This window comes from Sceloporus occidentalis, unplaced genomic scaffold (genome assembly GCF_023333645.1).
Source record: "Sceloporus occidentalis isolate IW3139 unplaced genomic scaffold, rSceOcc1.0.p SCAF_163, whole genome shotgun sequence".
NCBI classification, from domain to species: Eukaryota; Metazoa; Chordata; class Lepidosauria; order Squamata; family Phrynosomatidae; genus Sceloporus; species Sceloporus occidentalis.
In genome coordinates, this window is record NW_028317143.1 from 1,344,903 (window position 1) to 1,416,991 (window position 72,089).

At 42.4% G+C, this 72,089-nt stretch overlaps 2 protein-coding genes across 6 annotated transcripts in view; both read right to left on the reverse strand.

Annotated features, from left to right (window-relative positions):
- Positions 1-7,683: 7,683 nt before the first annotated feature.
- Positions 7,684-25,352, reverse strand: LOC149279524 (cytochrome P450 26B1). 2 transcript variants are annotated; one of them, XM_089501082.1, is made up of 6 exons: positions 25,149-25,352; positions 17,460-17,684; positions 13,571-13,846; positions 10,640-10,795; positions 8,498-8,779; positions 7,684-8,076 (listed from the first exon to the last, which is right to left on the reverse strand). In XM_089501082.1, exons 1-6 carry the CDS (start codon positions 25,350-25,352, stop codon positions 7,684-7,686), a joined length of 1,536 nt encoding a protein of 511 aa, XP_089357208.1. The 2 variants fall into 2 exon arrangements, with proteins under 2 accessions (XP_089357208.1, XP_089357209.1); XM_089501083.1 differs by lacking the exon at positions 17,460-17,684.
- Positions 25,353-59,357: 34,005 nt separating this feature from the next.
- The window catches only part of LOC149279525 (exocyst complex component 6B-like), a 98,064-nt gene continuing 85,332 nt past the window's right edge, over positions 59,358-72,089 (reverse strand). For 2 of the 4 annotated variants that reach the window (XM_089501076.1, XM_089501074.1), the window contains 3 exons: positions 60,951-61,063; positions 60,134-60,145; positions 59,358-59,484 (listed from right to left, as the gene is read on the reverse strand). In XM_089501076.1, coding sequence (XP_089357202.1) covers positions 59,358-59,484; positions 60,134-60,145; positions 60,951-61,063 — 252 coding nt within the window. The remainder of the gene's footprint in view (positions 59,485-60,133; positions 60,146-60,950; positions 61,064-72,089) is intronic. The other 2 variants (XM_089501077.1, XM_089501075.1) reach the window with 1 other exon arrangement.

Sequence of the window (72,089 nt, forward strand, 5' to 3'; positions counted from 1 at the left end):
GAATCAAGGGCCGTCCCTGCCAAATCTCTCTTACATGAATGGACCATCTGGCCCTGCATAATGTATACCTCAATCTTTTAAGAAATCAAACTGATTTAACTATGAACTATAAGATTGACTAACGCTCTTCTTGCTCCAGAAGCTCATTGGTGTTCGCCAAGTAAACCCCAAATTCTAACAGGTGTTACATTTGGCTGAATCATTTTTTCCTACATTTTGCCTGTATGTTTGGTTCAAAGTGCCCTCACAATTGGTTAGATCAAGCCCAGATGGGCCACCTGGTACACAGGGCAAATGTCAAGTGGGCCACTGGCCGATATGTCCAACCGCGCATTGTGTGAGCGTTACAATCCAACTCTACACCATAAGGCAGCCGCTGGCCTTAAAGGGCCATGGCTACCGCGTCATTGCAAGTTCAGCCATGGGTTGGATCAATAAAGTCTTCTGGATGATAACGACTGATAACGAGGTTTTTTTTTTTGAGTCCTGCATGGCTTTTATACAATCTTCTCAAAAAGAAAACATCGTCGTCTAAACATTCAACCCTCTACGGAACAAACATTCCTTCCTCTCCGGCTGAATTGCACGTTTCCGAATACAGTAACAAAATATGTGAAAAAAATACATTTAGGAGCCACAATTGCTGTCCCGGCATATTTGAGATCAGAACGTACTGTTTCTCTTGCCAAAATTAGCTTGTGACAAATTTTGGGAACTAGCGTGAACTTTCTTCTTCGATCAAAATTGAGCTCGGAAACCCTACTGGTTTCTTCTTCAGAGCTCGAGAAAATAATTGCCCTTCAATTCTCTTTACAGGAGATCATAATCTGCCTCTATATTCCTTCCATCCAACTTTCGCCTCTCATCTTCTTAAAAAACAACGAACGCGAAGAATATATACGGTGGTTAGAACTGCGAAGTTTGAAAAGATGCTGATATCAAACAACTTTGCCGTTTTACCGTTTACCCCACGGGTGGTGAAATGAGAAGGCAAATTAATTCAAAACTGTGAAGCGGTTTAATGAAAGTGCGTATTCTTCAGCACTTAGAAAATATTAATGCTGGGGTTCAAAGAGCAAGAGCGACAAAGGAATTCATGAGGTAAATGGTTCCAAGAACAGCCCTTATGAAAGCGTGACCTGCCCGGAGGTAAAGATATTCCAAATAAAGTCACCTGAGAATCTGCCCATTCACACTCATACCCTGAGAATCTGCCCATTCACACTCACACCCTGAGAATCTGCCCATTCACGCTCACACCCTGAGAATCTGCCCATTCACGCTCACACCCTGAGAATCTGCTCATTCACCCTCACATCCTGTGAATCTGACCATTCACCCTCACACCCTGAAAATCTGCCCATTCAGGCTCACACACTGAGAATCTGCTCATTCACCCTCACATCCTGAGAATATTCCCATTCACCCTCACACCCTGAGAATCTGCCCATTCACCCTCACATCCTGTGAATCTGCCCATTCACCCTCACACCCTGAGAATCTGCCCATTCACGCTCACATACTGATAATCTGCCCATTCACCCTCACATCCTGAGAATATTCCCATTCACCCTCACACCCCGAGAATCTGCCCATTCACCCTCACATCCTGTGAATCTGCCCATTCACCCTCACACCCTGAGAATCTGCCCATTCACCCTCACATCCTGTGAATCTGCCCATTCACCCTCACACTCTGAGAATCTGCCCATTCATGCTCACACACTAAGAATCTGCCCATTCACCCTCACATCCTGAGAATATTCCAATTCACGCTCACACCCTGAGAATCTGCCCATTCATCCTCATATCCTGTGAATCTGCCCATTCACCCTCACACCCTGAGAATCTGCCCATTCACGCTCACACACTGATAATCTGCCCATTCACCCTCACATCCTGAGACTATTCCCATTCACCCTCACACCCTGAGAATCTGCCCATTCACCCTCACATCCTGTAAATCTGCCCATTCACCCTCACACCCTGAGAATCTGCCCATTCACCCTCACATCCTGTGAATCTGCCCATTCACCCTCACACCCTGAGAATCTGCCCATTCATGCTCACACACTAAGAATCTGCCCATTCACCCTCACATCCTGAGAATCTGCCCATTCATGCTCACACACTGAGAATCTGCCCATTCACCCTCACATCCTGAGAATATTCCCATTCACGCTCACACCCTGAGAATCTGCCCATTCACCCTCACATCCTGTGAATCTGCCCATTCACCCTCACAGCCTGAGAATCTGCCCATTCATGCTCACACACTGAGAATCTGCCCATTCACCCTCACATCCTGAGAGTATTCCCATTCACGCTCACACCCTGAGAATCTGCCCATTCACCCTCACACCCTGAGAATCTGCCCATTCACGCTCACACACTGAGAATCTGCCCATTCACCCTCACATCCTGTGAATCTGCCCATTCACCCTCACACCCTGAGAATCTGCCCATTCACGCTCACACACTGAGAATCTGCCCATTCACCCTCACATCCTGAGAATATTCCCATTCACGCTCACACCCTGAGAATCTGCCCATTCACCCTAAGAACCTTCACGTTTAACCTAAGATCAAAATGAGAACCCTGACACTTCCTAGATATTATCCTGATCGCCGCCTTGAGATCGGTTGCTTTGGCCGTCTAGATACATTAACAGATTCTAATCTATATGGTACCAATTAAAAGTTTTAGAATCCCCAGTATACCCTCGAACATTCTAATCATTGAGGTGTTTAGTACAGCTCTATGTATATCTTTGTAATTAAATAATTTTTTTGTGTTTTAATTTACATTTTAAATTTTTGGATTATTAGCCCCAACGCCTTTTAGCATGTGTAGTAACAGTATCGTGATATCTTAAAAGAGTGTTATAAGGAGTTATCACAACATTACTGAAACCTTCACTCCTTACAGGTTAAGAATTCAGGATTTTTTTTGGTATAAGGAAAACACCTACCATTCCAAAATGTGATACCCAGTATTGGGTTTCTACAGGAAAAGGTCTAATTTATAAATTCGATTGAAAATCTTCAAGGTTACGAATAGTCCAAGAATAGCATGGAATAGAGAAGACCTGCTGGGTTTTTGTTGCTCCTGGACTGTACCCCAGATGTGGCTTCTCGTCCGTATCTGTACAGCTTGAAAAATGGGAAGTGAATTCCTCGTCTGCGGTCGGCAACCTAAGGGCATCCACTCGACGTTCTGTGTCGGCCAACGCGACGTCTCCAACAACAGCCACTTTGTACTTGCTTCCATCAGGCAAAATTTTGGAAAATTGCTGTTATAGTAATTAAAATGCAAAACGTAAGAGGGTAAATACTCGTCTGTTTGCACAAGGATAGACAAGGAGGTTTGGGCGAGATTCAACCTGCACTTTACATCTTTGGAGAAGAAGGGCTTCGTAGAAGACTGTAGCAGAGAGACAGGTTAAGAAATATTTTACCAGAGGAACGAAAGCAAAGGCCAATAAATGGACACATAATATTCACCCGTCTGGAATATTTTTTTTCATGGAGTCCCAACACAGGTCCGTCCGTGGTTCCCGATCTCTTTTGTGAGGTCTCGTTAAAAACATGGCCGTCATGAGTGAATAAGAAAGTCTTTGATGTTGACGTTGGGGCAATAGCGACTTTCTGGCCAGACAGCAGTGACCCATAAATTGTCCAAACTCAAGGCATGGTCTCGATAGGCTTCTTTGAGAAGTCTAATTATTGGAGAATTACTTTATAATAGATGGAGTCTAAGAGCCGCCGAGACCTGTTAGGACGGAACGTTTCTCAACCTTTCCACGGACCCCGAAAAAGAATTACCTCCTCAAGCAGATGTAACCTCCAGTTACTACAACAAGTCTGGGGACCCAGGCCTTAAAATTAAATTTGAATTTTTTTTTACATTTTTAAAAATATACATGGGCTAGACCTGGATCGGCTACTGGGTGGAATATGGGGAAACATGGAACCAAAGATAAGGTGGTCTTCATCTACTGATCCCAGAGGTGGTATTTAAAATAATGTGAAAATACATTATAATTTGTCAAATGTTTTCTTTATAAGGTCTGAGCAATAATCCCAAGGTCATAGAGCTTGGTAGATAAGTGGAAGAGTCTTCCAACAGAGGTGGTAGAGGGTAATGCAGTGAGGGTATTAAACATGCATGGAATAGACCTATGGCTCCTGAATCTAAGACGAGACCAACGATTGATTAAGGTCTGAGACGGACGACTATACGGGCCAAATGGGGCGGATTTGCCTACAAGCAACTTGGGATGTAAAAGGCTCTGAGTGCGCTCAAGACTACATAGGAGGTCACCCAGTATCAGACTATTACATTACTTCATATTTATTCTTAAAGTATGATTGAGGCGTCCCTTTAAACGCTTCTTTTCTGGTTGTTAAGAAAGAAAACTGAAAAAACAAATTAAGATTTTTTTCCCATTTTATTATGTAAGTCTATAAAATTGTACTGATTATTTTTAAGACCAGAAAATACACATTTATTTTCATATATGACACAATATTATATATACATACATAATAAACCACATTACTGGGGAAAAAAAAATAATATTGACGCTGCACCAATTCATAAAACAAACAAAAAAAACACCACAATAAAAAACACAAGTGCTTCTCATAATATTAAAAATGACAGAGATAGAAACATATTAATATTTGAACCATGTTTACAAATAGAGACCGATTCATATTTTTTTTTTTATTACTAAATAACAAATATTTAACAGCAAAAAAAAAAACAAAAACACTTTATACTAAATATCTATTTGAAATATAAACAAAAATAGCACTTCTAATAGTTTATAAAATCGGACCAAAAAAAAAAATCAATTTCAGGACTGTTGCGTATAAAATAATATATAGTATTAATCCATAGTGGGATTGGATTAGGAATAAGTTCTGACATTCAAAAGTGCTTATTCTGCAAATACATTGCAAGAGACCTATATTTATTTATTTTATTTTTTTTCCCATTTTTTTTTTCTTTGTCAAGTTATAGTGTAAAGATTAACCCTTTCAGTTCCAGAGGGTTCCATACTGCACTTAAAGAGTTAAAAAAAAAAAAAAAGGAATGGTATACGAAGAAGCTATTAATTCTGTGCACCGGCGTCTGCGATGGGATGTATTTGGGAAACGCTCCGTAAACAATTTCTATAAATTTATTTTTATATGTAATAAAGAGTGCCCCCCCCCACACCCCAAATTGAACCCACTACATTGTACAATCAGGGTGACAAAATACCACTAATTAGAGTGACCGTGATGGAAAGGATGCCCCCAGCAGGACAATGACAGCCCCCCCCCCCCCCCCGGGTAATAGAATCTTCATTTTCCTTTTTCTCTCATTAGATTTTTCATGTGCACATATAGTTTCGGTATTAAATCAGAAATGATGTCATACATATATATATATATATATATATATATATATGTCGTTTATAACATAGATCTTTAACCATAACTGACCGGTCCATGCAAGTGTTGGGTTTTTTTTGTATAGCCGAGAGCCGCACGGATACACAGCAAAATAATTAACATCCCCATCTCGTTTTTTGGGGGAATTTTTTTTTTATTTTTTTTTTAAATATTTTTTATTGTGTAAATAAATAGAATATAAATAAGGGAATGGATGCCAAAAAAGGATACATTCCAGTGACTCCTCTATCTGAAGCATTCTCCCCAAAAGGAGAATTTTTTTTTAGCTTACATATTATTGTGAATTATTGAGACTAATTATAAATAATGGAATCCAAGTTAACTTCAACCATAAATGACTCGATGGATTAATGGAATAATAAATGCAGCACAGACTGTGGCAAGACATAGATAGCATATTGAATTTAGGTGAACCCTGAAGAGGAATGGACTTCCAACTGGTCTGTGTCCAGGCTTTTTGTTGGGCCCCCCCCCCCCAAGAAGTGCTTTAACACAGCGGGCCGATTGAAAATTTTGTTGCCATTTATGAGCCGTGGTTGGACAACTTTTTGAGTCTGTCCATCGCAGGGTTATTTCCCCCAAAAGGTTTCCAAAACCAGCATTTGCCATGTGCTTAGACGCATGACCATCATCGGGATGGACAACAAACGAATTCACGCGTGAAAGAGTATCTCGAATAAGTTTGGAATGTAGTTCGTAAAGGAAGAGTCCTTAAGACAGAGTCCTCCATTCGAGGTATTACGGATTAAGATATCGTTATGCTGTCACTAGACCAGGTGGTTCATCCCTATACGATCCCAGGGTCATGTATGTTAACACAGAGATCACCATTAAAGTCAGACGACACATGCAACAGTTCTACTCGGTCATAAACGGTAGGCCGTGTCTACATCTACGACATAATGGGTTCCATCTTGCTTCAATCAAATTACTCAGGATCCCCAAAAACGCCATCGCTGTAACTCAATATACAAAAAAAAGCCCGGCATTAAAGGCCATGAATTCATGAGAGGCCATTTATAAATTTGGCAAGCTACCCGTTACCCCTCCCAACACCGGAAAACATAAGGCTGCTGTCGGCCGGCACGTATTGGCAGATACAGACATTGTTTTCTTTCCAGCCTATGGTGGTTTGATTTAAATCAGAATGGAAAAGGGGCGATGGTCTGGGATTCGACTTGCTCTGCACCAAATTCCAATCGTTAAGGCACTGGATCGCTAAACGCATGGATTGTTGACCTTACGCTCAAACAAATGAGCAGCTTTGTAAGCAGAAAGCAAGAAAAAAAATCTATCCAAACTCATCCCCATCTATGGACCTTCAGATCCGAATAATAGCATTTAACCGCTGTAGATAAGGAGATAAGGAACTTTGACCCACCTAGATCGTAGAGAAGGGAATTTTAGTAGAAGAACCCTTATCTGTAGCTTCATCTAGGATAATTTCAGCCTTTTTTTTTTTTTAAAGAAGCATTTTTTTTTTCCAACTTCCAGTGACTTTTTTTGGCATAATTTTTAACCTAGATCTCTCTGGCTCATCAGATGTTGAACACAATCTAGAACGTCAGAAGTTGCGGAACTCGCGTTCTAGATGACACTTGATGGTTTAAACTGTAAACGCTTTGACCACTGCCTGCCATCCTGCTCCTAAAAAATATACTCAGCATACTGACCCGTCATTATTAGCTTCAGTTGGAAAAAAAAATTTATATATTTTTTTTTTTTGTGTATTTCCTTTTTTCTCTCTTTTAGACAATAAAAATAAGGCAGGCGTAGAAACAACAGAACAAAAGACCCTGTTATCCCTGATGTACGTAACACTGTGAATTCGACTTTTGGAGTGAAAGAAGGGAGCGAGCATGGGGGGAATGTTCTCGTAAACCTCTGGTGGGGCATCACAGGATCTACCAGCGTCAAAGTCTAGGCCGGTAAAAGTTCTTCCCCAAGCGAGAGTCCTCGGTATGTCCTTTCTGCAGCAGGATTCATAAACGCAGGACCCGGGTCCGTTATATATGTAAGCAATCCACGCGTATTCTTTGATTGGTGGCTCGATATATTTTTAGTTAGTATTGTAGATATATTTCTCTTTGTAGTTATAGTCTCGGTCTGTTTGTTTTTTTTATACTGTGTGCTTATATTTGTTTTGTCTTCTCCTGGATGGAAAAAAAAAAACTGAAGAAAATATTCAAAAGTAAATTTTTTGGAGGGGGTGGAAGGCTACACGGTGGCGCCCAACATGGCTTCTGTCTCTGTCATAATTTCATTTTGGTTAGAATCGAGTCCAAAGAACCTGACCTTCAGCTCCCCGGAGGGGTGGACCACGGGGACCGGCATGATTTTGGGGAAAGTCCTCGTAGCCAACTCAAACCGGCTCATGCTGGCCAATTCGATCGCCAAGGTCTTCAAGAACAGCTTTGCCAGCTGTTTGCCCAAACAGTTCCGGACTCCGCCGCCGAACGGCAGGTAATGGAACCTGCCATCTTTGTCTTCTGTGCGATCTCGGCCAAACCGGTCGGGGTCAAAGACGTCGATATCCTTAAAGACGGGAGCTGTGTCGTGAGTGTCCCGGATGCTGTATAAAACGCTCCATCCTTTGGGTATCTGGAAACCCTGTGGAAGGTATAATAATAATAATTATTATTATTATTATTAATTACATTTTTTAATAGGGGCCAGCAGATTGTGAAAGAAGATCAAAACATCAATAAAGTACAAGCCAGCATTCTAAAAAGTATCCTTAATTAAATGTGAAAAGAAAATAATATAAAATGTGGAATGATCTACAATTTAGCAAAAAAAAGTTAATTAAGTTTGTAATTAAAAGCGAAAGCATAGGGTGTGCATGAAGGGTGGCATGAATAATTAAACCGTCTGTACATCCAACTTCATAAGCTTTAAAAAGTGTAACTTTAGTCTATTAAAGCAAATTAGTCGGATGGAATATTAATGTCTCGGATGGTAAGGTAGTTTGTTTCCTCGCAGCGTGACCTCATCAGATGTTATTACGCCATAACTCTCCTCCGATACTCACATCCAGCTCGAAGGTCTGCAGCACGGTCCTGTAACCCCCCGAGATGGGACTAAAGAGGCGCAGGAGTTCCTTGATGACGCAGTCCAGGTAGTGCAGGCTGCTGATGGTGTCCACGCGCAGGGCGCCCTCGCAGACGCAGCCGTTGTGTAAGATCCCGTTCCCCCGCAGCTCCTCGCGAAGCTTCTCCAAGACGTTCGGGTGTTTGAGGAGCTGCATGATGAGCGAGGTGCTGGCGCTGGCGGTGGTGGCATAGGCTGCAAATATCAACTCCAGCGTCCCATCCTGCCGGGAATAAAACATATGGATGAGTTTAATGGGAAAGACTGGGGATGTCACTTGAAAGTCCATAATTATTTATTAGTATTATTATTTTTATCATTATTTGATTTTTATTTATTTTTTATTTAGATTGCTAACCATTTAGTCCTCCTTTCCACCTATGGAGCCAAAAAACCCTTCCTTTCTTGCAGCGCTGCTGTTTCATTTTAATACATTTAATATGTTTTGTTAGAAGGGTTTATTCACTAAACCTCAAGGTCGCAAGTGATCTGAAACTTCCCGACTTCTTGTCTTTAGTCGGCACTATAAAGGGCCAACACGAGCTTTTCCTTCCAAAAATACCGTAGCTGGCCCCGTAAAATCCATCTTAAAATTTGGGGAGCAATATCGTTGATTTAACTATACATTATCCAGGGTCGGCTCAGCCATTCTCACTGGGGTTGGCGGAGATACTTAGTGCCTCCAAATCCCAGAAATTCTAAAAACTCACGGTTTAGTCAATAAACCCCATAACCATAAAAAATAAAAATAAAAAGCATCGGGAATGTTTCCCCCCCCCCCCCCGTTCTCCACATACTTCATGTTATCGAGGACAATCGTTACTGAAATCGCATTTCTTAATAACGCACGTTTGCAGCAATGCCTTAATCGCTCCTAAAACCACCCAAAAGGGAGCATCCATTTAACAACCCGTCCAAGACACGGCGGCATCCTTTTGGTCGTGTTTCAGCACGTCTTTTTTCCCTTCAATCAACACATCCTCTTCCTACAACACAAGGGGGTTCTGCCGCGCATGCCCAAGGAGCTACATTGTGCATGGGTGCTCGGGTAGCATGTAATCTGGACGCATACCAACTTGGCCGAGCATCACAGCCAAATATGTCATCGATCCCCCTTCTATCAGCACCATATGATCTAAGAAGATCAGCGTCCAACATCGACGGCAAACAATTCTCACGGCCGCGCATGAGTAACTAGCGTCTTAGCAATTGTCCTGAACATGCGCCGCAGCTTGACGGCCCCCCAGGGAGGTGAGAGAAGGGGAAGCTTGTAAGGATTCATTTTCTGATCTCCAGAATTAAAATAACTTTCATTGAGACCTTTGCCGACGGCTCGGAGCACATTCCCGAACTGATCTACTTAATAGCCTTAAAGCCTCGGCCAATAAAAACGTGTTCGGATCCACGTTCCGAGGCCGGAATGATGCGATGTCTTCAAACTGCTGCAGGGTGAATATGACATCATTTCGCAAAACTAAAGTAGGCATAATTATACGTATGGCTTGTAATTATATATATATATATTATATATATAAATATGTATAAAATATATACAACATATGGCACAATGTTTTATGATCGTCTCCTTGGGCATTTATTTATCTGTAAAGGTTTCTTTTAGCTGCCATGATGTCATAGTGACCTCACAACCTACAGGAACTCAGAGCTTGATGTCCATTTTTAGAAGCATTCTTGGGAAAGAGGATGCTGGAGAAGCTGTGGATTTTTTCTTATACAATGAAACGCCTTCCAATTTTGTTTTCCATTTTTAATCGATTATATGTTTTTATACCCTAAAACAGCTTGCATTGATATATATCGTTACTATATGCAAGCAGTACTTTATTTAGCAGAAGGAAAAGTCGGTTACTCTTGCAGAATGACATTGTTCCGGAACTCTTCCGAACATTCTATTGGGTAATCTCTGTAAGTGTTCAGAAAGCTCTGTACACCAGTTCCTAATTGTAATAACATGTAACAGGATCCATCTCACGATGAAAGAGACGGCCCGGCTCACCACCCTCCAAACTACCCATCGCGCACCGCGTGGCCGTGAAGACTTCTGGAATAACTAAAAAGGTACCTTGAGTTCTTGCATGGTCAGCTCCTTGCCATGCTCCTTCCCGCTCTCGATCAGTACATCCAGGGCGTCCGTATAGTCCTTTCCTTGGGTGCTCCGCAGCTTCTCCTCAATGGCTTTCTCCAAACTTTTCAATAGAGTCTCTCTCGCTCTAATGCCCTGTTCCACCAAAACGAGAAAAGGTCATCATCTCACGGGACGTCTTAAGCAATAAACATACAAATAGATAAAATAGATCCTAAGAACAGGACAGCCCTGAAAAGTTCAGAGAACTAATCGATAAGTCTGGGTTTCGGAGAAGAGAGCCTCGGTTCGGAAGGTCGGAGGAAGACCAAAGTCCACGGACAATACCCCCTGAGCTTGGAGAGGTGGTAACTTATGAGACAAACAAACTTTTTGGTTGGATTACTTGAGAATCGTCATCGCTACATATAGAAGAGTGGTGTTGGTCCTGAAGGATCCCAGCAATGAGCTGAAGGTCTGTGACGGATCAATGAAGCCAGCTCGATATTTCTAGGAGCCGTTGTGGCGCCGAGGACGTGCCCGGTCCCAACAGAGGCCATTCTGTACACATCGATACGTTTCTAACAAATAGAATTCTCTAGAACCCAATGTATTGGTTCAGCTAAACGTTAGCACACATACTAACTCAAGGAGCTTACAATTTATCCAACGGTACACAGAGACACAGAGTATGCATTTCTTTTTTTTTTGTTAAAACTACTAAAATTGCATATTATAATTAACATAATTGGCCTGCATCATTTTTAGGACTTAAAAACGAGAAAGTATACCATGAAAGAATTTGCATTATATATATAAAATTCTTATTATTTTTTTTATTTTTTTTCTCTCTTTTTGTTAAATGGTGTTTTACGGTTACGTTGCGCAGCCCTCCCCCTCTTAAATCTAGATTAAAACTTCAGAACAAGGGATTGAAAAGGCCTGGGCCGGCGGTTTCAGAAATCCCTACTTTGTTTTCTCAAGTTTGTTAAGAAAATAGCGTGCGTCACGGTGCGTGTATGTAATTTTTTTTATTTTTCTTTTAAAGTAGGTAATATGTATTAAAATAGCAACAAACTAATCTTTTTATCCTTATTTATGCCTTAGGAGACAGCCTGCAAATACTCGCAGGTCGAATGGAATGCCATTGAAGAATGGAGGATTTCTAAGTAAATTATTTACGAGGCATCAGAAATTAAAGCAAAATAAGTCTCGCCGTTCGCGTAGCCCTAAAAACCCATTAAAATAACAGGTATTACCAAGGTGAGGATAAAACCAGAAGAAAAGGGGGTTTTCAAGTTCCATGACTTAAGCCGCATTTGCCTTAATCCTAAATTAAAAATTAATTGGTTTCACCCATTAGTCATCAGAGGACTATGCCACAGAAAATAAAACCTGGGTTTTTAAAAAAAAAAATATTTTCCTTTCTATTCTTTAAGAATTATTTCAGGATCACGTAGCTTACGTGCAACGCATAATTATATATATATATAAATATAATTTAATTTTAAATCAATATATATATATATATATATATATATATATATATATATATATATATATACATACACACACACACACACACTAATAATAATTATAGTAATAATAAAAAATACATATATTTTTAAGATTAAATTAAATCTGATTATATATATATACACACTAATAATAATTATAGTAATAATACAATAAATTAAATTAATTTAAATCTGATTTTATATATATTTATATTAATCAGAATAGCATTTTGTAAACTCCCTGCTCTCAAAGGTTGAAGGTCCAGGGAAGTTGAGCCGGAAGAACCTTATCTAATAAGTATTTTATTCTGTCAGGCCTGTGATTAATACTTTATTTTTTGCATTTTCTTTGAAAAAACTATTGTTGTAGATATATATTATTGGATATTTTTTAAATGACATTGAGGTTTTTACTACACCGGAGGAAGCAATTATACGTTCCACTGCTTTTCAAGAGAACTTCCTGTGCAGAAGGTCTTACAGGAAGTAACAAGTTCACCGATAAATACCATCCCCCGGATGAGAACCCAACAATGTAACAGTGAATTCTTCAAGAAAAATGCTGTTTTATGCCCGGGGGGAGGGGGGGGTAATTTTTCTGTTAGGTATAATCAGTTACCCTTTGAGTCTATAAGTAAGCTTTTCATGGGGTTATTTTTTTTTTGTTCCGTTACATCATCTGATGGACGTTGATGCGTTTTCTGCTTTCCGAAATGTTCTCGATAATAGAAAAGCACCAAGCAGACGGAACGTTTATGTAAGAGACGCTACATCTGCAAATGATTCGATAGTCGGGCGATTTATCAGTAAAATAAAGACTGTCAGAAGAAACGATGATGTCAGCCGGGTTTGGTAACAGAGGTGAAGGGAACTATTGTAATTCGGGTTCAAAAACGGCAGGAAAGAGTCTCCCGACTAATAGAGTCTCCCGAGGACGGAACGCAAGGTAATGTATAGTTCTTTGTCCTCGGACGCGGACTCGCTGTTGTCCGTGTGTCGCGTTCCCACTGATCGGACGCTTTTAATGATTACGGTAGTCTGGAATAATCGCCGTCATTTGGACTATTAAACGCGGCACTGATTGGCTGCAGACTGGAGTCGCTCGGCTACTGGCTGCCGAATGAATAGCGTTCACGCCAGAGCTTTTGTTCCAACACAGAATTTAACCCCATGGTGGGGGGGGGGGTGAGACACCCAAGGAACCCCAGCCACTGGTAACATCACTCAGCTTTCCTCTGTGACATCATAAGACATCACGTGATGACGATATAAATTAGCGGTAATCGTGTGCGATTACTGAACAAAACAAGTCCGGTCTGTTTCTTTATATTTTTATCCATTTTTTACTATTATTCGGAGCACAGAAATTCTAGAATTTCAGGAATTTTACGAGGTCGGGGGAGGGGGCACTTACCCGTCTGTAGCCGCTGAAGGGGACGTCGACAGGCAAGGAGAAGACGTTCTCCACAAACTTCTGGAACACCTCGAAGAGATTACTGAGCTCCTCGCTGGAGAGCCGGAAGCCGAGGAGAACGCGGATGGCCATGCGGAACGTCAGCTTCTGAGCCTCAAAGTAGACGTTGATTGGCTCGGGGTTACTGCTCCACACCCTCAGGGTGTCCTGGATCACCAGCTGGATTTTGGGAAGATAGGTCTCCAACGCCTCGTGGCTGAAGATTTTGGAAAACACCTAAAAAAATAAAAAATAAAATGAGGTCTCAATTATATACAATTCATATTCATGTCTAAGGGATCGCGGAATATACATTGTAAATTGGGTGCAGGTGAGCAATAACTATATAGGTTTAAGTTAGAACTATAGGGGGTGGTAGGTAAGTGGAACAGCTCACCCGCAGAAGTGGTAGAGGGTAATACAGTGAGGGGATTAAACACGCATGGGATAGACGTACGGCTCCTGAATCCGAGATCCAACGACTGATTAAGGTCTGAGTCGTTACAGCAGGAGAACTGCGTGTAAACTATAAAAGCGCTGCCCCCTCTAGTGACCGTTTTATGAACTGCTTTCCACGCCCCGCGGGCTGCAAAATTATTTCACAATAAAATGGAATTTTGGGAAAATCTATTCAGAAATCCCAAAAAAATACAATTTATTCACTCCGCAAAAAAAATAAAAATTATTTTCAGTTCCGTAGAAAGAAAAAAAAAAAAAAGGTTAATGGATTAATATGTCTGCTGTTAACCCTTTAAGTGCTAGTAAGGTTTTGGATTCTAGAGAGGGGGGGTAGCACTATTTCATGGGGAGCTGATTCATATAAAAATCTTTTTTTGTTTGTTTGTTTGTTTAAAATAAACTGTTGGATTTTCCGCTTTTCCGTGACTTGAGAACATTTTACTTAAACAAAACATAAAAAAATGAAAAAAAATTAATTTAACTCCTTCCGGGGAGAACAGAATTTGAAAAATGTGCCGATTTAGGCTTTTTTTTTTTGTTACTTTATAAATACAAGATTATGTATCGAAAACCAGAGTTTTGCGTGGCCCGGGCTGACAATAGTTTATTTTTTTTGTTTTTTTTGTTTTTCTGTAGGGCGCTTTACTTTTTAAAGGCGGATGAGCGCCTCTAACTACTACTACTACAGACGAGATCGATAGGCCAGACGCGCCCAGGGCTGTTAAATGTTCCCGTAATCCTCCCTGTCTAATAAAAACTCGTAAACTGAAGACAAATTAAGGCTTTTGTAAATCGGGAACTAATCGCTGCCAATTAATCCCGTGTTAGTTAATCTGTAAGGACTCCTTCGCCTTCTGCTAAATCACCGAGTGCATGCATTGGCTGGAATCTCCATTGCCATAGCAGCATATGAAGTTGAACATCGAGATACGTCGGGGATAGGCTTTTGGAACAGCGCTATGGAATCTGCCGGTGATCTTAATGTGCGCGGCCTGCGTCAAGCTTTACTAAACTTGTGTTCAGCCTTGATAGGGTGGTAGATGAGTGGAAGAGCCTCTCGGCAGGGGTGGTATACAGTGAGGGTATTAAACATGCGCGGGATAGACATACGGCTCCTGAATCTAAAACGAGACCAACGGCAGATTAAGGTTTGAGTCGTCGCTGAGCCAGGTTATAACGCACGCTCCCAGCAGTACCTTCCCGCGGGTTGATATAAAATTAACCCCTTGTTCTCTTACATCGCAAACACTACATTTAATAAATGGCTGCCTTGCGCCGATTAGATTGCTAGCTTTACTTCCCAAACATTCTAAACCCTTTTCAACAGAATGTCATGAAATGTCAGCAAAGCTGGCAGGGAGTGGAAAATCCACAGCTATATTTAACTCTACGAGTGCCAAAAAAGGCCGACCTCGTATATACATATAAGGTATATACTACAGAATACGAGCTTCCTTCCAAGCCCTAACGAGCAGCGTGTGGCCCCGGGGCGTGAGATTAACGAGAGCCCCGTGTTTTGTGGCAGTTACTTCCCGCCGGTTGTGTCACCTTTTAGTGCCGACGCAGACGCCCCCCCCCCCCCCCCCGGGCAGACCGCAGCCCCCCCGAGACCAGACGCTTCTTTACAGCAGAAAACCGACCCTGATACTCCGAGAAAAAACAGCCGCGCGCATTCCACAAAGTGTTAACTCCAGCCGGATATCCTATTAATGCTGCCCTAGCATGCCTCCCAACTGTCCCGTTTTACGCGGGACAGTCCCACCACTGTATTCTGAATGAACCATTAGTCCTCCCCACCTTCGAGAGCTCCAGGCCACGGACTTCTCCACATCCCCCTCCCTGCAATCTAGTCTCTCTATTCCCATCTCATTCCCCCTCAGCCTCCTAATAGATTGTAAGCTCTTGAGATCAGGGTCCTCTCCTCCTCCTTCACCATTATGGCCTTTAGAGTTAATCGCTCTCCTCCACTGTAACAGCGCCACAGGGTCTGCATCACGCTATTACTACACTGTTATGTCATACCAGCGAACTGTCCTACACTTAGCACAAACAGTCCTGTTTTGGTATATTATCTGCTAACCGGCTGACAGCCACCCAGCAGAAGTGGTAGAGGGTAATACAGTGAGGGGGTTAAACATGCATGGGGTAGACGTACGGCTCCTGAATCTAATTAAGTAATGATGCAATATAACACTAATTATTAATATAATATATATATAAGGTAATTAATATTTTTTTCCCTTAAATTCATTAAATTAGCACATTTTTATGCTGAATATTTTGATGTTTTTTTTAGTTCACGCACAAAAATAATAATAATAATAAAAAAAAAGCTGGCATTTAAAGGGACGGCACGCTATTAACGCTTTCAGTGCCGCACACACGGAATAGACTCGCGTTGCCGCTTTAAGAAAACCCGCGTGGGATAACCGAGTGGGGTCCGCTAGGGGTTACTACAGTTCACACCGCACGTGCCACAACGTGCATACACGGGAAGGAGCCGCCGCCGCCGCGCTTTAAACCTCCAGCCTGATCCCGTACAGCGCGGCAAAAAACAGAGATCTCCCACCAAAAAAACTTTTATTACCAGAAAAATACGTTTTGGGTTTATGCTCAAGAAGAAAGATATTTAGATTTTTTTCTATAATTCCAAGCATCTCGTGCCCTCTCACCGGAGGCTGCCTGACCCCTTCCACACCATGACATCCACGCAGTCGCGCTAACACCCGGTCTAGTGATCAAGTTATTAACCCTCGCCAGCGTCAGCCGCTTCTTCTTCTATTCCCCCCTCCGATATAATAAATAGTTAAACCGCCCCCATTAAAGCTGCCGTTCCACCGGCTCTGCTGAATGTAACCCGTCGCTCCTCGCGCATCCGGATGCCCAAACCCTTCCCCAAAATATACTTTTTTTAATCCCATCCTACTTCGCCACACTCTTCATTCTTCGGGGGAATGCTTAATTGTCATGTGACACTAAAACGGGCACCGATAGGCTGGTGGATGTGACCCGGGACACTGAATGTCACCCAGCGGAGGGAGTGGCGTAGCCTCGGATCGCCGTGTGTTTCTGATGAATACCCCGCTGGGCATCGTCCTGGGCATCATAGGAGTTGAGACTCAAACCTTAATCAGACGTTGGTCTCGTCTTAGATTCAGGAGCCGTATGCCGATCCCGCGCATGTTTAATACCCTCACTGTATTACCCTCTACCACTTCTGCTGGGAGGCTGCTCCATTTATCTACCTCCCATAGTAAATCTATGTTATATCTAAGCCTCCAACACTTGAGTGATTGAATAGGGGGCAATAAGTACATTGCTTGCCACGGACCACCACGGCCCCCCCATCACCCGAGACTCAGGACTGAGTGCACTGGGTGGGATATATTACCTTCCGCTTGTGTCTGTGGATATCCCCGATGGAGTTGGCCAGGCTGTTGGGCCCCAGTAACATCCGAGTGCTCCGGGGCCACTCCGTGCTGACCAGGTGATGCTCGCCCATAAGGATCTTCCTGACGTTCTCGGCCCCCGTCACCCTGATCAGGGGGCGACCGAGCAAGTGGGTCTTGAACACGTTGCCATACTTCTCTCGCCGGGAGGACTGGAAACCCGATCCCTGCAGAGGAAAAACAGAGCAGCGATTCATTCACACGGAGGAATGGGGCGGAAAAAGAAAAAAAAAAAACAACAAATAAAATACCTGCGACCCTACAGCGGGAAGGGGGGGGGGCTTGTTGTTTATCTCATTAACTGGTCTGAAACCTACTCGAGAATTCGCACCTCCGAGGTGAAAATGCATCATAAATCAGGGGCGGCGGGCGACGGGTGTCAGTGTGCTCCTGCGCGACTTTTTGTTTTTATTTTATTTTTTACGGCTGCATAATGTCAACGGCGGCTCAACGTTAAACGCGAGTCCACAGAAGCCCCCGGCGTATTCTGAGCCCGCGGCCGCGGCATTTATTTTTAAAGAGACGGCCCGTATATTCCAGAGACGAAAAAATCTATGATGTCATCCAAAAAAAAAAAAAAAAAAAAAAAAAAAGCAAAGAAAAAAAATACATACAATTTTTTTAATTTTTTTTATGTGCATTTGGAGGGGGGGCAAAAATACCAATAATTAAAATATCGGCTCTTTCCGACCTATTAAGGGCCATTTCTGCACTGGCCAACTCGTCCTACCACCAACAGCCATCGCATTAACCCTATAAGTGCCTGTAATGTATAATGGCGGCATATACCGAATGCATCTTTGTACAGCGCTGTGGAATATGATGGTGCTATATATATCAATAAATAATAATAGTTTATGAATGGTTTGTCAATACACTGTGGGAGCTCTACGGCGGAATCCCCATCTTTACTGCCCTTCCGCTAATAGCAGATGAGGATCACCCACTTAGCCAAGGGGGGGGTTTAGATTGCAAGCTCATGAGCACGGCTCTCAGAAGCCCACCAGGTACTTTGTATGAAAGTGCCATAAGTGCAATAAGCTCGCGGGCACCCCATCTTTAAATTGTACAGCGCTGCGGAATATGTTGGTGCTTAATAAATAATAATAATAATAATAATAATAGGCAATGTAAAAATATTCATGGCAATGGCCCCTAGGGGGAGCCGCAGAGCTGACAATCATTTGAGCCGCAGACACACGGGCTCCGGTGCCAGAATATAATGCCCCAGTAGGGGTAAGTGCTTTAGGTAGCAGAAGCCACTAACGCCAGGACTGTGATGTCGGCAGACTCCAACTCCTATCACCTCTACCCGAAAGCCGGCACATAGCAAGCTAACCCCATGTAGGGGTAGGGGTGGTTCGGACCAGGCAGACTAAGGGTTAAGCAAGGAGCTAAATCTGGACCAATCGGCTGGAAGAATCCATAGGTTGCCAAGGCGACCGCGCCAAAGTCTCTGCAATTTATGCCAAAAATTAGTATTGGGGAATAAAAGTGCACAAAGTGCGTGAAAGAGTTAACTTAGCATTAGTGTCCCCGACAGCCATGACAGGTTACACGCTACACCTGCCAGCTGGCCCGGAGCAGATAGGGAGAGGACGCTGTAATTACTGAAGGTGTTTGCTGCGCACGGTCTGGGCACAGATGTGGCGGGGCCGGCGGGGGCCGGCAGACTGGAAAAACCTAATGTGTGAAAGGTGCCTTGTCTGGGGTCACAGACGGAGCTACAGCCAGGGTGTGAAAGGTCACAGAGGAGCGAGTACAGCGATTATGACCTCAGCGGGGCGGCGAGGGCCGGTAACTCCCTCATCACCGCACTCTGCCACATTTACTAGGATCACGGATTGCTTTATATAGCGCCGACTTACTCTACGGCGCTGTACAACAGCACATAACAGATTAACAGGGCCCTGATCAAAGGAGCTTACAATCTATTGTTAAAAAGACTTGGGATTCCGAAGAAGAATTCCATATTAAAAAATACAATCGCTGATCCGATTGCTGTGCCTACCACCTCTGCTGGAAGCCTCCTCTGATCTAGAGCATTTGCAGCCAGATGAAGCCCCCGAGGCCCAGTCTTAGATTATTCAGTGATCCCCGGGGGCCACAAAATAAGCTTCCCATCGGGAGTCGGGAAACAAAGATTTACCTTTCCCTGTTCCTCAGTTTCAGCTCCTCATACCACCGTCCGGAGATTCTAATTGGTTGCCCAGTGACCACGCCCCCTTATTATCCAGAGCGGCAGCACAATGCACCCCTGACATGATTGAGTTTTTATACCAATGATTGGCTGCTTACAGGGAAGGATTTTCATTGAATGAGTACGCTGCGCATGCACAGGCAGAAGGAGCTGGGGGGGCAGGGAAAGGGGCAAATGCTTATGGGGCAATTCTGCAGAACCTCTCCCTGCCCTGGGGAACCACCTGAAAGTTTAAAGGGACCATGGAGCCGGACGGCCGGAGTCCCTTTTAGTGTTTTAGCCACTTCTTCAGCTTTTGATACCATCCAATGCCCGAGACCGGCCTTACATGGAGTAAACGGAACGGCCTCCCAGCAGAGGTGGTAGAGGGTAATACAGAGAGGGGATTAAACATGCATGGGATAGACATACGGCTCCTGAATCTAAGACGAGACCAACGACTGATTAAGGTTTGAGTCTTTACAGCAGTTGAAACGGGCGACTGGGCGGGGGCCGAATGGGGGCCGATCTGCCGGCAGATTCTATGTTTCCAAAACTTTAGGGGTTAAATCCGAGACCCCCGGGCTTTTTTTTTTTTTTCTTTTCCTATGACTCGATGCACATGCAGTCAACGTCTAAAGACAAATAAGTGTTAATATAATAAATATGTCCGTGATGTAAAGCCGGCGGCGGCGGCGGGGCGGCGCACACAGACCGGCGGTTGTGAATTGGCGGAGTTCAGGTGACCCCGTTTCTGATCTGCGTAAATATAATTAGGGCGCTTTTTGTGCCATTAATAAAGAGATATTTGTACAACATTTCCACCGCCGTACAAAGGCCACCTTTATGTGGCGGCCGCTCCGACTGGAGTCCAATTTATACAAAATTCTGTATTTTTAGCCTCGGACTGTTTTTGGACAGAGGCCGCGGAAAAAAAAATATAAAAAAATAGGAATACCCTTTTTTGTGCCCCCGTAAAAAAAATAAAAAAATAAAAATCTGATAAATTTCCCTAAAAATATACATTTTTTTCTATCTTTCTATTATTGCTGTTTTTTAAGCAGGAGCTCCCGGTAACAGAGAGACTTTTGTGACTTCTTTTTTTCATTCTTGGGATGGAGCGCGGTTGCGAATTACATAACGACTCTGCGAGCTTCATCAGGGGAATCCTTTAAAATGCAACACCTACTGTCCTAGCGGCTTCAGCTGCCAAACCGTCTACTGTATCTACTACCAAGCACGGCGACCGTCTCTGGGGGATCACCAGCCCTGCTGGGTGGCGCTTCCTTGAATGGCAGGGTCATCCGGCCAACGATGAAGGAATACTAAGAAATTCGACATTGAAGCACAGAATTCCGGCCCCATCCGGCCCCCTGCTGTAACGACTCAAACCTTAATCAGTCGTTGGTCTCGTCTTAGATTCAGGAGCCGTATGTCTATCCCATGCGTGTTTAATCCCCTCACTGTATTACCCTCTACCACTTCTGCTGGGAGGCTGTTCCACTTATCTACCACCCTCTCAGTAAAGTATAAACCTCCGTACATTACATCGAGCCCGTGTGACGCTCTGTAGTGCGAGGGACGGGGGGGACACAGAAGCCAATCAGTGGCTAAATTCAGTAACATGTGAACATTATGATGTGTCCTGGAAAAAAAATGGCCGACGTGGTCACCCTCATAATTCAGTGCGACCCTGCACGATGTATAGTTCAAAGAAGGGCAATTCCAATATAATTTCAGGAAGTTAGAGCGATTAACTAATCCCAGGCCGGCTTTAATCAGAGCGATTCCGGCTGCTCATTGGGTGGCCTCATGTTAAAGTAATTGGTTAGGGGGGGCCGCGGATCCTGTTAAGACGGTGATTGCTTAAACCGGTCTGCAGGCCGCCTGGGGTCCAGAGAACGTGCTTTTGTGCAAGACACCAAACCTCATTAGCTTGGGTCAGGTAAGGGGGAGACTTTTGAGGTTTGTGTTCTGCGGGTATCCAGAGCAGCGGGGTGTCTGTAGGAAGACGGACTATTAGAATGTCCGAAGTGTGCTTCGATCTTCCGCCTCGGGTGAGTCGTGGAAAGGACTTCGCTGCTGAAGCAAAATGGACCGGCAGAGAAAGGGTTAAAACTTTTTTTTTTTTTTTTTACAGTGAATTGTGGGCTTTGAGCCTTTTGGATCATTAGCCAGGCCAGTACCACGGCACCCTGGCACGCAATGGGTTAAAGATCCGTGGAAGGTGTCTGGGGTTAGGCGTGGGTCACGATACGGCAGGGCTTTGGTAAGAAGCTGTATTCTCTACTGATGACATCATAGCGCAGGGGGATCAAAGATAGGATTACCGGTCGACGATGACCTCACAAGGAGGCATCTGACAGCTGGTATTGTCAGATATTAATGAGGAAGGTTAACAGCTGAGATGGAATGTAAGGAAGTTTACATTCCCTCTTTTACAGAGAGGGGTGGTAGATAAGTAGAACAGCCTCCCAGCAGAGGTGGTAGAGGGTAATACAGTGAGGGGATTAAACATGCATGGGATAGACATACGGCTCCTGAATCTAAGACGAGACCAACGACTTACGAAATTAACCCTTAACAATGCATTCTTCACCTATGTGGTACCTTACGGGAGTTAATGTAGATTGCACATTTTACTGTATGGGTTAACTGTGTTGTTAACCCAGCCTGCGCCAGATTAGTCACTGGTTATACCTAAATAGCACTACATTTTCAAACCAGTTCATGACCTGCTCCTGCGCTAAACCTAAAAAAACATTTTAAAAGAAGGAGGGGGTTAAACCGGTTCCACATTCCAGTAAAGTGATGGCACAGACACGCCAGCCAGGAAGGGGTTAATAACTTCTATATTCTTATAGAAAGCTTACCTGTGAATATTTTTTTTTATTTTTTTTTTAAGAAGGCATCGGCTTAATAATAATAATAATATCTTTATGACCCCGGCAAAAGGCTGTCCGGCGAAATTACTAGACTTAACCCCTTGTGTGCCAGGAATGATGCTTATACAGAAAGGGTTAAAATGACTCGGGGGGGGATACCCGTTTACATTCCAGCGGTGCAGATTGGGGGGGCAGGGAGGCGTATGGGTTAACTGACAAATCACTACAAGGAGGCGTGCGGAGGAGATTCCCAAACATGCCCCAGACAGGTAACCATTTAAGTGCCACGGGGCATTTCTCAGCCGCTGTGAACCTGAAATGGTTAAATTAGAAATCAATGTCAGTCCTGCTTGATTGAGGAATTTTTTTCCCCGTCGCAGAGTTTATTTTTTTCACGGAATGCATCATTTGGAGCGGTGCCCGGGGAGCGGGATTCGTCCCTCCGATTAAATGATTCTCCGGGAACGCATGGGTTAAAAAAAAAAAAGGCAGCCTTCGCCCTCTAGGACTTCTAGGACTTGTTTTTTTGTTGGGGGGGGGGGTAATATCTGCCATAAATATGAATAATAAAATGTAATAAAAATTCTATATAAAAAAAAAAAATGAGATATTTAACCTGTTAGTGCCTGACAGCAGAGTAAGTGTATTGTGTGCTCCTGCGGCACATAAACGGTTAAATTAAAGTAACACCGACATCAAGCGCTGTTTGGAGGGCAGAGTCGGGGCCGCTCTGTTCTTTCACTGGGGCCGCCGCGCACGTCTAGACAGCGTCTGGCTGTAAATGAACATACATGTGTGTACAGTGTGCGTGTTTATATGTTTAATAAGCGCGATTTGTCGGCGGCTCTGCGGAGAGATCGTGTTGCGCCAGACCCTTCTCTGCACTTAGAAAGGTTAATTCTAGGTTAATCCCCCCCTATTACCCACTACACTTCTTATGGAGCGGCTCAACACAAACCCGATCGTATGCCGAGCCTAGAAAAGCGGGAGTCCTGCTTTAACATAGAAGCTGCCGGCAGATCGGCCCCATTCGGCCCCCCGTCTAGTCGCAGACTCAAACATTAAACAGTCGTTGGTCTCGTCTTAGATTCAGGAGCCGTATGTCTATCCCACGCATGTTTAATACCCTCACTGTATTACCCTCTACCACCTCTGCTGGGAGTCTGTTCCATTTATCTACCACCCTCTCAGTTTTATAATTACCTGGTTACACCTGGATTACTGACCATGCCTTAAAGGGGCGATGCCTTTTGCTGAATGCCTTCCAGCAGATGCCTAGGGGCTACAGAACCCCTGGCATTACTGACAAAAGAACTTTGACCCCATTCTGGCAGCTAAGGTGTTAAACCTAAACCGTCAATGCCAAGCCAAGTATTAATGAATAGTATTTCTACCCACAGCTGTCTCGCCCACAGAGCTTGCAATCAGTGCCATCTGCCTAGCTTGTTATTTCGTTTTTTGAGGGGTATCTGGTAAGTTTAGGTATGGGGGGGGTAATATACATTCTTTTTTCTGCCAAAAAACCCAAATATTCTGATTCCGGGAGGAAATGTAGGGCGGGGTAACATAAAAAATACGGGGTCCGCACCCCCCGGGCAGAAATATTACGAAGAAAATGACAATTTTACACAATGTCTATAAAAGTGTCACATAGTAACAGCCCGGAAACCATTATTTACTAACATTCTATATAAATATTTACACTGCAGTCAGTAACATTCTACATGCACCCGGCTAACAAAGAGTTAATTCTTCAGGAATGAGACAGTCTGTGATAGAGAGTATATCATAGGAATGAGACAGTTTCTGGGATATAGAGTGTATATTATAGGAATGAGACAGTCTCTGGGATATAGAGTGTATATTATAGGAATGAGACAGTCTCTGGGATATAGAGTGTATATTATAGGAATGAGACAGTCTCTGGGATATAGAGTGTATATTATAGGAATGAGACAGTCTCTGGGATATAGAGTGTATATTATAGGAATGAGACAGTCTCTGGGATATAGAGTGTATATTATAGGAATGAGACAGTCTCTGTGATAGAGAGTATATGATAGGAATGAAAGTTTGTGATAGAGTATATTATAGGAATGAGACAGTCTGTAATAGTTCATGCTGTAGGAATGAGACAGTCTCTGGGATATAGAGTGTATATTATAGGAATGAGACAGTCTGTAATAGTTCATGCTGTAGGAATGAGACAGTCTCTGGGATATAGAGTGTATAGTGTAGGAATGAGACAGTCTGTTATAGTTCATGCTGTAGGAATGAGACAGTCTCTGGGATATAGAGTGTACAGTGTAGGAATGAGACAATCTCTGAGATATAGAGTGTATAGTGTAGGAATGAGAGTCTCTGGGATATAGAGTGTATATTATAGGAATGAGACAGTCTGTTATAGTTCATGCTGTAGGAATGAGACAGTCTGTTATAGTTCATGCTGTAGGAATGAGACAGTCCCGTGTGTGCGGAGGATGGGCAGACCTGGTAAGGGTACGGTAGGTGTTGTAGTGTTATGGCAGATGCAGTGAAGACCCCCGCAGACCCCCGAGACCTCTTACCTGCGCGATCCAGTGGAAGGTCTCCCCGACCAGGGGGAAGCCCATGGAGCCCCTGGGGATGGGCAGCTTGCAGCTCTTGTCTCTGGTGGCTGCCCAGCGGAGTTGCCACAGCTGCTGGGACACGGCCAGGAGGAGGGCCACGGACAGCAGGCAGGCGGCGAGGGTGGCCAGGGCGCACACCGCGTCAAAGCTCTCAAACAGCATGCTGGGGAACTCTGCCGGGAGCAGGAGACGGGCGCGACTACTGCATGTGTGCACCCAACGGTACGGAGAATAACCGGGTCCTGGCGGGAGGCTGCGCTGCTCGCTCCGGCGGGTAGATGGGTAGTGAGTATGTGCGCGGCCGGCTGCTCTCTGAGCTCCAGGTACACGGATCGGGTTTATATAGAGGCGGGGGGTGGGGCGGGGGCAACGGAGCGGGGGCTGCCAGCCGGGACCGGGTCCACGGAGCCTGCAAGACACGGGCACAGGGTGAGCGGGGCAAGAACCGGGCACACTGACAGCAAGGAGAGGACAGCACCGGGCACACTGACAACAAGGAGAGGACAGCACCGGACACACCGACAGCAAGGAGAAGACAGCACCGGACACACTGACAGCAAAGAGAGGACGGCACCGGACACACTGACAGCAAGGAGAGGACAGCACCGGGCACACTGACAACAAGGAGAGGACAGCACCGGACACACCGACAGCAAGGAGAAGACAGCACCGGACACACTGACAGCAAGGAGAGGACGGCACCGGACACACCGACAGCAAGGAGAAGACGGCACCGGGCACACTGACAACAAGGAGAGGACAGCACCGGACACACTGACAGCAAGGAGAGGACGGACCCGGACACACCGACAGCAAGGAGAAGACAGCACCGGGCACACTGACAACAAGGAGAGGACAGCACCGGACACACCGACAGCAAAGAGAGGACAGCACCGGACACACCGACAGCAAAGAGAGGACAGCACCGGACACACTGACAGCAAGGAGAGGACAGCACCGGGCACATTATATACAATGAGCATTTATGAACACTTGATTCACAGCATTATTAGAGTTATCATAACTTATAATGTAATATTTATTACATGCACTGAGCACACTGACAGCATTCAGCAATAATATATATTAGTATGCATACTTTATTCATGTCATTATGATCAATGATTAGCAGAGGCACCGAGCACACTGACAGCGGGAACTGCCTATCATCTATCTATCCCTCCACCTGTATATGTACCCGTCCCTCTGTCTGGCAGTGGCCCCGGGTATACTTGGCGCTCGGTGTTGTCGCATTGTTTGCTTTCCTTTCCCTCTTATATGTAAAGGCAGAGAGTGAGAAGGAGCTCGGTGTTATTTGCCCCTCCCCTCCCCCCTCTGCCCCTCTGCCCCTCTGCCCCAGAGCTGAAGATCCAAATCCTCTCACTCCCTGCCCTGCACCTCCACCCAGCGGCCGCTGGCGGCACTGCACCCCCCACCAACATCATCACTAATAATAATAACGAGAATAATAATAATTAATAATAACGAGAATAATAATAATTAATAATAATTCATAATAATAATAATTAATAATAATAAATGATAATAAATGATAATAATGAATAATAAATGATAATAATGAATAATAAATGATGATAATAATCACTGTCTGCCTGTGACACGGTGTGGGGACAGTAATGTTAATTCAGACATTTTACATTCAACAAAATATTTTTACCTAAGAAATTAATTTTATTTCCCCCGTTTAATTTATAAAGCCGTTCCCTGCTGTTTCTATACACATTATCGGGGCTTTTAGGGCCGTAGAACCCTGCGATCCCCTCATACCCAGCAAACAGTCTGACCAACTAGAAAAGAGGGGCATCAGGGGGAAGAAGGGGGGCATTGGTATATTACAGGTATATACGCTTATAACGCAGGAGCGCTCCCTAATGCCCCGGAGAGGGCGATTCACGTCGTGTGAGTGGAACAGCAGCTTTAACAGCGCAGCGCGGTCTCCGAACGAATGTCACAAAGTAACCAATCGCTGCCCGCTTCTCAGATGTGAACGCCGATAACGAATCGTTCGCGTGGAAAGCGAAATTAACCCTTGCCGAGCTGGAGCAAACGTTGCCAATCCCTCTACCCCTGTGGAGCCCTGAGGTCTAGCGGCGTCCTCCTCTGCTGGGTGGCGGTCTGCGTAAGATATGTTTGCTTTGGCTCTGCGCAGAGCTCTTATCTCGCGCGTTCTGTAAAAGTACACGCATTGGAACTCTTATCTCGCCGCTCTGCAGTAAGTCCTGGGTCTTTTCAGAAACAACCTTCTCCCGATACATTGACCTTTGGCAGCCAATGAAGCTCTGCGGAAGTCCTTGTTATTATTATATTGGCGGTTATATAGGTGGGCCCTTACCACCTCTGCTGGGAGGCCGTTCCATTTATTCTGTATTCTCGGGCATTGGATGGAACCAAAAGCGGAAGAAGTGGCTAAAACACTAAAAGGGACTCCGGCCGTCCTGCTCTGCGGTCCATTTAAACTTTCAGGTGGTTCCCCCTTCCAAAGGCATGCAGAGGTTCTGCAGAATTGCCCCATAGGCATTTGCCCCTTTCCCTGCCGCCCCCCCCCCGCTCCTTCTGCCTGCGCATGCGCAGCGTACTCTGACTTGGCACGGAGTTTACACCCCCTCCGCGTGCAGAAAGAATTCCCATTTCATTCAATGAAAGTCCTTCGCTGCCACCGATTGGCTACTGTAAGCAGCCAATCCTTGCTACAAAAACCGGTGTGCATCGCGCTGCAGCTCTGGAGCTGCAGCTTCTCATAAAGCAAAGTCGTATTTCTTTCCCTACAGGTTGAAGGATGGATATTAAAGTACTTACAAAGTTCCTCGAGGTTGCTGGACTGGCCCTTTCAAGGTGAAGTTCCACTCAGACAAAGAGATTGAGCTCTCGGACGCGACGCTTTCATTCTTGTGTCATAAATCATCGAGCCGTGGAAGCGGGGAAGCTGAATCACAGCTGGGAGCGGGGCGACTCCCTGGGGTTTGTAAAGGTCGGGGATCAGGGAGTTTTCTTATTACGTAATAGAGAGGGATCCCAGCAAGGTGCAGCCCTTGTGACGAGATACGAAAACGGAGAGTCAGGAGCTGCCTGTATTTTGGAAAGTTACCCCCAAACCGGATCCTTTTCTCCGTAACGGAGTACGGCTGCACAGAGAACGCCCAGCAAGAGGATCTCCCGCCAATTCCTCTTCATTCCTCGTATCAGAGAAACAATCAATTCTCAAAAAATATCACTGTTTCCTTTTTGACCCCAGTTGTAGTTTTTGCCCCATAATGTAAAGTTTTCAGACAGCTGCATATCAGCCGTTTGTATGATTCTCGCTCTGTTATCTGACCCCCGATCTACTAACCCCCCCGACTCCTTATCATACTGCATGTGGGGAATAATAGAATGGCTCAGTCTAACTCACCCAGCCTGACTCTCTGACTAATGAAAGTCTATGGAGGGACGGACTTCATTAGCATTGCCATAAAGCATCAGTGCTGGGGGTTATATTACTGTATACAGCGCTGGGGGTTATATTACTGTATACAGCGCTGGGGGGTTATTACTGTATACAGCGCTGGGGGTTATATTACTGTATACAGCGCTGGGGGTTATATTACTGTATACAGTGCTGGGGGTTATATTACTGTATACAGCGCTGGGGGTTATATTACTGTATACAGTGCTGGGGGTTATATTACTGTATACAGCGCTGGGGGTTATATTACTGTATACAGTGCTGGGGTTATATTACTGTATACAGTGCTGGGGGGTTATATTACTGTATACAGCGCTGGGGGTTATTACTGTATACAGCGCTGGGGGTTACATTACTGTATACAGTGCTGGGGGTTATATTACTGTATACAGCACGGGGGGGTTATATTACTGTATACAGCGCTGGGGGGTTATTACTGTATACAGCGCTGGGGGTTATTACTGTATACAGTGCTGGGGGGTTATATTACTGTATACAGCACTGGGGGTTATATTACTGTATACAGCGCGGGGGTTATATTACTGTATACAGCGCTGGGGGGTTATTACTGTATACAGCGCTGGGGGTTATATTACTGTATACAGCGCTGGGGGGTTATATTACTGTATACAGCGCTGGGGGTTATATTACTGTATACAGCGCTGGGGGTTATATTACTGTATACAGCGCTGGGGGTTATATTACTGTATACAGTGCTGGGGGTTATATTACTGTATACAGCGCTGGGGGTTATATTACTGTATACAGTGCTGGGGTTATATTACTGTATACAGTGCTGGGGGGTTATATTACTGTATACAGCGCTGGGGGTTATTACTGTATACAGCGCTGGGGGTTACATTACTGTATACAGTGCTGGGGGTTATATTACTGTATACAGCACGGGGGGGTTATATTACTGTATACAGCGCTGGGGGTTATTACTGTATACAGTGCTGGGGGGTTATATTACTGTATACAGCACTGGGGGTTATATTACTGTATACAGCGCGGGGGTTATATTACTGTATACAGTGCTGGGGGGTTATATTACTGTATACAGCGCTGGGGGGTTATATTACTGTATACAGCGCTGGGGGGTTATATTACAGTATACAGTGCTGGGGGTTATATTACTGTATACAGTGCTGGGGGTTATATTACTGTATACAGCGCTGGGGGGTTATATTACTGTATACAGCGCTGGGGGTTATATTACTGTATACAGCGCGGGGGTTATATTACTGTATACAGTGCTGGGGGGTTATATTACTGTATACAGCGCTGGGGGGTTATATTACTGTATACAGCGCTGGGGGGTTATATTACAGTATACAGTGCTGGGGGTTATATTACTGTATACAGTGCTGGGGGTTATATTACTGTATACAGCGCTGGGGGTTATATTACTGTATACAGTGCTGGGGGTTATATTACTGTATACAGCGCTGGGGGTTATATTACTGTATACAGCGCTGGGGGTTATATTACTGTATACAGCGCGGGGGGTTATATTACTGTATACAGCGCTGGGGGTTATACTGTATACATTATTTAATGGTTTATAACATAGCCCCGCCTCCTGTCTGTATCCGGCGGGTAGATGTTTCGTTGAGGTGGATAAAGTGTTTTATTATTTTGAGCCCTGCAGCCGGCTGTTTATATAAATATATATTTTTGAATGTACTCGGGGTCTCGTTGGGGTCTTTGTTTTCTCTGCGGCGTTGGATCAGGGCAGGGTAGGAATGATCTCAGAACATCTCCCGCCGCCACTCCAACTCCACACGGCTCCCCCCGCGTCCCAGGGGGTGCGATTAATTGCGCCCCCCCCGGCTGAATCATGGAGGAAGTTTGAACAAAGTTCTTGTTGGAGATGAAAGATCCCGTACCTGCTCAGCGACTCGGATGTTGTCTGCCAGAGCGTGGATGGGGGTACGTTGTACAGCGCTACGGAATATGATGGCGCTATATAAAAGAATAAATAATAATAATAATAAAGTGGGGTTTTGTAACTACGTCTTATTCGTGGAAATCATCAGAACTCATACAGCTACTGACATAAAGAGGGGCACCGGGCACGGGTCGGGTCAGGGAGGGGGTCACCTCTTGGTACCAGCACAGACCTCCACTGACTCTACAGAAGAGATGAGAGGATCTCACGCCCCCACCCACCGTCTAGAAACGGACTGCGCCTAGGCTGGAAGTAGCTCTATATGCTCAGTGCTGTACCCTCCACAAACAGTCCGACCCTACTTCTTATGACAAGCGGGGGTCTTACCCCTGGTGGTCCAGCGGAGCTCTGTGTCTCTATAGCACAGTCTCTTGGTGTATAGGGGTCTGAGACCTCCGCTCCCTCGCTCTCCCCCAATCTCTGATCTCCCTCTCCAGCCGCCATCTAGTGGCCCACCTTAGTACTCCCACCTCGGTTGTAGCTGCAGCCTGTGGCCCCCACTGGTCTTGCCACCCGAGGACTGGGCCAAAACTCCAGCGCGGCCTAAATTGTCATCTGTTTAGGGAACCCGGTTGGACGTATCAGCGTGTAATAAATAGTGACATCTTCCCCGAGTCCCCCGTCTTTCGTAACTGGGGTGCCCCCTGCTTATCGCACATCGGGGGTCCATGTATGGAATATTTTAGGGTCCGGTCAGACCGGGGACGAAGAGGCAGCCCCGGCGCTTTAAGGCCGGTAGCCACCTGATGACATAAGGGCGGCCAACATCTGGATATGGGCGGCTGCTTCAGGAAATAAATTCCCAGCGAGTCCTGTACCGATTCCCCCAGCGGAATTTACCCCCAAACCAGTCCCGGTAACCGGCCATAAACAATAAAATGACGGACTTCATTAGCATTGCCATAAAGCGTCAGCTCAGTGTGGTGCCTGGGCAGGAACAGTCAGCCCAAATCTCACATCATCATCATCATCAGGCCCGGACTGGCCATCGGGCACACCGGGCATTTGCCCGGTGGGCTGGGCTGCGGCAGGGCCGGATTGACGTAGGGGCTGATGGAGCTGCAGCTCCAGGCCCCTACCTTAAAATAGGCCCAGTCAGGACCGGACTCACTGGGCCTATGCGGCCTCTACGGCCACATTAACGCAGGGCATAAGGGCCCCTTAAGCCCGCCGCAACTGCGACCGGGTCCACCACTCTAAGGGGCCGGGAAGCCCCCACCAGGGCCTGTCCGGCCACAGACCCCTAAGGCCGGCCCTGGTGGGGGCTTCCTGGCCCCCTAGAGTGGCGGACCTGGTCCCAGTTGCGGCGGGCTTAAGGGGTCCTGCGTTAATGCGGCCGTAGAGGCCGTAGAGGCCGCATAGGCCCAGCGCTGCAGCTCCATCAACCCCTAAGTCAATCCGGCCCTGCCGCGGGCCCGGTCGCAGTTGCTGCTTGCTCCGGCAACAAGGTAAGTAGGGTGAGGGAGGGGGGTGCAGTGAGAAGGGGCAGAGGGGGGTTAGATAGTGAGAAATGGGGAGAGGGGATAGATAATGAGAGGGGGTACATATTGAGAAGTGGGGAAGGGGATACATAGTGAAAAGGGGGAACATAGTGAGAAGCGGCAGATAAGATAAGGAGACGGGGTAGTGTGAATGATTTGTGAGACTGCATTAATGAATGTGTTAATGATTTGTGTGAATGATTAAATGCAAAGATGGTACATGAATGGTGGGCTTTAACAATAAATAAATAAATAAAAATGGGCTGCTCAGGCTTAAATGCCCGGGCCTATTTTTTGTCCCAGTCCAGGCCTGATCATCATCATCATCATCATCATCCCTTTGATGTAACCAATAGACGATCGTCCAACAGGGCGCCGGTCCGGGCCTGCACGCCGACGGGCGTCAATTCCACTAAACAGTAAGTAAGCGTTATAGACTGATTCAGTGATTGCGTAAGGAAGGCAGACACGATCCGCCTCTGGGAATCCGCGGCCTCTTATATCGCTGCCATGTCCTAAATTACATATTATTATTAATATTGACTTTATTGGCACCGTCATATCCCGCAGCGCTGTACAAAGGGATTTATTCCCCTTCCCTTCCCTTTTGGTTCTGAATTCCGTAACGAAGGGTTTATAAAGAACGAGGAGCTCGGAATTATTTAATGTTCCGTAGATTTATCAAGATTGGAAGAAAGAAGAGAAGGGGGGGGCGTTTAAATACATAAAGGGATTTAACAAAGTACAGGAGAGACGTTACAACAACTAGAGGATTAGATGGATGTTTTACTTGGTGGGTGGTAGATAAGTGGAACATCTTCCCAACAGAGGTGGTAGAGGGTAATACAGTGAGGGGATTTAAACACGCATGGGACAGGCATGATCTGTATCTTTATTAATGGCTGGGGGTGAAACTCCAGACAAATGGCATCAAACATTCGAATGCATCTGTTTTCATCCCGTTTCCTCTGTTTTTTAGCCAAGAATCCCCGTATGCTGCGCATTAATTTCCAGAGCCGAGACCCCCCCGCCCCCCCCCCAATATGGGATGGGATGGGATGGGGGACCCTGCCGCTGAGCTGCTGTCTTTATTCATACAAAGTTCCTGGCAAGAAGAGGACCCCGCGCGTGAGAATGGGGGGCTATTTCTTCCATCTAGCACATTAAACCACTTGGACGTGAAATTCTGTGTTTTTCTGGATTTTATTTTTTTAACTCCCTAATTTTTTACTGTCGGCCTTTACCATTTCCACTGAAAAGCTGTTCCATGCATCTAATCCCATATTTCACTTATACCCCTGATTTTAGTAAAAATGGTTCCCTCTTAAATCTCATTCAACATTTTGTATGGAATCCATGTTGTAATATTGTGTTAAAACAATCGTTTTTGGGTATAAAGTTAAGAGAACAAAGAAAGCATTATGTTTACATGTAGCTAATACGATTCATTATGACATCATTTTTAAGCAGGTTGATGTTGTTATTACACCTTAAGTGGTAATATTATCTTGTTGTTATTCTGCGGGGGGTAATTTATCCACCCGTAAAGCATTCAAACATTCTAATAAATAACCTGTCGTAATCAATAAGTGGAACAGCCTCCCAGCAGAAGTGGTAGAGGGTAATCCAGTGAGGGTATTAAACATGCATGGGATAGACATACGGCCCCTGAATCTAAGACGAGACCAACGACTGATTAATGTTTAAGTCTTAAAATTTGTATAACGTGTATAAAGTCCTACTTAACTAACAAAGTCCTTTTCTCCATAGACTTCTATGAGTCAGGGAGTCCCTGGGGTGAATAAGACTTTGACATTCTATTGTTCACCAAAAAAAAAAAAAAAAACAATATAATAAGGACTTAGACTGGTGGATTTGGGCTAAGATAACGGAGACAGAACACATAAAAATACCAGGTATAAAGATGTCAAAAAAACATTATTCTAAGTGATTTTTGTGATGAAAGTTGGAATTTCAATTTAAGATTTTATCTCCTCCTAAAAATTCTTCAGTATAATTTAAAGATTGTTGTTTCTTTTTCTGTAAGGAATCTGCAATTGTTCTTATTTACAAACACCCTCCATCACCCGGTAGCCCGAGCAGACTATGTATTCTCTAAGTATAACTAGAAATATATTCGATTTTTTTAAATTTTACGTTAAAGTATAGAATTTTTTTAGAATTTTTCTTTTTCGTCATTAAGTTATGTTACCGGTTACTCTTAAATCGAAATTACCCGAGGGATTTTCAGTTTATAGGTTTGTAAAAAAAAAAATAAAAAAAAAAAAAAATCTGGCCCAAAAAAGACTCAATATGGCTTGTTTGGTTTTTTTTGGTTTTTTTTTTTAAAAGAAAAATCATGGAAGAAGAATGGGTAGATTGTCTATTTTGTAAATGAAATTTGTAATTTTTTTTTTGTTTTTACATTTTTTTCCCCTCTGTTCATACGGGGCATTATTCCCCAAGAACACAACAAATCCAACATTTTGCTGTCAATAAAATAATTAAAAGATTGAGCAAAAAAAATCCTAAAATTGGAGGCTATTTATTAAAGAATTATTTGGCACAGTGGACGGTTTGTCAGAAATTTACCCAAAAGGCTCATCGTAGACCCCGGGATCACAATAACATATCTATTACGAGTCGAGAGCTTCCCACACACCTCAAATAGAGACTCATGTGAAGTACGCCATCATTAGTGTGATTATCCTCCCTCTCGGAGTGGGATTAGGAGCAACATTTACTTGTTTTCTACAAAATTGCCTCTATTTCCTAATGCTATTATTGTACATTTCAACGACTCATGAAAAACTTTTTTTTTTTATTTTTTTTTTTTTAAACGTCATTTCCTAGTAACAATTCTGGGAAATGTGGAAGAATTAAGTGAAAGCATGCATTTTACATTACAATTATTTATATAGCGCTGTTACAAAAAAATGTAAAAAAAATATATATATATATTTAACAATAATTAAATTAAATTAAATTGGAAATTTTTTTTTTTTTTAGATTAAAAGGAAATATAATTGCTCCTGTGGATCTGCTGGGTTTATTTTAATCAGAAATGAAGCAAAGTATTATATAAAAATATATTAAAAATTTTGGTCTTCGGTCTCAATTCTTGTGAATAAAATGCTGCGATTTTGAAATCACAGTTAATAAAGATTTTTAAGGAAATTTAGGCAATTACTTTTATGACCATTTTTTTTTATGGTGTTATATCATTAAACTGTTTTTGTATGGGATAACAAAAAAGTTAAATAAACTAAGAATTTACACGCACACACCATAGAAATATTAAATGTATCAGTAAGAATATAAAAACATTTATTAGCAGAAATTTTAGATGGAATATTCGGCATCTATTTTTTCCCCCCCATTTAATTTAGCTTTTAACCCGCTGTGCTCTTTAAATAAAAAAATAAAATAAAATGAATGTATTAAAAAAAAATATATAAAATTAATAAATAAATTCAACATACAGCCCTGGCTAAAGGAATCCATACCTGCCTTAACTTTACTTAACAAAACAAAAAAAATTCAACTTACCAAAAAATTGGGAAATAGAACTTGCCTCCTTTTCTGGTCACAAATCTGTCATTTTTTTCAATGCAGTTTGACTCAATGCAAAGAATCCTTCTGCATTTTATAGAATAAAACTTGGCATGGTATACACCCACAGTGAGCTGTCTCTAATGAATATTCAGAAGCATTTAAAAGAGGTAATCAATTAAGGCTAATACCCCCTCCCCCACCCCTTAGGTCCAATGAGTGTGCATTTTACAGAATGCATGGGACTCTGTTATCACTTTGACTTGTCTTGTATACAGAAGGTTCTTAAAAGAAGTCTCAAATTTGGGATCTCAAATGTCTCCTTCCCCCCTACCTTCTTCCATTACCCTTAATCTACCCCCCCCCTTTTCCCTGGCCTTTTTCTTGTAGGAAGACTTTTGAAAAGGATTAGGAAACCAGTGATTTTTTTTTGGCTTTAGAAGGTGGGGGTAAAAGGAGTTTATCAAATTACATTCTGTTACAAAGAGCTTAAGTGCATTTTCTTCTTGGCTTTGACAATTGGGGAATCTATCAAGGAGAGAGGGAGCACAGGAGGGGGGGGGATAAGGAGAAGAAAAGGGAGAAGCTCCTTTCTCCTAAATGTGATTTTTGCTTTTCTATTTGGCCAGGGTTTAATTTCCATTTCATTCAGTTCAAAATTGGCATTTTTTTTTTAAATTGAGCTCGAATTTCTAATATTTAAATTTCAATGAATATCTATTTGCTAATATTTTATTAATATCCAATTATTTCTAATATTTGAATTGAATGTATTAGAATATTTGCCTGCATTGTTAGATTACTGTATTATGGCCAAATGATGCTATTTTGTGGCTAGTATTTTAAGCAGATAATGCCCTGTTGGTGCAGGTTACAAGCCTCTCTCATATTGCCCTTTGGGATCAGCATCCTGCCACCTGCGTTAGTAAGAAGCTCTCTGAGCGCTATTATGCGCTGTATTTACTGAATCAAGCGCAGTGCTTTGATCGCTTACAGCGGGGTAAAAGTCATCCCCTGGTTATTAAGAGGGGGCAGACAGGGATAACACCCCAATACTTAGGGGTGATTCACTATAAATCCTGTTTGCTTATCTTTTTGGGGGCAGGACTGGGGGCTTTTAAGAGATTTCACACCAAATTGACACTACTGTACTTATACCCCCAGGCACCTATAATAGGGGGGTATATAGCAGGGTGATGACCCACTAATCCCCCCCAACAGCTCAGGAATTAACACCAGTGAAATGTGATAGGGGGATTAACTGCCCTGGCTTCCCCCCTAGACAAGTGTAACTAATGTACTAACCGAATGTGGCTAATGTATACATATTATATGTATTTTATATATATTTTATATCTATATACACATTATATATTATATATATATATATATATTATTGGTGTACTGTCTATCTATATAGTTTTAGATGGAGACAATGTATTTATTTGTTGCACTGGATTGATGTAAAAAGTTATCTTTTTATTTTAAATATTACTTTTGGTTTATTTAGCCATTTTATTCCATATGCCAAATGCAAACATCGGGATTCCGATTATTTGTAATTATACAAAATAATTACGGCTCATTTTTGGTGGTTTTGGGTGAAAAGTAAAGAAGATAATGCAGGGCTGAGTTCGGTGAAAGCAACAAATTCGGGATTTCTCTGACACCGAAACCCTGGAATTCATAGAAAATAACCAAAAATAATTATTTGTGCCATTTTGTTGTAATTTGTGGAGTTTTAATCATTATCAAACAAAGCCAAGCCAAATCTAGATGTTATGTATTTCTGTATTTAACCCATGGGTGACAGGACAATTTATTGGCATTTACAATAATGATGAAAAAAAACACACACACACAAAATAATTCGTTAAAAGAAATATAGAAAATATGAATTCAAGAAAATATTTAAACAATAAGAAATATTTGCTTCGAGTACATGAGTTTATTTTGTTGTTAAAAAAACGTGGTTCAAAATTTCGGATTTTTAAATGAACAAAAACTTAAAATTGCTCTAAATATTTCGTTTAATTAGAATTAATTTGTTAATGTAAATTATAAGAATTTTCCCACATTTATCTAATTTTAATCTTGAGTATTGCTGCTCTCTAATTTGGGAGAAGAATATTCAAATATATAAAAAACGGGATTCCTGTATTTTAAAAATATATATATATTTCCAGATTAATGCCTGACTAAATGTCCTTATTTTATAAACAAAATGATTATCAAAACTCGTTTTTTTTAAATACGGGGTTAAATTATTAAAATCCTCCATCAATTCAATCATTTTACCGCATTAGGATTTTTTAAAATCAAATCTATCATCTACCTTAAGCAGGTGCACAGTGTTGTCATCATCCTCTCTGTCTATTAATATAGTTTAATCTTGCGTTTTACATGAAAATTACTAATAAATTACGCGAATATTTTTTTTAAAATATATAAATAATAATTAGGACGTTGGCAATAAATTATTTTTCACTTTCTATAGTTATGTTGACGTTATATAATAATAATAATAATAATAATAATAATATTTTAATCATTATTCATTAGTATTAGTCTTATTAGTAGTAGTATTATTCACGTTCATATTATTATTATTATTATTATTATTATTATTATTTTGGAGTATTTGCTATCTAATTAATACTTTCATTAAATGTAATATACTTGTGAATTGTAAATACTTGCTCCTATTTTTGAAATGTAAATGTGAATACTGATTATTTTCTCTGTCTCCTTGAAGTGAGTTGGCTGCTTGTAATGTTGTGTGCTGGGTAATAATTAGTGATATTTGTCTGGAATGTTTCTGGGAACAGTTTGGATATTTCTGTAGGGGACTGACAGCATTGGGAGGTTTGTATAGTTCATAGAGCCATCCATCACAGTAGCACAGACTGTAGCGAGGATCTCTGTGCAGCTCCTGAGACCCTTCAGTGGGAAGGAGACCACCTGTGCTCATGCAGCTGGTTACAGACACAAGGGGAGCTTCTCCATTAATTACTGATCATGGCAAATCCCCTCAAATACTGCATTAACACCCAGAATGATCAGCACTTAATTCAAATCATTACACAAACTGAAATATAAAGTTTTTAAAAAAAAATTGTTTTTATTTAGTGCTATCTAAAAAAATGTAAAAAAAAAATAAATATATATATATATATATATACATACATACATACATACATACATAGATATATATACCGTATATACATAAATATATATATATATATATATATCATGGGTTAACATGTTAAGAGGTATAGCAGGCTAAAGCAGGTGTGACTGTCCCTTTAATTGTTGACTCCCTAATTTTAAATAAATTCCAAATAAATCCCCAACAATTCTAAAGTTCTGAATGTAAAGCAGTTGCCATGGCAACCAGTGGACTAGCCTACTGATCCTTCCTCACTTAGGCCTGATAGAATGCAAAGTTTATTTTTTCAATGGATGTTGGAAGAATGTTTTTTTCTGTAGCTACCCAACCAGACGCTGTTGGGTTACAGATGCGCTGATGATGTCACCATGTGCCTCAGCCAATCAGCTGAAAGCGTACTCCGGTCTCTTACCGCTACTGTGGTGAGGAGTTTGTGTTTTGGATCCCAGGATGGTAGAGAGATCTTGATAAGATCCTTTCTATCAGTCTTGGTGGAGGTGTGATGGAGCAATGGAGGAGCGATGACTGACAGTCGGCGACCGGATCGAGCACCTTGTAACTTTTAAACTGCAAGCTGTTTTTTGGAGAGGCTTGGGGGGAAAAAGCTTTGGCTACTTAAAAAAAAGCTCAAGTTATTGTTAAAGTATAACGACGCTCCAAAAATGAAAATGTACATTAAGATGAGTCTGTACGCATGTGTTTATATATCAATGGGCTCTATTCACTAAAGGGAGAGTCGGCAGGAGAGTTGTAGTTTGAACTTTCTCCCTTCTTTATTCAGGTTCCTCCTGTGAGAAGGGCTTACCTGGCCCTGTATAATGAAAAATTCAATAGGTAAGGAGCTCTAGCTGACTTATCTATACATTTTACGGGGCCAGCGGAGCTGCTCCTGCAGCAGAAGCTCTCCATGGTTGGACCTTCCTAATGTAAAGTGAAGTCAAGGCGCAAAACAGAACTCTCTTATCTACTCTCCGTTTAGTGAATATATCTTAGCGTGCGTGTGCGTGATGTCAGCGCGTGTCTATGTACATATGTTACCTTTTGTACAGCGCTGCGGAATATGATGGCGCTATATAAAGCAATAAATAATAGTGTGGATATGAATGCGTACGATTGTGTATCAGTGTGTGTCAGCATTTGTATACGTGTTACAGAGTGACACAAACAGTGCTTGTCTCTGATTGGCTAGGTCAGCGCCAGCCTATGCTCATTGGACGGGCCCGGCGATTGCCTCGCACCGCAATATACATCATCTGAGCTGCACGTCCATGCCATCTGCAGAGCTGCCTGTTGGCTAGGTCTGTGCTAGCTGTTGGATGACTGCAATTCCCATGATCCTCCATTAGCTCCCGTCAGCTATAGATTATATACAGACCTGCGGATGATAGATGAATGCAATCTGTGCTAATATGATTGCCTTTTATTCCACGCAAGCACCGTTCCCATCCGCCGGCGACCAGGCTGATCAACGTACCAGCGGAGGGATTTTTCTTCTAGAATCGTTCCAGTATTGCGCAAAATGTACAAAAGATCATCTTATAACTCAGGATGTCAGGATCTACTACTCTCTGAACGTTCCTAATAAATAAAGATTTGAAAGTGACAGCACCGGAATGCCAATCAAAATTAGCAAATAAAACTAATTTTCTTTTAATTTGGCACAATTCTTGCAATGCTATTTTTTATTTTTATTTTCATTTAAAAAAAAATCTTGTTAATAATAAAAATAATAATAATAATCAATAGCAGTAAAAAATAAAACAACATATTATATAATGTTATATTTTCAGAACATCTAACCGCCTAACACCTGTCTCAATTTGTTTTTAATAAAAAAAAAAAAAAAAAAAGTGGGAAAATTAACTAATTTAATCAGGGAATTTAAATGTATTTTATTTTTATATTTCTGTCAGGCACCAAGGATGTGCTGGATTGGAAATGTGATGGTTTTTAGCAAATTTATCAGCTGCCGATGATGGCGCATTGATTAATGATTGCTGCTTTTACGAGGCGGTAAAGTCAAGAAATTGTAATACAACAAATTATATTTTTTACACAGAAACATAGAACCTGCCGGCACGTCGGCCCTCTTCGGCCCCCGTCTAGCCCACCTGTTTCTCCTGCTGTAAAGACCTCTACCACGTCTGCTGGGAGGCTGTTCCACTTAGCTACCACCCTCTCAGTAAAGTATAAACCTCCGTACGCTACCTGCAATCAATAAAGTCAATAAAAATAAAGAAAGAAATAAAAATGCTAATTATCTCATTGTATTTAGTAGATGCTCCCCTTTGCGTTATATCTTACCTGTCCCGGTATCTGCGCGACACAAGAGAAAGAAGGTATTGTTTCTGGTCACGGCTCTGGATCCAGTAACAGAGTAACTCGGGCTCCAGATCTTCAAAGCCCGGCTTCTTCTACGTTAATATTTTTCTACGTTTTATTAGGGAATTTGCTTGATAATACCCATTGAAGTTTATTGAGTTTTTTGGGGCTTTTTTTTGGATAGGATTTTTTTTTCCTACGCTTGTATAAATGTGCAAATAAAATGTAAAAAAAAAAAGTCTGGAAAGTCTGTATTACATAGCGAAGCCATCTGCTGACAATATGTACGCGGGGTTTGGAGCTTCTCTTCTGATGCGTTAGGTGAAAGATCATAGAAACTTCGTTCTTTATAACGTTCTGTAGGTGTCTTCCAAAGATCGTGGAAAAGAATATGTGACAAACGTTACTTAATGTCCAATGAGATGAATGGGCAGAGAACGCATCGCTCTGAGACATTTGGAGAGAAGACCTTTATTAGGTGCTCGGAGCTATTAATTAGTTGAGAGGGAATACAGAACATTTATCATTGTTATTATTGTTTATTATATATTTATTATCTGTAAGGATTTGGGGGGGGGTTTCGTAGTTTTTCCCTTTATTCTCTAAATTGTGAATTTGCAAGGGAGCATCATGCAGGGCCGACCATGGTGAGATTGTACCTGCAGGTAGGGGTGAGTTGGCCCCCCCTAGAACTGATAGTTCAAAATATATGGGGCCAGTGATCGGTAAGTACTTTAATTTACCCAGAAAATGCTGATGAGGTCACAAATCTACTGGAAGACCTGAATCATAAGTCAAAATGACATGAACGTCCATGGTTTTAGTTCGTTGCAATGGCACATTGTGGCATAGCCCTATGCCGAGGGTGACAGGTCCCGGGGGTGGCCAGTTTCAAGGGTGATCCTTCCCCATGGCAGCGCATTTACAACATGGAGGACTGCGTCAAGCGAGCAGAGCCTCCATAGCGCTGGACCCAACATTGCGTGTCCTTAAGAGACAGAGAGCTGAGATAGGATGTGGAAAAGGCTTATGCCAGTCTTAGCCCCACCCATGCTGAACCTTGGCTCCACCCATGCGGAACCACAATCATGTTTTTTTTATGCAAGTATAAGCACAGTCCTGCAAGTATTCAGGATTGGTACTAAAACTTATTTTGGTGCTAGTCCCTTTAACACACAGGCATACGAGTTCTACAATCTGGATTACATCTCATTGTTTTATATTTATTTCCATTAATCGTTTCCATTTATTGGAAGCTCTATTTTTTTTTTCCCCAGCATTAAATTAGAAAAGGAAAATATTTCTTATGTTCTCTTTATTCATCTCTCAATATTCTTTGTTCTATTTTTCTTTCCTACTTTATAAATCGTGTGATTAATTTACTTCTTCCATTCTGCGGTTTGTTTCCCCTTTATGGCTGTTGATTTGTTTCCCTTTATTTTTAATGAACAGAAGAATAAGAAAAAACAGAGGTTTCCTACTTACCAAAAATATCAAAGCAGATGTGCTTTGCATTTCAAAATTTGGCAAAATAAAACAACAAATACATTTTTACAGTGGCAAAGACCCAAAGCTTCATAGAATTCCGTGAATTCAGCGTTGCCTTTGGTGTTTAGACTATAGCAGAGTCAGCCGGGTGAATGATACATTGTCTCACTATACCTGTGTCCAATTAGCACCTGTTATCCATACAAACATTGAAACTGATGACAGATACAAACCACTTGGGGCTCAGTCTCAGAAAATCTTTATTATATTGGATTCATGCGAATGTAACTCCTAACTTGCAACAGTTTGCTTTTTTTTATAAATAAAAAGAAAAAATTTTGAAAATAAAAATATATAATAGCTTTTAGCCAGTGTGTCATTAATGAGGATATACATGTATCTTGTTTCCTTACATTTTAGGGAAATAATAAATAATAAGAAATAATAAAACCATAATAATAATAATAATAATTATTATTATTATTAATTTTATTATCAATACCTGAAAGAATGAATTAAATATTTCATCTGGACAAAAACAAATGATATAATAAAATATAGTGATAAATACATTTAGTTACTATTGAAAAATGAATATGGAACGATCAGTATGACGTTGCATTAAAGTAAAAACCAAAGTGACATTGAGATTAATGATGTCCACCACACATGACCCCAAATCTGGATGTTTTGTGGATTTTTTTTATATATATATATATATATTTATGTTACTAGTTATTCTATAGCCTCAATATGAAGATCCATTAAAGATTTGATTCTGAAACTCTATAGCTGGTGTTGTTTTTGGGAAAGACCTCCTTGACCTCTAAGTTTAGGAACTTGTTGGTATCGTCCATCACCTACCCTCATCTCCAAGGTGGAGTTTTGACTTTCATCTGAAATGTCCTCCTCTAGAGGAGACTTCTTCTAACCATCTTCTCAGCACTAGAAACCTAGAACAGAGAAGACTCTCCAAGTCCTAACATCGACGAGCAGCTCCGAATTATTGTGGGGGGCGCCATCCACATTATCTTAAAAAAAACTTTTGGGGGGTGGTTTCTGATAACATGTGAAACGGACTTCCGCCGTAAGCTCTTCATACCGTCCTCTAATCCTACGCTGTTTTCCAGTTGGTTTTTCCCCAGCCAAGATTTGCTCGGAGTCTTAAGGATTACCTGCAAGTTTTTCATGTTCGGAACTCTGTGTGATGTTCGCAGAATAAAAGCCTGGGTGCCTTTATTATCAGGAAATTTGAACCCAATGTGAGATCCCTACTAATATCCTACAACTAACCCCCCCCAAACAAAAAGCCCTGGCCCCGCAGATGGAAAGCCCCCATCACATGGACTTATTTTGGAAGGAGTTCTGCCAAAGTTATCTATGTATTGTCCTGCACAGCCAGATGGGAGCCATAACCTTTCTTAATACCCCCATCTTGTATCCATCTGGGCTGGAAAACCCATCCCAGGTTGGGAAATAAAGTTGTATTTCTCTAGAAGTTCAGAGTAAGAACATCCAGCTGGGCCGTTGACCTGGATATCCAGATAAAGTTTGCCCGACGCGATTTGGACAGAGATTACTTGTTCTGCATCTCCCGTTATTTCGGATGAATTGTAGCAAATGTCAGCTTTGTCTTAGCCTCTCATATGAACCTGATTTTCCTTTATGGTGTGTTTTAAATCCACCCCCCCGCCGCCGCCGCCTCCCCATCACCACCACCACGTCGTATGATGGGATTCCAGAAGGGTCCTTGATCATGTTGATCAGCTGTTAATTGCTTTTGCGTTCTTCGGAATTTCCATTGCTGTTGGTAAACTTATTCTGCGGGTTCGTAATGAAAAAAATCCCCCCCCCCCCGATAATTTTATGGACGTGAGAACTGGGAGCAGTCCAAAGGGAGACGGCCCCATCGCCCAACAAAAGAACACAAACAGCGTGGCGTCTTCCCGTAATGTCATACAATGTTACTTACCGGCGAAGAACAGAGACATCAAACCCAAAGGAACTGCTCGCCTGGTAAAAGAATTTGGTGTTTAGTTTGTCGGTTTATGCGTTTCATTTGCATTATTTATTTATTTATTTATTTATTATTATTATTTTTCCAATGAATGTTTTAGAATCCATTATGCATTTTTAACCCACGGTTGATCAGACGCTTGTTAGAATGGTGTGTTTAGAATACCCGTATTTAGCAGAACCATTAGAATACGTTTTCTAGATGGGGCATTTCGTTTTTGGAGAGTCAAATGAAGCAGAGTAGGTGGAACGGCACCTTTAACAGACCAATAGGGGACATCGACGAGGGGAGTCCTCTGAACGACTTCTCATCCTTGTAGATCCCTTTTTTTGCGGGCATCACTGGAGTAGAAATATCACCCTCTATTCTCAGGGAACCCAAGCAGCTGCTTATTCTGATAGCGCCCCTAAAAACCGAAACTCACCAAGTTCTCAGAAAGAGCGCTCTGTTTTATTTTTTTACCCCAATAATATAATGTTCCCGATCTACTAAACACCCTGCCTCCTTATCATACTGCCTGTGGGAACAATAGAATGTCTCAGGCCCAATAACCCAGCTGGACTCTCTGACTAATGAAAGCCTATGGAGAAATAGACTTCATTACAGCGCTGGGGGTTATATTACTGTATACAGTGCTGGGGGTTATATTACTGTATACAGTACTGGGGGTTATATTACTGTATACAGTACTGGGGGTTATATTACTGTATACAGTGCTGGGGTTATATTACTGTATACAGCGCTGGGGGTTATATTACTGTATACAGCGCTGGGGTTATATTATTGTATACAGTGCCGGGGGTTATATTACTGTATATAGCGCTGGGGGGGTTATATTACTGTATACAGTGCTGGGGGGGTTATATTACTGTATACAGCGCTGGGGGGGTTATATTACTGTATACAGCGCTGGGGGTTATATTACTGTATACAGCGCTGGGGGTTATATTACTGTATACAGCGTGGGGGTATATTACTGTATACAGCGTAGGGGGTATATTACTGCATACAGCGCTGGGGGTTATATTACTGTATACAGCGTGGGGGGGTTATATTACTGTATATAGCGCTGGGGGGTTATATTACTGTATACAGCGCTAGGGGTTATATTACTGTATACAGCGCTGGGGGGGTTATATTACTGCATACAGCGCTGGGGGGTTATATTACTGTATACAGCGTGGGGGGGTTATATTACTGTATACAGCGCTGGGGTTATATTACTGTATACAGCGCTGGGGGGTATATTACTGTATACAGCATGGGGGGTATATCACTGTATACAGCGCTGGGGGTTATATTACTGTATACAGCGCTGGGGGTTATATTACTGTATACAGCGCTGGGGGGTTATATAACTGTATACAGCGCGGGGGGTTATATTACTGTATACAGTGTGGGGGGTTATATTACTGTATACAGCGAGCGGGGTTATTACTGTATACATCGCTGGGGGGTTATATTACTGTATACAGCGTGGGGGGTTATTACTGTATACAGCACTGGGGGGTTATATTACTGTATACAGCGCTGGGGGTTATATTACTGTATACAGCGCTGGGGTTATATTACTGTATACAGCGCTGGGGTTATATTACTGTATACAGCGCTGGGGTTATATTACTGTATACAGTGCTGGGGGGTATATTACTGTATACAGCGCTGGGGGTTATATTACTGTATACAGCGCTGGGGGGTTATATTACTGTATACAGCGCTGGGGGGTATATTACTGTATACAGCGTGGGGGGTTATATTACTGTATACAGCGCTGGGGGTTATATTACTGTATACAGTGCTGGGGGGTATATTACTGTATACAGCGCTGGGGGTTATATTACTGTATACAGCGCTGGGGGGTATATTACTGTATACAGCGTGGGGGGGTTATATTACTGTATACAGCGAGCGGGGTTATGTATATATTGAATATAATAGCTCCGTGGTATAAATACTTTGTAACTGGAATTTATTCTCTGCTGGACTCGCGGGGGGTTTTAGCGGCGAGGAGTCCACCGCACACCATATTTATTTCGGTCACTTCATATAAATCCGGGCTTATTGAGCAAATCCTGGGATTTCCCGTTTGATGTTCTCAGTCGTGACCTTTGGTGGTTTTTGAAGCTCTGCCTAATGCACACAGTCTGCGGGAATGAGAAACACATGCTCCGGGGCCCGGATTTCTGTCAGGATATGAAACACAAAAAGCTTCCCGGCCTGAGAAGAGCTCGGATTCCCAGCCTACCGAGTCCCTCGTGTCTGAGGCCTGCGCATCGGATTAGATAGTAAGCTCTGGTGGGGAGAGGACACCTGCTCCTTGTGTATCTGTTTAGTCAAAGGCGAGACCAACCAAGGTTTGAGTCTTTACAGCAGGAGAATCAGGAGACCAGACAGGGGCCACATGGGGCCGGCGGATTCTGTTTTTCCCAATAAAACTGTTTTGTGAGCATTTTCGGATGTTTTTTTTACATTTTTCGCCTTTTGTGTCTTTGTTGCGGTTACAGACACCAGTAATCGCTGCTTTCTGTTTTTTTCCCCTTTTTTTGTTGAATTATTACCCCTGCATGCCGTTCGCGATCGTGTAACGTCTTCTGCCCCCCCGTGTTTACAGCCATCTAAAATATTCTGGCACTTCATAAAAAATAAAAATAAATAAATAAAAAACAACACCACCAACAGCTGTTAGAAAAAAAGTTTCCCAATCTCCCGGTAATATTTCTGTAGAAATAAAGAAACCTTTTTTGCTGCGTTCCGTCAGCGTTACAGACCAGTCTGAGCGTTATACTTCACAGCACTCTCAGCCGGCTTGCAGAGGACGCCGGTAGCCGCACGGCATCTGGTGAGCCAGGGTGTTGCCCGTCAGAAAAAAAAAAGATTTTATGCTAATAAATAAAAATAAAGGGGTTTCTCCGTCTACTCACAAGTAACGAGCGTCCTATTCTATGGGCCTCAATGGCCGATTAGCCTGACCGGGTCCGGACCGGCCCCCCAGGACACAGATCAATAAGCCAAGCGCTTCAACACTTTCGGCAGCGAGATTCTGCAAGGTTTCTCCCAGGCCCATCTTGCGTAAGCCTTCCACTATCCTTCCAAGTAGATCACACATGCTCCTATTGACACCTACCAAGTTTATGTTACTGTCCGACCAAAAAAATGGGCCGACTGGGTGGGCCGAATGGCTCTTATCTGCCTTATGTTTCAATTTTTTGGGGAGAGGGGGGATTTTTTTCCCGTTTTGGAAAGTTAATGTCATTTTCTCACCAGTACGACCTTTAATAAAATATTTATTTTCAAGCCCCAAAAATATAATATATATATAAATAAAATAATAATGCGTAAAAATTCTCAGTAGATGTGGATCGGGGGGATCGTTGGTCCGGCGGCCGGAGAACCCGAGGCCCCCCGATCCCCGTACGGAGGGACAGGTTGGGCGCAGCTCACCTCAAACGAGACAAAGGCCTGTATTCTGTCGCCCGTCTTAGGAACACGGCTCCCTCCCCTGCACAACACGCTAAGGCTTTGTGCGTCTCGCCGGCGGAACAAGAGGCGTTCTGTGTCGGAATAAAGCACAATGGGCCTCCCTCGGAACAGAAAGGGCAGTGTCTGCTGGAAGCCGCTCCCCGCTCGGTCCGCCCGGGCAATTGTCGTAATGAAGGCGATTACGGGGATCTGATTGCAATCAATATCGCCGCTAAATGCCGTGTTATGTAAACAGCGGGCTCTGCCAGCTCTCGCTGACCCTCTTCCTCCCGTTTCCCGCCCAGAGTCGTGTTCTTCAGGGCTTCTCCCTTTTGAGTCTACTCTTTCTGCCGTGACATTTCCCATCTTCCCCGAGAAAGCTCTCGGGTCTCGGTTTCAGACAGCTCCTTATCTGGGTTTGCCGCTTTGTTCTCCCGTCACTCGGGAAATCTCATCCTCTTAGGTGTCCTCCGCGGCCGAGATGTTACATTTGTATTTGTGTGGGATGGAAGCCATGGTCCTGCCGGCCGTCTGAGGGCCATTGTCTCGCCGGCCGGTCCGGGGTATACGGTTCTACGCGTTGGGGAGGAGATGCGTGTCTGTCTGGGTCTCTTATCTCCTCGCTGTCTGCCACAAAGGGGGGACACTGAGACATTCCGTGAAAAATGGGTCTTAGAAATAGAATTTAGAATGTGCCAGCAGATCGGCCCTATCCGGCCCCCGTCTAGTCTGCCCGTTTCTCCTGCTGTAAAGACTCAAACCTTAATCAGTCGTTGGTCTCGTCTTAGATTCAGGAGCCGTATGTCTATCCCATGCATGTTTAATACCCTCACTGTATTACCCTCTACCACCTCTGCTGGGAGGTTAAAACATATTGTGGTTGAAGGAAACGATGGATCGCAGTCTACGGGAAGCTTATAATCAGGGTAGGGGGTTAAAGGAACCCTTCCTTTAACTCAGGTGAGTAAAATTACTGTTTGTGAGCCTCATAAACATCTAAGGTGATTCCAGATGACCCTGAGGGTCGGTATCTACTTTTAAGAGGCTTCTAGGTAGATGTCCTCCTGGCCAGAATGACATCAGAAAGAGGGGGGCTAGATTTAACCCTTCGCTGAAAAACCCATTATCTGCTAAATTCTAATAATATATATAACGTTTTATGCAGAAGGGTCACGAGATGATTGGAAAGCTGCGGGAATTATATAAATAATAATTATTAAATCAACTGTATGATTCCCCCCCCCCCCCGGAGGGTGAAACGTACGTGACCCTTATGTCGAGATTGCAAAGTTTTTGGCGAGCCAGCCCGTCTCCAGCACGCGGATTCTTGGGTCTAGATGCCCAGCATTCTGCGCGTCAATAATTTAATTACCCCGGTAAGAACAGGTGCGAAGGGGAAAAAAAATCACGTCTTTTGGACAAGTGATACCCCAGGGTTTAGAAAAAAAAAAACAACAACAGCAGGGGCAGTTTATTAGTCTTGGGGCAGCTTCACCTTGGGGGGTATTTGCGGAATGTTTTGTGAATTTGTGCCAGCCTCAGATTAAAGACCCCGGAGGGAAGGAGAAAAAAAATGTCTCGTATGAAGTTTTTCCAGCGCAGGCGTTACGCCCTGACACAAAAATGTATACGTTCTGCATTCGTTCCGCTCTTTGATGTGATCGCTTTGACACGATGATCTCTAGAATAACAACGCCTCGGAGGAGTTACCCTGGGTGTGCGAGGACCTCACACCCCCCCCCCCCCCGGCGCCCTGACCGCATTCTTATCTTGGAGGAAGTTTTTCGGTGTATTTTCAGACACCTATGGACGGTTTCTATTTCTCGACATTTACAAAAAAAAAAACTTGCCCCTCTCTGTCTTTTGGACTTTTTTTCAGTAACTTTCTCCAAACACACGGCCCCACCCACCCTATTGCTAAACACCTGCTGCAAGTGATAAATGCATAAAAGCCAAGAGCGGTGGCAGCCCGTGGCAGAGCCAGCTTCATATAATCAATTTCCAGTCCCCCCCACCACCCTTCCACCGGCTGCCTGAACCAATCCACAACATCCAGCAACTTTCTCAACGGGGAGGAATAATGACGATACTATAGATATATATATATATATATATATAAATATATATATATTGGGTTTTTTTTAATTTTCTTTAACATAGATGTACGGCCCATTGTACAACACTGCAGAATATGATGGCGCCATATAAACCAATAAATAGTAATAATTGCTTACATACAAGTCCAGTACACGGCATATCGTAGATATATTATATGTGTGACATCATACGTTTTTTAGTACTGAATAGGTAAAAGGTACTTCCATTACATTTTTTTTTATAATTTAGCTTTAGATTCGGAAATCAGAGGCTCGGGGGGGGGGCATCTGGTCATTATATATCAGACTGAGGGTTGACTGGGCTCCTTCACGTTATCAAGAAACCAAACATATCAACTAAGCTCCAAATTCTTAGAAAGTAAAGAACGATGAAAATAAGACACGTGATATGGGCACGAATTTTAAAAAATTAGGCAAAAAATTGGGAGTTTTAAAGATAGTTTTTTTGGGGTGTTGGCATGAGTTACAGAGCAACTTGGCCCGCACGTTTTGGTTATATTTTCTACGGATTGATGAAGATCTCCAATCTCTTAATTCTCCGTCCATAACATTCCGTAACATTGTGAGCTGGAATCATTAAAACGTTTAGTGAAAAGGATGTTGGGATAACGAGCAGCCCTTTTGTGGGATTCTCAGGGGGGTTAATAATTCCGCATCTCCCCAACAGTATGGAGACATCTTGGATGGAGACATCTGTGGATTATGGAGGAACGGCTCAGAAACGGGAGACCTTTGGTGTCGCGGGAGAGGAAGCAGCCGCTGTCCTGTTACCGTCCTTGGATGACGATGAAGTGTCGCAAGAGGTCTCCGATACCTGCATGCATTCCATCAGCCGGCGGAATGCGCAGGACCTGCTGGAATTATCCCCAGGGACCTCACTATCTACAATCTCAAGAGCTTTAGAAACCAAGCCCCGATCAGCATTGCTCCCAGACCTTGGACAATTATCTGCTTAAAGTCCAAAGAAGGTTACACAGTAAAAAGAACGAACGTCTTCAGTCCTCCCCGCCTGGAAAAAGCGGAGAATTCCCGTTGCCGCTTTCATAGCTTAGATTCCTCAAGCAAATTCCATGATTATTGAGAAGATAACATTTCATAACAAATTCAGTACAAAAAAAAGGCCTGGTGTGATTCAGCGTTATCCCTGGAGGACAGAACAACTCTTAGAACCTCCGTCGATGGACGTCCTGTGTTTGCGACCAAAATAAAGGCGAGGGTTGAAGAGGAACGACAGGTATCAAGAAGGATAGGGAGACGTGGCGATGACAGCTGAGTGAGGGGCGAGCGAGAGGAATAAATACAGAACAGGATGGAGGAGGAACAGATAAGGAGATCATGGACTTGCACCGAGTGTCTCTTTTAAGTGATGTTTATCTGACCTGCATGAATGAGCCAAGGAAAGGAAGCCATGACAGCCCGAGGATGCAGGAATAGAAAAAAAAAAGAGAAAGAAGGAAGCGTTTGGAGGACGCGGCCGGGGGGCAGAGCCGAGTCACCCGTGACCACGCGGACACCTAACAATGACCCATGCATTGTGATAAAGGAGCCCGCGCTGTTGGCCGTTCACCTGCGATGTGAATCGGAAAGAATTATTGTAATTGTAAAAAAAATACTTTTTATTGTTATTTAAAAATATATATACTTTTTTTAAATAGTATATTTTTAACCAAATAGTTGAAATTTGAATAAAGAATTTTTTTTTTTGACACACCAAAACAAAAGAGCAAGAGCTCGTTCCTAAGAAAGATAAATATCAGATATTTAACTGCATTTAGAACATGATATAGTTAGATTCTATCATTATTGGGTTTTTTTTTTTGGTTTTTTTTTAGAGAATATGCTTATACAAAAAAGTGAACCTTTTATAAAAAAAAATGTAAAAAAAAAATACATTCAGTGGATATTTATTCTTCTAAAAATACTTGACACGGTCTGTCCCCGGATACTGTTTATCCACAGAAATTGCCCCTTATTGCTTTTACCCAACTTCTGTAAAAGCTCGGCCTAACTTAAGACTCCTGGGTGACTTAATTAACGTCGTCCCCCCGAACTTACGTTGACCATGTTCCTCCGGGTCTGGGTTCCCCTGTCCCTCGCCTACAGATCAGCCTCTTTTTGCTCCAGGACACATATACGTTCTACAGGTTACTGCCCTGCACGTGTAAAGTGCTGCCCCCTGCAGTATGGGGGAGGTATAACAGTGTCTGAATTTATACCCCCCGCATACTAAAGGGGGCAGCACTTTACACGTGCCGCAGGGAAAAAATGCCTGATATGGGTGGTACCAGGCCGGACCGGGTTGATGCCCGGACTGGGTAGGTGGTCAGTCCGGGTAGGTGTGCGGTGGGCCAGCAGCCAGTAGGTCTACATAGTTCCAGAGGTAGATCAGGTGCTGCAGCGCGCGGCCCCCGTCTGTCCCGTTTAATACGGATTCACATGTATTTTTTTTTACCTCTTGAGAAAAGCGGAGAAAATGAGGTTTTTCCCCAAATCTAATGGAATATGGGATAAAATACGTTGTCTGAAAGAATGAAATTTACCTTCTGGAGTGAAGGCGCCGGTTAAAAACAAAAAAATACAATTCTTTCATAATTGACATTTTTTATTTAAAATGGTCGCACTCGCTCGGAAAGGATCCCAGCATGCGACTGACCTCACTAACATGTAAGAGCAACAACTAGCAGAGAACAATAGTAAGCAGCAGGCGGCTTAGTCGTGTGCCCAAAATGCCCACGGTATTATCAGCTGCCAAGCGGATTATTAGATGAGAGCTCGAGAGAGAGACTAAAGATTAATGGGAGTGAGGTCATAACTGCATTATGGTGACATCATAAAGAACTTATTTATTCTAATATTTTACATGAAATCTGGTGAATTTAGTGTCTCCATTTAATTAAAAAGAACTCAGTTTACAGATATTTCCATCTGCCTTTATTTTTGACCCAATCCCAAATGACATCATAGGTGACTCGAGCTTGCATCATGTATTATGTATTCCACCCCGTGTTCCCTTCCATTCCATGTTGTTGTTGCACCCAGGAGGTATGGACGCTCTACTTCCACCCCAGTCTCGGTTTGTGTTTGGACCTGCGTTCTGGCTCAGACTACGTATAAAAAAACCAAAAACATTTTCAGATATGAAAAAGATTTTGGAAATGAAAGTTATTCCTCCTTTTGTCACCGATGTATGAAACCCGTTGAGATGGCTTCATCCAAACCACAAGAGAACAGAGAAAAATAATAGACCGAGAGTAATATGAGTCAGAAACCGAACAATTATTTGTCCGTCGCGCCCAATGACCTTCTCAAGAGAGCCGGTAGACGGCAACCGTCGGAGGCGGCAGGAAGTAGAATTATGTCTCCGTTAGATCCACTTGAACATCTCATTAGTGAGGCTTTTTCCTTGAGGTGACCCCGTGATTGACCAGAAATCATCATTTGGGATGAGATTAAATGGAGAATTATGAAAAAGTTACGAAGCAGAAAGTTCACCGTGGAAAAAGACGAAGCGGGGTTTGGGGTGGAGAACGCGGGCTGAAGACTCTCGAGCTAAATCTGTAGAGTGCGGAGGAGTCACGAACACTCTCAGAAAACACGAGAGGAGGTCGGCTGGCCTGTTTTCCTATCGATCCGGTAAAGACATAAATAACCCGCGTCATGATGACAATTAGAATTTATAGGACAAGGATAACAAACTTTGAACCAATTATGGTTTTATGAAATGTTTTGCTCTATTTGGCAGCGCTGAGTAAATAGACCCTTAGCAGATTCGTCTTTTTATTATTTCCTGTAAAAGTTTGATCACATATAAACATAAAACATTTTCTGAGGTTCTATGGCAGCCACCTATCAGTGCCTGCATTTGTGTCACATGGAACAAGGACCCTAGGAGAACGAGGACGCAGGAGAATGAGGGACAAACGAGGACACGGGAGAATGAACAAGGACGTGGGAGAACGAGGACCCGGGGAGAACGAGGACCCAGGGAGAATGAACGAAGACCCAGGGAGAACGAGGACCCAGGAAGAACAAGGACGCAGGAGAGTGAGGACACGGGAGAATGAGGGACAAACGAGGACGCAGGAGAACTAACGAGGACGCGGGAGAACGAACGACGACCCAGGGAGAACGAGGACGCAGGAGAACGAACGACGACCCAGGGAGAACGAGGACGCAGGAGAACGAGGACCCAGGGAGAACTAGGACGCAGCAGAACGAGGACCCAGGGAGAACGAAGACGCGGAAGAACGAAGACGCGGGATAACGAGGACGCGGAAGAACGAGGACGCGGAAGAACGAGGACGCGGGAGAACGAGGACGCGGGAGAACGAGGACGCGGGAGAACAAGGATGCGGGAGAACGAACGAGGACCCAGGGAGAACTAGGATGCAGGAAAACGAGGACCCAGGGAGAACGAAGACGCGGGAGAACGAGGACGCGGGAGAACGAGGACGCGGGAGAACGAGGACGCGGGAGAACGAAGACGCGGGAGAACGAAGACGCGGGAGAACGAAGACGCGGGAGAACGAACGAGGACCCAGGGAGAGGGAGAACGAGGACGCGGGAGAACGAACTAGGACCCAGTGAGAACAAGGACGCAGGAGAACGAGGACGCAGGAGAACGAGGACCCAGGGCAAGGAGGACGTTTGCAGAATATTTCCTGGGTATGAGGGTATCACAGAGTTCTACAGCCCTAATAGCCCTGATAATGCAGGAAACGGCTTTATAAATTAAATACATTATTCCCTTTTTTATGAAAATCTAAATATTTTTCACACTAGCAGTGAAAGAATTCTTCTCAATTCTTCACGATGCGGAAGAAAATGATAACGAGCGAACGCAGTAAAGTCCACACAGGGGATCAGCCTGGTGATTAGTAAATGCATCAGAAGTCTTGGAAGAATAAGCGTCCTGATGACGAGCTTCGCAGCAGCACTTATACCGCAGCTGGGGCGTAACATGCCTGAGAAACACCACAAGAGGAATAACGCAGTGCAGACACCCCCCCCCACACGCTAATCCAACACAGGACGGGAACTTGAAACGAGCAGGCGAAATATCGTCATCGCGTAAGGCTCATTACGTGGGGTTTTACTTCAATTATATTTCACGGAATCTTACAAAAAAAAATGGCTTTTAAAAAAAAAAAATATATATATATATATATACCATCCATGTCCGCATTTTTTTTATACTTATTTTGTTTTAATAATTAACTCATTTTTCCTTGCTTTCAATTTTATTCATTGAGGGAAAGGTAAAGAAATGAGGTTTGCGGATACGGTAACGCGCATGCCAATAGTTTTTGTTATGGGCATTAAATCCTCTATTTTAAAAGAATGTTGAATCCCCTCCGAATTATTGAGTTTAGGGGTTTCAGTCGCAGGTGTATAAAATTAGCCCATAGGCAGCCGCCTCCGTAGACCGACATTGGCAGTAGAACGTACTGAAGAGCTCAGTGATTATAAACATGGCCGGAGCCCAAAATGCTGCAGCAAATGGCGTGTAAAGATCTCCTGTCCTCAGGTGTAACATCTCTCGCTACAGAGTCCAAACTGCCTCCGGAAGCAACATCAGCACAAGCCCTGTGTACCGGGAGCTTCGTGAAATGGGTTTCCATGGCTGATCAGCTGCACACAAGCCGAAGATCACTATGTGCACAATGCCAAGCGTGGGCTGGAGCGGTGTAAAGCCACCTCCATTGGGCTTCACTATCTGGAAGTTTGATGGATGAATCTGGGTTTGGCGGATGGCAGGAGAACGGTACCTACCGGAATACATAGCGCCGGCTGTAAAGTTTGCCGGCTGGAGGAGGGATAATAGGATCTGGGGCTGTTTTCCAGGGTTTGGGCCCCTTAGTTGTAGTGAAGGGTAATTCTAATGCTTCAGCACCAAGACATTTGGAGAAAGCCCTTTCCTGTCCCAGCATGACTGCAACCCCATGAACAAAGCGAGCTCCATAAAGACATGGGTTGGATGAGTTTGGGGTGGAAGAACTTGACCGGCTGCAGAGCCCTGACCTCAACCCCATCCAACACCTTTGGGATGAACGGGAAGACATTTATATATCTTATCCTTTACTATGCATCGCATTATAGCGGTACGATGGAACAATCAGGAACTTGTAACCAAGTGGAATTCGAAGTTTGTCCTCCCCATAGCACCCTTCCTCTCTGGGCTATTGGTGGCCACCTGGGTTTGGACTGGATCTACCAGAACGCAGGGCATGAAGGGCAACTGTAACATTATAAATACCCCATTAGCTCATTGATTTGTCAGGATTAAACCCCCCCCCCCCCCCGTGTGGCACGTCCATCAGAGGTGGCGATCAGGGGGACGACGTCATGTCCGGGTGTATTGGACTCGCGGTGCTAGAGGAAGGGGGCTGGGGGGGCTGGGCTGAGCCAGGGGTAGGTCAGCGACCCCCCCATAAATACACCACTCAATACTTGGATTTTATACCATAAACAGTACAACAAACAGCTAAGTTAAGGTCTCCGCCATCGCTCGTTTTATGTAATCATGAAGCCAAACCACCATCACCGGCAAGACGACAGGTTCCGGGGCTTTTCAGAAATATTGTTCAGATGGTCGCACTCTGTAAATGAACGTCGTTAACCTCTTCATGATCTCTCCTGTTGGCCATGACCTTGGATTCCATTTCTCAACATAATCAGGGAGTATTCCGTTTGGAGTTCATGAACTTAACTGTTAATTTGTTTTGATCTCTCTGAACTATATAAGGGTAGATTGCATATTATTAACGTACTCCGATATATCATCTCACTGCTTTATCGCAGCCGGAATCCCTGCTTGAACAGAGGTGACTGCACTTAGAATATCAATACCCCCTGACAAGTCATGGTTTCCATTATTAATAGAATCCCTGGGGTTATTAAAGGATATTCTATAGCGACATCATATTCCGCAGCAGAGTACAATAACCCAGTATTCACATAGGACAAGCATCTGACACAAAGTAACACGGGAAGACAATGGCGCTGTCATTCTTTATTTTGTAATATTGTACAGTGGGGTGCGGACTACATTTTCGGTAGATTTCAAGTCAAGATAAAATTTCTGTACACGCCTGACATTGTAACCTCGAGCTACCGTTCTCGGGCTGTCGCTTTCACATTCCCCGTCCTGGGTCGCCGTACAGTCACGTAGTGGAAAAGCTCCAAACGTTTGTCATCATAGCTTTAACCTGAAAAAAAAAACCCAGCGGGGGTTAACATCTTCCGTGCCGATGACCTCCGACCGGCAGCTGAGGAGTTAAAAGTGCAATCTCTGCAGGTTGTCTCCCCGAATTATTTCCCTTAACGTTCCCTTTTTTTTAGTATCCTGGTTGTCGACTTCCAGGGTAAACAACGTTAGTTCTGTAAGATAAGCCTTGCTTCATACATGCGCGGCCCCTGGCGAAGCTCCGAGAGACGCGCGCCCGCCGTAAATCAATGAGTCTGCGATAGGAAAAGCAGCGCGTTGCGTGTAAACAGTATCCCCGGTGGTGAAGGGTTTGGAGTATAGACCTACAATGGCGTATGATGAAGCGCAGCGTTAAATGACCTTCAATGACCTCCGAGGATTTAGTTTGAGTTAAAATAAAATCATTACTGATGGCGGCCAACGGCCTGGAATACACGACGGCTCCCGTCTTACCCCAGCGTACACGGGTAGACGATACAGACCGCGACGGGGTTAATATGTTACACGCTAAACCTTTCACGGCTTCTGATTATTGCTACGTAGACGCCGGCTGGAACGTCCTCCAACAGACCAAAAAACACAGACTCGTGCCGCCATATTATGGATACCACGGCGAGAAACGTACGGCGCGGTTTATCGGATGTCGGATCCCCGACTCGGAGGGATACGCGGAGACGGCTCCATGAGCTAATAAGACGTCACGGGTATGGCGGGAGGTTATGGCTTCTCCTGGGGTTGGTTCGGAGGGCTCTAAGGAACAGATATTTGTGCGATTCAATCCATATGAGGAGGATAACATCTGACGCGAGGGCTACGAACCCGTCCACTGGCGCTCCAACGTATGGCACACGGAATAGATGAGGACAGACAATACCTCCAGGTCAGGAGAGATGACTTGGCACATACATGTGTGTTTATACGGTTGGTTAGGGCGACTGCGTGTTAATTGGCACCGAAATTAAACATGCTAAGACGGGTAAAGGGACCCGGACTGAATAAACTCAAAACGTCTGGACGCGGGGCAAGGCTGGATACGGGGGTATTTGCCCATTATATATGGGCACAAGCTACCTGGTAATACAGCTGAGAGGCAATTTGCCCCATTTGCATATCGAGAGGCAAGCAGGATGGTGCAGAAACGCGGTGAAGCCACGTTAGTCCCTTCACATGAGAATAATCGTTAGGTTGGTTATTTAGAAGACTTCCATTTGGTGTCCATCCATGAAACCAACAAATATTGGGACTTTGATGAAACTGGTAACCGGTTGGCCTCCCGGTGGCGCGGAGGACCTGGAAGTCAAACCCAAGCCGGGACTAATTATATAACGACCACCCCCCCCCCCCCCGATGCCGCTTCAGCCGCGATCGAGAAGGGAGAGCATACTTTGCAGAAACAAATCAGGATCAGAATACAATAACGCGTCGTCTCAATTCATTTTCTTTTTAGCTTTGGGAATCAAAAAAAACAAAAAACGACGGAATTATTTCCTGCAAAAAGATCGGTGGTAAAAAAAAACAAAAAAAACAAAACGATCTCGATTCTCTACAATCTACCCGTGGACACCGGATCCGGTTCTGGATTCCTATTATGTGAGTAATTGTAATAAAAAAAAACCAAAAAAAAAAACACCTTTTCCGAAGCTTCTTAACGTTGTCAATTTTGCCAAAAGAAATGGCTGCATCAGTGCAATCCAACCCAAAACCTGGCGAAGAAAAGCCGGAGCGAAAAAGTCTCCCCCCCCCCCGCCCCCCGTTACTTCTCCTGCGTTAGGATAGATTTTTAGAAAGAAGAAATCACCCCGGGCTACTGAAACCCTTAGAAACGGTAACGCCTGCTACGCTGCGGAAGGTAAAGGTAATCCACCGCCCAGGAGAGGAATAATATGGCGCCAGCGGGCGAGCGCCGATCCATTCAGCGTATAACGGCCTCCGAGTCACCGCTCACGAATGGTGAGTGTTGATGAGGCTTCGGAGCTGCTTGGCCACGGTCTCGATCAGCTTCTGCTTGTCCCTCTCGTTCTTCCGGAACTGGGCAAAAACATTGTTCTTTCGGCTGGGGTCTTTCATCCTGAGGGTTAAAGACAGCGGAAAAGGATGTTAAAAAACCTTAAAAACGGTCAAATTCCACATAAGAACTTTCAATGAGGCAACGATAAAAAAAACGGGACAATCGGGCTGTTACCTAGAACACCGGGGGGGGGGGGCATTACACGGGGTTAATATCGATTCAATTCATGCACTGACCCCTGACAGATCATGCCAAATTCCTATATGTTTAGGAGGCTATCCTGCCCCTCTCCGGGGTAGAACCAAATCCAGAACAATCGTATCTCGTTGGCAAAGAATCCTCTGCCGTTACATCCAGAAATTAGTAAGAACATTAAAAAAAACCATAGATGGTCCATGAAGACCTTCAGCTATGCGACCGGCACACGCAGGAACACGAGAGTATCCGGGAGACTCCAACGTGTTACGGTAACTACATGGAAGAAAAGGGGGCGCGCGGTCAAAGCATGAGGCTGGTGGCCACGTGTCTGATGCACAAGCCTCACGCCATCCGACTGCAACTCTCATCATCCAGCAAACAAGTGGAGCTTAAAATATTTCCAAGTCACAGAGCGACACAGAGCAACGCAGGGTTTAGTAGGAACGAGGTCTCAAGGTGGGACGACATTAGCGCCGTTAATTCACACCATAGAGTATGCAACTGTACTTACATTCGATGTATCCTGAAAATAAAGGTAAATTAAATGAGTGGGGGGTAAAAAGTGCGACAAAGACGGAACTTATGGACGCCTGCTGTATTCACGAAAGCCGTTGGCAAAAAACATTGGGCAACACAATAAAAACTCATGTTACGTGTCACAGAGCTCTGGATATATTATCGTTATGAAGAAATATCAGGAATAAGAAATGCCCGGATTTATTAGAAATAAAGCCATCCCCATGGAGCACAAGATACGGTTTATTGGCCAATAGCTTCCCCCCCTACTACCGGTAACACCCCTGTGGTCACATATAATGGTACAAGGAAACATGGGTCGCAGGACATGCGACTTTGAAGCCCTTCACAGTTCGTGTAAATCTCACTTGGGTAACAAGGGCGATGAAGCCGAGCATTTGAACGTTTGTCAAAACAATTCCATCACGCGATGTTTTATCGATGAGCGCCACGTTCCGTAACACGATTAGAACACAATTATAAGCCAGCTGGTTTACGGTCAGATGATCGGTGGCCATCATCGCGGGGACACCCAATCTTATCCAAGGAAGGAGGACGCGAGAACTGGAAACCAACAGAGCCCCGGCTGGTGTCCACTCAAAACATAAAGTAGAGATATAGTACAGCCATGGGGTACAGAGAAGACCCCCCAGGCTATGTTCAATGTCAATAAATAAGGGAATGTTGTGTAATGATCAGGACGGATATTTTGGGTTCGCGAGAAGCCCAATGAGAAGCCCCTTCGGTCAGTAGACGGTGTGGAAATGCCACGTGGCGGGTGAACATTAAACGTGGCGGGACGTCAGACTTACTTCTCGAGTAAGGTGAGCGCGGTGGTGGGGTTAACTCTCAGGTACTTGCACGTAGGCTGCCCGTAGTCGGCCAGGTAAGTCGACCAATCCCATTTAATGAAGAGATCTAAAAGCTGGAGAAGAAAAAAAAACAACAAAAGGAACTGTGAGTAAGACCAACGGCACAAAATACATCACCCAGCACACACGTTCTACGGTTCCTCTACGGCAGCAACGGACAGAGCCCGGTGTAATTCAATAGCGAGGCGGACCAATGGGAACGTACGTCTCGTTCTAGAGAGATTTCGCTCCAGGTTCCAGAGCAGACTCCGTATGAGACACAGCTCGGAACCGGGCAATAATGGTGGCATGTCTCCAGCACCTCAGAGCATCCCAAGTTCATAATACCACAACATTTCCCATTAATTAGGGAGGCTTCCTCTTTAAATGACTCGAGAATTTCGTTATCAGATAAAGAAGCTCCCGAATGCGTGACGCGGACGGCTGCTCCCATCGAAAGAATCCACATCACTTCATATTTATGTTTTCAGACAACAAAACACACTTGGATTTACGAGCGCGCACGTTTGAGAGGATGATTTGCGGGCAGGGGACGTGAGTAACGCTTTGCACGGAACGCAGTCATCATCATCATCATCACACCCAGGTTAATTGCCGCTCGTTACATCGTCTCGGGTTCCCGACGCCTCTACGCGTTCAACTTTGTTGGCCTTTGCTTAGCTTTGGGAGATTTTCAGAGCTAAATAGCAACGCTGAGACTCTGCAGCCAGGGGCCAAAAACGACGGCTTACCCAGTGGGTGATATATCACCCAACAACAAGTGGACAGAGAAGCTTACGCTCTAATACAAGTCAGCAATGGGATAAAGGAACACAAAGATACAAAAACTCACAACACGGAGAGTCAATGTTTAATGGCGATATCCAAGGGGGAGGTTTAATAAGGGAGGGTAATTATCAAGAGATGCCCCCTTAACCTACCCCCCCCCCCGGCTCGCTATTTACTGCCTGAAAGAGAGTTTTACATAAACGAGAAGGGATTTCTATGGCATCGACCCGCAGAGAGCGTCAGACCCGGAACTCGACGCGCAGAACGCGTTCCACATGGAACCTTCGTTAAAAGTTTATTATCTACCGGCTGCCTCCCAGTCTAGATCTAGCTGTGAAGCCCCCACTTAAGGCAAGACCACCTCTCTTCTGAGGATTACTCTTAAACTTTTCACCTTTTCCCAGCTTCAGAATTAATGTGTGAAGAAATGTAAAAGAAGAAGAAGAAGGAGCTTCGAGTGCAAAAAAGGCATCGGGGAGCCGCGGATTTCGGAGAGTTCAGTCTGCGCCTTCTGGGGGAGATTCCACGAGAAGGAAATATGCAAAAACCATTAATTCTCTGCGACAGACGCCCCGTACATCAAACGTGACGGGGGACACAGCGGCAGGAAAATGTTATTTACCAAAACCCAAGATTAACACAGCAGGGCTGCAGCTTCCCCTGGGTGCATTGGAAGTCAGGTCGACCTCACCTGGAAATGTCAAAAGGCTGAATATATATACACACATATACAAACACAAACACACACAAACACACACAGAGAAACACACACACACACATATACACACATATACATTACACACATACACACACACACACACACATATACATTACAGACATACACACACACACACACACACATATACATATAGAAACACACACACATACACACACACACACATATACATATAGAAACACACACACATACACACACACACAGACATGTACAGCCTGTATAACAGAGTAACTTTACTGTCCCCTCAATATAACCCAACACACAGCCATTAACCCCTCAAATAACCCAACACACAGCCATTAACCCCTCAAATAACCCAACACACAGCCATTACCCCCTCAAATATAACCCAACACACAGCCATTAACCCCTCAAATATAACCCAACACACAGCCATTAACCCTTCAAATATACCCCAATACACAGCCATTAACCCCTCAATATACCCCAACACACGGCCATTAACCCCTCAATATACCCCAATATACAGCCATTAATATCTAACACCTGAGCAACAAAAGTGAGTGCACCCCTAAGTGGAAATCTCCAAATTCGGCCCAAATAGCCATTTCCCCTCCCCGGTGTCATGTGACTCGTTGGCGTTACAAGGCCTCAGGTGTGGAAAGTCTCGGGTTGTGAAAGTTCAGCATGGCTCCTCATGGCAAAGAACTCTCTGAGGATCCGAAAAAAAGAATTGTTGCCCTACATAAAGATGGCCGCAGCTGTAAGAAGATCGCCAAGACCCCGAAACTGAGCTGCAGCACGGCGGGCAAAACCATCCAGCGGCTTCACAGGACAGGCTCCACTCTGAGCAGGCCTTGTGGAGTTCTGTGCAGAATTCATTTCCTTGAGACAGGAACAGGGAATTTCACCCCATCCTCAGAACCAAATGCAACAACCAAACCTGAAAAAAATTCTAAATAATTTTGACTTCTGATACAATCAGAGTCTATCTGCTTGTCTGTAACAATTGTCTCAACAATAACAAAAGTAATTCATGAACGTTTTAACGATCCCCGTACAACAAAGTAACTCCGGAATTAGCGCGCCGGAGCCACCGTGTCATTTAAAGGGTTTGAAGGCCAGTCTGCTTTCGGGAGGGATACCTGGGCCGGGGAGCTCACACCTTCGGCCCCCGCCTGTCCGTGACCTCAATATAGTCTCTAATCACTGAGCTGTCACTCAAACAGGAGTCACGGCATCGAATTAGAGAATAAAAAGTGTAACAACTGGAAGCTAAACCTGTTTCTAGAAGTGTTTGAAACACGCCAGCAATGTCCCTGCTCCTTATCACATGCTGCCTCTTCCAACCTCCTTCATCAGATTTAAAGGTCAGAAAGTCACTTAAAGTATGTATTCTAATTATTTTCACTGTACAGCACTGCGGAGTATGACGCCGATATATAAATCGATAGGTAATAAGGTATTTGAAGCATGCCCGTCACAAGACACTGGACTGGGGTGACCACCCTGTCCCCTGATTGAGATCTCCGCCCCCAGATTCCGTTCCCCCGAAAGTCACAGCATTCCTTATAACAACCTCCGACGACACACTACGTTATTAAATTCTACCATGAAAAATACCATTCATTATTATTTATTGTTTTATATAGCACCATCATATTCCATAGCGCTGTACAATGGATAGACAGCACGTAACAATATGATTTACAGAAAGAACAGGTGAGGAGGACTCTGCTCAAATAACACCGAATGTCATTATTTATTTATTGATTTACATATAATATATATCTGATAGTATTTTAGTTCTTTTTATTGAAATATTAACATAGTTATTATTAGATTTATATCGGATTATAATTAATATTAATAAGATTTGTGCGTATTAAACTGAAATGATAAACTGCGCGGCTGAAACAATATCTCATGCTAGAGGCTCCTAAAATGATGTATGTTCCAAGAGCAAGTAAAGATAAATCCTAATAAAACTGATTAAAACAATAAAATAATAATAATATCAGGTCTGACAGTCCCCCTTTAAATGATTTATTAAACTTATAACATTGGTGTGTCATCTATTTCATAAAATGCTTCAGATAATTCAGACCTATGGACTCAACACCGTAAACGGAAAACTGGATCATGGACATTGGACTTCATTTTCCCTAAAAACAAAAGTACTGAAAACTGTAAAAAAAAAATAAAAAAAAAAATAATAATAATAAAATAAATTTAAAATCAAATAAAAAAAGACTGGGGAGACGGCGAAATCTAATAATAAAGAGAAGCTTCAACAGAGAGACATCTTAAACTCCTATACGTGAAGCCCTGGTGATGTATATCTGAAACATATTGATACACTTCTATTAGCGGCTAATGGGTGATTTATGATTCAATATCGGGCAGGTCTGTTTGGAAACTATACTTTAAAAACATTTTATTACTATTAAATTGTCTGATATTGACAGAAGAGGGGGGCAGGGGGTTGGTTAATTACTATAGGTTGTCTAAACCATTATCGGCTCCGCCTAACGCTATTAGAGATGTTATGATTAATTGCTATTCATCTAAATTGAGGGATAATATTCTTAAAGCGATCAGAACTTCTAAATTAAATGAGGGTCCTTTTCGAGATATAAAAATATTCCAAGATCTATCATTTCAAACTAGAAAAGACAGGAAGGCTTTCTCAGAGGTTACTTCAAAGATGAGAAAATATGATATAAAATACAAATGGGGTTTTCCAGCTAAAATTATTATCTCAATAGATGATAAAAAGGAAATTTTAGCTTCTCCTGAAGCAGCTAAGGAATGGTTAGATAAGCGGGCATACTTTTGAGCCAGGTATTTCGAAAAATAGGCGGCAATAAAGAGACAGAAGCAGAGAATTTGGAATTTATTTATTTATTTATTTTTAGGATAGTTGATCTCACATTAGGGTGTTTTATATCAGACAATGGTTATAAGAAGATAACATTTAGCAAGTTTGATACAGAGAATGAGATGGTTTAATAAACAAAGCATAATGGCAACTATTCTTTGAATAGCACATGTTAAATAAAGATAAAGAATAGGAAGAAATTTGGATTGTTATTACAATAGGTGACTATGGAATATTATGATGTATAGAATGGATAGGTTGGTATTGGGATACACTAAATACACATTTAAGTATATATGTTATATGGATACTTGGTTTCGGGTGGTATAAGAATTATAGAGTTATATAGTCTGTTAGTTTGAAATAGATATATCAAATTACACTAATCATATAGACATACACTTATGGGATAGCATATGTTAATAAAAGATAATTGGAACTTTAAGGAAAATAGTTAATGTAATTAAGGTAGTAAATTGGAATGCCTAATTGACACGCTATAAGTAGAAAGCAATATTTAGTGCACAAAAATTGGCAGCTTAGATATGGACACATTATATAAACACATGGACACATTACACATTATATCCTATAATTATTATCTATGCCAATTATATAGTTAAGAGAATATCCATATATATATATATTTGTTTGGTTTTTTTTTTTTTTTTTTTTTTTTTTTTTTTTTTTTTTTTTTTTTTTTTTTTTTTCCTTTCACTCGGTTAACGGTCTCGCGGCTCTATTTTATATCATATTCTTACGTATTTTGAATATGGTATGCTTAAACCGTGGTAGGGGGTTGATTCCACGGAGTATAGAAGGCTATGGCGTTCTATTTTTAATATTTTGTACTGTTTATGCTTTCAATGTTTATTATGTGTTATTTATGTTTTTTGAGATACGCAAGGAGGGAAGAAATAGGAATCAGAGAAACAAGGATTATGGTTAAGATCATTTCCATTAATACCCAGGGTTTAAACTCTCCTAATAAACGCTCAATGTTATTTGATTATATTAGAAGGGAAAGGGCTCAGATTGTCTTTTTACAAGAGACCCATTGGAAAAAATTAGATTACAAGAGATTTATTCCTAAGAGATTTAGTCATGTTTTTTGTTCTTCACTAGAGACTAATAGGAAAAGAGGCGTGGCACTCCTTATTAGTGATGAGCTAGATATTAAAATTATTTACCATGAGGCTGATGAAGAAGCTAGAGTAGTAATACTGATAGCTGAGATCCAAGGAGAAATATATACTCTGATAAATGTTTATGCACCTAATGGACCCTCAAACTCTTTCTTTAAAAATCTCTTTTGGAAAATAGATAGAATAAAACAGGGAAAATTACTCCTAGCAGGGGACTTTAATCGTATAATAGATCCGACATTGGATAAAAAAACTGCCAGAGATAAGATCTTGGATGGAAATATAAAATTACAGGCGATTCAATTTAAGAAAATGCTTAGAAGCCACGGTCTTTTAGACCTTTGGCGGTTATATCACCCTGAGGAGATGGATTTTACTTGTTTTTCTAAGACTTTTCTCTCTTATTCTAGAATTGACTTATTTTTAGGAGATGATGAAATGGTTAAGAAAGTAAAAAAGGTGTTGATACATGAAATAACCTGGTCAGACCATAATGCGATAGTACTAGATATGTTACCTCAAACATGCAAAAAGAGGGCAAATTGGCGTTTAAATGAAAATATATTGCTCAAAAAAGAAAATAGAGAGTATATCGCGGAAATGACAGAGAAATATTTTCTGGAAAATGAAAGGGATGAAGCTACGTTACCTATTATCTGGTGCGCCTATAAGTGTGTAATTAGAGGCCACTTAATTAAACTCGGTACTATCCTAAAAAAAACTAGAGGGGAATCGTTAGCAGATCTTTATTTGAAGTATTATAGACTCTCACAAGAAAATAAGCTTCTACCATCTGAACTTAAAACTAAACAACTAAGTGAGATTCAGAATAAAATAAATGAATTACTTATTGATGAAAGGAATAAAAATTTATATTATTTAAGAACTAAATGGTATTATAAAAGCAACAGAGCAGACACCCTGCTGACAAACAAACTAAAGGGTAAGAGACAATCTAAAAGAATTAACAGGATTAGACAAAATGGGGAGCTATGCCTTACTCCCGAGAAAATAGGGGCTGCCTTTAATAACTATTATAAAACTCTATATAATTTAATAAGTAGAGAACAAGACCAACCTCAGGATTATTTTCTCAATAAGAAACTTCCTAAAATTTCAGAAGAACAATTAAGAATCATTAATAGACCTATTGATATAGCAGAGGTCAAAAAGGCAATATCTGAATTACAATCTAATAGGGCGCCTGGACCAGATGGGTTCAGCAATAAATTCTATAAAATATATAAGGACCTTTTGGCAGGCAAACTCGTTAAAACTTTCAATGAAGCAATAGTAAAGGGGAGCTTTCCTGTGGACATGTTAAGGACTAATATAATTCCAATCCCAAAACCTAATAAAGATCAGGAGATTATGTCTAATTATAGGCCAATTTCGCTATTAAATGGGGACATTAAGATATATGCGTCTATATTAGCAAAAAGAATAAAAGAAGTGATTGTGGATTTAATTCAGAGAGACCAAACAGGTTTTATTCCTGGAAGATCATCTAAATATAATATTAGGAAAGTTATTGATATCATAGATATTTCTCAGCGGTTAAATACTCCCATTCTGGCCCTGTCATTAGATGCCGAGAAGGCTTTTGACAGGGTCAGATGGGATTTTTTAGGGCATACATTGCAGGCATTTGGATTTAGTGGTAACATATATCGAGCAATTATGGCCCTATATACTTGCCCTTTAGCTAGGACAATTGGTCCAGGAATAGAAGCAGAATGGTTTGAAATAAAAAATGGTACGAGACAGGGATGTCCCCTCTCACCGTTGCTTTATATTTTGACGGTTGAGCCTCTTGCTCATGATATTAGAGAAAACCAGGATATACATGGTTTTAGACTAAAAACAATGGAAAGCAAGATCAGTCTCTATGCTGATGATATTTTGGTGGTCTTAGAGGAACCCAGAAAATCATTACCGGAGTTATTGAGGGTAATTGAAGACTACTCAAAATACTCTAACTATAAATTGAATGTTAATAAAACCACCTTGCTTGCGTGTAACATAAATCAGACGGATATATTGTTTTTGAAGGCTAATTTTGAGTTTACATGGGTTAAGGATAGTATGGAGTATCTGGGTATTAAGATCACGAAGGATTTGACAAAAATAATGGAGGAAAATTTTTTACCCTTGTTGAAATCCACAAATAAACTATTAAACGATTGGAAAAAGAAAGAAATCTCCTGGGTCGGTAGGATCAACACTATCAGATCATATATATTGCCCAAATGGACCTATTTATTTCAAATGTTACCGCTAAAGGTCCCTAAAGCATGGTTGGGACTGGTACAGACAGCCTTTAATAAGTTTATATGGCAAGGTAAGAAGCCAAGAATGGGTCTGTCACTCCTATCTAGAAAGGTGAAGAATGGGGGCCTTGGGATACCAAATATTATAGAATATAACGAGGCCTGTATGGCCGCACATGTGATGTTGACTCAGATTAAAGATACGAAAATGGAAGTATGGTACCAAATTGAGGAAATAGCACTAGGTATCCAGGGCTTAGCCGTTCTTCCATGGACTTTTAGAGCCTTAGAAAGAGATGCTCAGGTGAGAGTAGGATCCCTGGTTGTTAAAGATACGTTAGATTCATGGAAAAAAACTATGAAGAACTTAGCTCTTCTTAATTGTCTGGCAGACTTCCTTCCATTGGAAGTCCTCGAGTTTAGTATAGAGGATATTTGTTTACAAGCATGGAAACGGGCAGGAATCCTGACTATCCATGATATGTGTCTTGATAAGGAAATTAAACCCTTTTCTCAGATTCAGGAGGAATTTTTACTTCCCCCTAAGGAAGTGTTCTCTTATCTTAGAATTAAAGGGTTTCTTTCAAAACATAATATATTAAATATTGGAGAAAAGTGGGCTCTCCTTAATTCTTTGTTTAATATGACACATCCCAAGGGATTGATTACTAAGTGCTTAACTCTCATTAAATTGGATTATGAATATAAGTCTGTAAAAGCAATTAAGATATGGGAGAGAGAACTGAATAGATCTATTCCCTGGGATACTTGGAGAAACATACTACAATCGGTTAATAATGAGATTCACTGCTTAAATTTGAGAGAGAACTTCTTTAAGGTTTGTTATAGATGGTACCTTGTTCCAACAAAGCTGGCAAAAATGTATATACACACTGAGGCAAATTGTTGGAGATGTGGGAATGAAACTGGAAGCTTCCTACATATCTGGTGGACTTGCCAACATATAGAGGTCCTTTGGAAGGAGGTTTTTTATCAGATAAAACAAATTACTGGTGTCTCGCTACCCTTCACACCAGATTGTCTTTTACTACATCTGGACTGGCCAAAAGTCTCTAATGCCTATAGAAGCTTAATAACTCATATCCTTGTCTCTACTAAATTATCTATAGCGAAGCATTGGAAAAGTAATAAACTGCCTAATTGGGAGGAGATAAAATTAAGTACAATTTATCACTGTAAAATGGAATTGGGTATAACTAAATTAAATGGATTTAACGTAACTAAAATTAGGAAATGGGACAAAATCCTAAACATATTGGCAATTGAAGTATGACTGGTTCTGGTTCCTTCCCTTGCTGCATCTCATGTTATATTTTTTGGTATGTCTTAATGTGTTAAATTGTGTTTTGTATTGTATTTTTTATTTTTTTATTGCTTAGTATGGTCTAATAACTAAGCAATTGTCTTTTCGATGTTAAAAATGAATAAAAAACATATTTTCAAAAAAAAAAAAAAAAGAATAAAATCAAATAAAATTTTTTAGAAAAAATTAAAAAAAAAAAAAAATATATATATATATACACACACACACACACACACACACACACACACACACAATAATCTACAGTTGGTCTTTCTGAAACAGCAACGTCAGGTGGAGGAATATTTTGGATTCCGATGCTCTCGATTGGGCGCGCACCTGTTACAGGTCGCAGGGTGGAGTAAATGTGCGCATGTTTTTGACAGTAAATTTACCTATGACTCAGACACGAGAGAGAAAAGCTAGAGCGTGTCTGCATAATCTGGTTCTGCCTTCACCTCTCCGTGAACTTTCAAATTCTGTTTGACAGGATTCACCCGGCGCTGAACCTGCGCGTCTGCCCCGGTGGAACGTCCACACGGAGCGCAGATTAAACTTCACAGTGCTCCAAATTGTTAGGGGACTTCCGAAAAACAGAAATATAATTTACATAGGAGGAAGTCAGAGTGTTTAGAGAGAAGAAACTCGGTTTCCAAGGTAAGATGGAGCAATAGGAAAAAATTTCAAAAAAAAGAAATAAAAATTACAAAAAATGTATATAAATATATTTAAAAAAAAGGAAATTATTTAATAGTGATTTTACAGTTAGCTGCTTGAATTAAGGATAAATTACTCCAAAACCAAGACATTTTCTGTTATAATGAAAAAAAGAAATATAAAAAATATATGATATTGGTTAAAACAGATGGAAAATGTCTTTAATATTAGTAAAAAAAAAAAAAAAAAAGATTAAAAAATAATCCCAGAAAAAAAATCTTCAAATGCTAGAGTATTGCAGTGGAGCAGGGTTATATATAAAATATATATAAAATATATATTCTGTAATTCAAGTTATTGGGAGATGTGGGGTTCCTTTGGAATCACCGAGAAGCATAAAATTTTTTTTTTTAAAAAATATTGGTAAATATAAACTGTAAAATGTATAACTCTGTTCTTTTGTGAATATTCACAAAAAAAAAAAAAAAAAAAAAAAAAAAAAGGACATTGGCGCGCAGTTAATAATTTGGCATTTAACCCTCACCTGACCTTTGCGACTTAAGGTAGTAGAGAGGTCCAGCCAGACAAGATAATAGCCCGTATACAGATTGTAGAATCGTGGAAGGATTTATCTGTATTAATATCTACAATTATTGGAAATTATATTAATTTGACACCAGATAAAGCACTACTGCATTTAGGTATGACTAACATAACAATTAATCAAAGATCCCTAGTAATACAGTGCCTTATGGCAATGAAAATAAATATAGCGAGGAAGTGGCAACAAACAACTACAATATCTATTGAATCTGTTATTAATCAAATAAAGTATCAGTACTTAATGGAAAAAGGCTTTTTTCAAACACAACAGAGAATGCATAAGTTTAAGAAGATTTGGAAACCCTGGTTAAATAAATATCCTACTACATAAATATATAAAAACAGAATTGTTAAGAATAAAAAAGAATTAGTAACAGAAATGTATTAGATTGAAATATTATGAATTTTGAGCTCCTTTCGGGTATGATTGGTGGGTATGTTGATGTGATTGGGAGGCCTAAAGACTATTTAATTATTTAGGCCTTTTTTAGCTATTAAGTGTTGCCGTGACTTCTATGTATATTTATATATATGTGTATGTATATATGTATATATATATATATGTGCTGAATAGTGACTATAAATGTACAGTGTGCGGTTAGAGAAATGAGTCACGGTGTCACATTTCTGTATATTACTTATGTCAGTTTGTGTACATTTGTGATATAATAAAGTTTAAAAAAAATAAAAAAAAAAAGAATAAAAGGACTAAGTAAGCTTCAAAAAAAAAAAAAAAA

What these genes read in the sequence shown, in the direction of transcription:
- LOC149279524 (XM_089501082.1), bottom strand. Translation starts at nt 25,352, where the DNA reads ATGCTGTTTGAGAGCTTTGACGCGGTGTGCGCCCTGGCCACCCTCGCC. An exon ending in TGACCATGCAAGAACTCAAG is followed by an intron (nt 8,780 to 10,639) that starts GTACCTTTTTAG and finishes TATTCCCGGCAG; the next exon opens with GATGGGACGCTGGAGTTGAT. An exon ending in TGCAGACCTTCGAGCTGGAT is followed by an intron (nt 8,077 to 8,497) that starts GTGAGTATCGGA and finishes TACCTTCCACAG; the next exon opens with GGTTTCCAGATACCCAAAGG.